Raw genomic sequence first — 67891 nt, forward strand, 5'->3', positions numbered from 1 at the left:
CCTTCCTTAGTGTGCTGTCCAGTGAAGCCATGCTGCCCCTCTCCATCGTCATGGGAATGCCCCAGGCATACGGATCAGCTCCTCCCATGTCTCCATCCAAAGTATCCTCACAGCTCCTGCGAAGATGATAAACATTTTCAATGTAACAGATTAAACGCATTGCTTCTTTATTATATAGGTGTGAGATACAATGGCCACTTAATGTCTGTGTTTTACCTGAGTCTTCGTCTGTCCACACCCACGGGGCCGGGTCCCAGGCGCGGCATGGTGCCATAGCCTCCAGGGTGCATGGGTGGAGGGCCCATACCATAGTCATCATATCCCACGCTGCGCTGGTCATCTTCCAGACCGTAGTGGCCCTGACCATAACGCATCTCCAATGCTGAGCCCAAGGCCCTCATTCCCCGGCTAACCTGTGGCTGTGCTACGTAATGGTCGAGCTGCTGACGGCTTGGGGCCCTGTAGCCAGAATCCAGAGTCCTGTAGCCATCAGCTGGCCTGTGGAGGGACGAGAAGGACAGAAGTAGTCAGTGATCTCCCCTTCTTATAGACACAGTGATGTAGGATAAAAATAAGTTAAGTCAAACTAAATGTTTCAGTGAAAAGCAGGTTTGACACTTCTTGAATTTATTAAATGGGAAAGATATATTTTTTCATGAACTATAAGTTACTTTCTGGTTATTATTGTACTGTGTGTATATATACACACACAGATACATATATATAGTATATACATATAAAAATTCTGCTGGTGTCAATCTATTTGGAACATGGAGACTCTTCCATTACATGGTTAGAGTATAGGAAAGGGTTAACCACTTTTACTACAACATCTGTTATCTGTCTTTTGACTAAATACTGTAGTGACCACTTTTAAAGAACTGAAAATAAATTCTGTTTAGAAATGACATAGTGCTTACTTTAGGGTTGGTGGTTTTGTTAGTAACTACAGATGAAAAACCAGGGTTTGAGTCTGGTTTGAGTGTAATGATGATGCTTTACAAACAGATTACACATTCATGGATAAGTAACCATTATCAAATAAAACGCAGCACCATAGGAGGGGTCTTGTACCTGTAACGATCGTCCATGTGTGAGCCCCTGCTCAGACTTGTGTATGCTTCTGATGGCGGGCCATCCCGGTAATCAACATAACCCCCCACAGGGCCATAGTGGTAGTTTCTGGGTACTGTGGCTGTGGGGTAGTCTCCTGCAACAGCCTGCCTGTAAGGACGGTCCAGCGTGGCACTGTACCCACCCATACCGGATACCGACAAGCTCCCATCAATGGACATCGAGTCAGAGGGCAGGACTGTGCGCGAGATGGGTTTCTTCATCTGAGGGAGAGATGTGTCCAGCCGCCGCGTGGTTCCCTCCTCAGAAAACACTGAGTGTACTTCCTGGGAGTCGTCGTCCGGTGTGTAGCTCTCATCTAGAGCGCCGTGTGCAGGGTCCACCATCCTGTACTGTAACCAAGACAAAATACACATTTATATACGTTTCAAATCACTGGCACTTAGTGCATTAATATTAAAAATATAATTAAATTTACATGACACCCTGCGTACAAAACACATACCTGTGTGCCGTTCATGTACGAGTCAGTCAGTTTCAGTCGTTCTATGTCTGCATCCCCTAAACGCCCGTTCTGGGATGAAAGAGACACAACTGTGAAACACGTAGTGTTTAAATAATGTGATGCCACCAACAGTTTTACGGAAATAGTCGTAAAAGTGAGACTGATTGCCTCATTCAGTAGCCAGTGCTGTTGCTTTCTCACAACCACCCAGATGATATTACTGCTGCTGAAGCACATTCAGTGCTGACCAAACCGTCCCTGCATGTCCATGGTCTGTGAATCACTGCCAGACTTGGAGGAGGACATTTTGGAGTGTAGCCATTCATCCTCACACCCTACCCCCCTCCTCTGATCTGTTACATAATCAACGACTGTCACTCTGAATAACTTGGACATGTTCTAACTAACCCTGAGTAATACTTTTTACCAAATATCATATTCAAATATGAGCAATGGCCATGAGCTGACACAAGATAACTGGGCTGGGTTTTGAGATACTACTGACTAATACAAGACAAAGCAGTGTCACAAGCCTTATCAAACAATTTCCTGCTTCACTTGTGGGAATTTGTCTTACTGCACTTTACAACATGTCCACAAGGAGGCAGGGCTGGTATTCAAATACATTAGGGAAGTTAAGATTGTACTATAATGAGAAGGGCACACTTCCCCTACAGCTGCTCCTTCCCCTAATACCACCTTATATATCAGCAGCTTTATCAGAGGCATGCTCGCAGAGGCATGCTCGCAGAGGTCGCATCATCTTCACCACCATTAGTATTTTTAGAAATAAACCATGTAGCAGGCCAGAAACACCAAATCCTTCTTTCTTATCCGTCATCCAACAGCTGCTCAACACTAATCAAGAGCCATTTCCAAGGATTCAAAAAAGACAAAACATAAAACCTAATCTATGTCAGCAAGCCCTTAAAGGAAGGGCTTGCTTCCTTTAAGGGTATTTAGGAATACATTTTGAGTCAGTGTATAGTGCAAAGTGTTAAAAAAGTGATTACATGTCAACCTCTGAATCCTGCAATGCCTGACCTTTGTTATCCGAGCACAAAATGATAATGTCTCTAAATGGAGACAATGAGATGAAAATATGAGACCAGACGGAAACAGTAGGACCATGTCCAACCAACATAAAAACTCTGTAAACAAAACATCAGAGTCCTAGTCTTAAAATCTCTGGTAAACACACAAACAGTTAACAAGGTTCAGTTTGTCAGAATCTCTGATGTTAAAAAATTACAACGTCTAATGAATATATAATAGTAATAATAATGCTAAAAACCAAACACAAAGGCTATAAGTGATACAAATTTAGGGGAAATAAAAAATAATTAACAAAAAGTGAAAGTAGATGTTCAATATTCAAAAAATTAGTACATGCAAAACAATACTTATTATGCAGCAGCCAAAATCGAAGTTATGAACGTTGCATTTACCAAGCGTTTGATATACGATTTTGAAAAATTATAAAATCATTTAAGATGATAAGACCACACTGGATGTATAACTATGTGATTCACATGCATGTCAGATGACCACATACCAGAACACAACATGCTGGAACAGAGAGGAAAATAACAGATTCCACAGCAGAGGCCGACGAAAAGGTGCGTGTCTGTGTCAGAGCGTGTATCCGGTGAGTGACACTGAAGGCATGCTGAATGTGTGCGATGCTGACCAACTCAGGCATGTTAAAGTAGCAGAACTATGTGGAGGGACAAACTGATATGTTTGACGATGAGGGCGACCAGACAGATGGTCGTTCAAGATACAGAGACAATGAAGAGAGACACTTTGTGATGACGTGCAGGCACAAACTCGCCGAGCGCTGGCAGAGAGGCGGGAAGATGGAGGAGCGAAGGGATGAATGATGTCAAAGGGATAAAATGGTGCATGGATTCATTGGACGGATTGGATGGAGGGAATTATGATCCATGTGTTGGAGGTAAAAGATGTGGGCCGTAGACGCCTATGAGAGACTCCAGATGGGGATGTTTTGTTGGGGAGTGTTACCTGTGTGTGAGGGAGGGGGCGACCCAGGGCAGAGGGACTGGTGGCAGAGAGGCCCACTCTCCTCCTCTCCTCCTCCAGCGCCCGGGTCAGCTGTTCAAACTGCACCTCCTGCTCCCTGACCGACTCCAGCAGAGCCGCTGCGCTCTCACACTGCTCCATACACACTACATAGCCCCAAGGGGAGAGAGGGGGCGTTACGCGTCTCACACACGCACACGCACACGTACGCACACGCACACGTACACACACACACACACACACACACACACACACACACACACACACACACACAGCGTCTAACAGAAACAGACACACCTCTCCATAAAAAGTCAAGCAACATGCAGAATATTTGGGCTCGTCAAGTTGTCTGCTGAGAGATTTTTGGACCCAAGACTATGGTTCATTCTTGAAATCCATTGGAACCAATGACTTTATATAAAGATGGACAACAGGACACACACCCGATGTTCCCATGGCCATCGACAACATCCTCCATGTTAGCAAAGAGGACAATTTTTTTTTTTTTTTATATAGTAAATACCTTTTTCCCCAAAGATGGTTTCTGTCATTCTAGTTTTACTGATCTAGCCTATTCAAGTTCATTGTTCAAGAGTTCATTTTTCTGACTAGTTTAATTTTAATTGATTATTTGAAACTATAAAAACATCACGATTGACAGCTGAGCTTGACGGTGTGCTTGCGGGACTTTGACACTGCATCTCCACTCCACCAGTATCTGGGAAATGTTGGCCCTTTTTTGTACATTGGGAGGAAGGGGAGACAAATCAACCTCTTTATATACAGTCATTGATCGACGCTGTTAGGATTACAAACAGTAGATCTCCACTTTCGGTCTCATTAATGAATATACACAGACAGTAAGGATGTGTGTATCGCATGGCAATAGAAAGTAGTCTTGTCATTTCATATTATGCTCTATCATTTATTTTGTTGTGCCTGAAATCATTCCTCTATGACAACATTTTTCATCACTTGGATGGTGCTTTGCATTAAGCCACACTGAGCGGATGCAAGCAGGAAATTTGCGTGAAGGCAAAACTAAGTGAACGTGACACAGAAATGGATAATTACGAATAGGAGAGGGACTCGGACCAGCCAAGACAAAACGAGGAACTTGTAAGTAAAAGCGGGGCCAATTCTGTCATATGGACCGTGTTTGGGTGTATAAAGTCCGACATGGAAAGAAAAGCTGTGCAAATTATGCTGCAGACCAGTCCTGACAACAGACTCAAACACCACTAACCTCTTTGCCAATACGCAAGAATATTGTCAAATGGTTCGGTGGGATTAGAGCCACAAAAGTTCAGTTGAGTGCTCAAAACAGACCCCTAATCCATTCGATGCTTTTGCCCACGGCAAAAGATATGGCTCAGACTCACTTCGATGAAAGGAGTTCACAGCTGCTGTTGCAATTTAACATCTGCAAAGATGTGGCCCAATTCACATCGTCAAGAAAAGGTATGAGTAACAATATGTTTTGCTTTCTGAGGATGAAATGACATCTGGGATGTGAGATCTTGATCATATCAAAAAGGCAAAAATTAGTTAACATCACCAATTACTCTAACATCTTTTCCTGAGAATGTCTGTCATTGTGTAATAATATATTAATTCAAAAACAAGGACACGTTTAAACTTCATGCTGACTTCAGCAATACTTGCAAATGGTGAGTGCAGCAGTGAATGAGTCATCCCAGGATGAAGCGGAGAGCAAAGTGCCACCGAATGGTAAACTATCAAATTAGTTCCATTAAAGGTATAATTCACATGACACACTGCTGTAAATTTGTCTGGTCTGAAAAAAAAAAAGTAAAGGAGAAACACAGCAGGAGGAGGAGGGTACCGGTGATGGAGGGGAGTTAGAGTCTTTAAAACCCTGGATACTGCATTGAACATAAATAATACAATATTTTTAATGTGGAGATACTGCAATACTAAATTTGTCAAAATCATCATCTCTTCATACAGGCCAATAAAACATATCACCACTCAATGGATGCATGAAGGAGTCCTCTTGGCTTTTATCCTTTCAGCTGCCTCACCAGAAAATATTTTCTTAAGACGCAAGCAGCAGATAGAGAGATTTTGGATAAATCCTCTGCCGTTTGTAGATTTGGCAAAACACCACTGATGTATTGCCTGAAGGCTGTAAGCAAACTTCCTTTAAAGAAACCCAGAAACAACCTGTTTGTTCTACTTTTTATGGGGTGTCTCATCTACATATGCATGTTTATTTAATGGAACTGTAATTTTGGCGAAGAGTCAAAATGCGGTTCACATACTGTATTATATGATTCTTTTATGTGACCATTTTATCCAAGCATCAGCAGGATATTGTTTGGTGACACAGCATCTACTACGCAAACAGCCTGATGAAGCCTGTTTCACACACGGCATCCTTAATCATTTTTGGAAGAAGCTTCACACCACAACGGAGGACATTAAATTTATGAAAAACTGAATACTTCTCTTTAAGAATTGAAGCAGAAAACAGAACACACAGACACACGAAAACACATTTCAGTGAAAATCAGGAATACACACCTTCACCTGTGGGCGTGGTTTGGTAGAAGAGGTGAGAGATCACACCAAGATCAGAGGGTGAGCTCTAGCTGCTCATGTGTAGAAGGTCACCGAACCACCAAGCCCAGAAATAAGGGGAGGAATGGACTGCAGAAAGAGAAAGACAGGGAGAGGAGGAGGAGGAGGGAAGACGATAGAGGGAGAAATGTTTTAGTGAAGGCTGAAAGCACCCGTTCGAAAAACAGCAACACAGTGCGAATACCATACATGTGTGGCAACGAGATCAGTGTTTGCTCTGTGAGCAGAAAGACACAGCAGAAGACGGAGACAGTAGCTCCAGCCTTTAGACACACCCTGTATTTACTCAACATTTGGCCTGCACACGGCAGCTAGCTGCAGACAGTTGACCAGCCTGCAGCTTATTCTGGGCCACAGAGCATTGAGAAACACAGTTTTAAAAAAAGAAGAAAAAAAAGAATATATTCATATATCAACTCCCCTTTCTTTGTCCCATTTAACCTCAGTTGTTTTTGTTTTTCTCCCAGCCTCCCTCTCTAATCAGTCTTCATCTGGCCCAGCTCTTTCAGTCTGCTACTCTTGTCCTTTCAACTTAACTGCCTTTTATCCCTCCCCCTACAGATCTTTGTTATGTCGTCTGTGCTCTGAGAAAAAGACATTGTTATATCAGGAGGCAAACAAGTGGAGACTAAGATCCTCTTATCTGTTTGATACACCCTCTGCTGCAGAAGCCAAGCTCCCCTCCTGAACCCAGGCATTGACATTGACACTCTCTCTCTCTCTCTCTCTCTCACACACACACACACGCGCACACGCACGCACACGACCGGTTGGACGAGGTAAAGGAGGGGCAACCAAATTTCCAAGTCTCCCTCCGTCAAGTCTCGCCAGCACGCAGAGAAACACTTGTCGTAGCGAGTTTGGACAACACACAGGGACCTGCAATTGCACTTGTTTGTTTGTGTGCATGACAGGCAGAATGTTAACAAGTCCAAACAAACAGAGACGAGCAAAGGTGTAATGAGTTGAAAAGGAGACATGGTGGCGAATGACTCACAGTTTCACCTGCTTCAGATTGTGCAATTTAAAAGAGAAATAAGGAAAGACGTTATGATGTCACTGTTTCACAGAGTATTACAACACCTAATACAACTGATTTATCTGATCAAATGAAGCCTGCACAGGTTGCATATGTTCCTGTCAAATGAATGAGTAACACACGCACACACGCATAAATGACAGAAAAAATCCCCAGCTTGGGGTGTGACCAGTGTGGGAAAAAGGGGAGGGAAGTGGGATGGCCTGATGAGAAAATGAGTGGCTGAAGTGAATAGCTCATGAAAAAAGAATGCGTAAGAACCAAAACCAGGATTTGCATAAGGAACGAGGCAGACTGACCGGAAGACATGACGTCACAGACACACTCACTACCCCGTCCCTCGGAGCCTTAACCTCCCACCTGAGCTGGTCACAAACTGCTGTCCTGTGGCAAGCATGCCTATATATGGTCATAGCGAGGACAGGGCTTACATTATCCTTTCAGACAGAGAGACGGACAGAGAGAGCTGCAAACAAATAAATCAAGCAGAAGGACTGGCAGCGAGAAAGACAAGAGGAGAGTGAGAGGGTGAGCAGGAGTGAAGTAGGGGGTAGAGATAAGGAAAGGAGCGCTGAATAAAAGATAAAAGCTGATCTTGCATTCCTTGCATTGTCTCCTGCCAATTCAGCACAGCAGCCCACCCACTCATCCACTGTAGAACAACTTTAGTGGGACACTGGCTAATAATCCTTCAGAGGTCTGTTGCCGCAGAAACACAAACTATTAGACATAGAGCTGCAAAAGTTACTACTCGGCTACTAAATTAACGCCCAAGTATTCTGATAATCGATTAATCAGTTCAAGGAGTTTTTATGAAAAGAAAATCTTATTTCAGCTTCTAAAATATGAAAATGTTCTGGTTTCTTTGCTCCTCTATGACAGTGAATATAATAATAATAATATCTTTGGTGTGTGGACAAAACAAAACATAATCTTGGAGTTTTAGGAAACACGGTGGACATTTTTCAGCATTTTATGTCATTTCAACTTATCGACTAATCGAGAAAATAATCGACAGATTAATCGATGATGAAAATAATCATTAGTTGGAGCCCTAATTAGATTTAAAAAATGTACCCCACATGTTAAGACCGTCTGGCATCAGATGCAGCATATAATCATTATCACAAATCCAAACAACATTCATATAAGAGTAATAACAAACTGTGATTGATATTTCTTGGCAAGTTTACAAAGGAATGTGATTCAGTGTGTGTGTGTTTGGTAACCACACACCAGAGGAGGGAATTCACAGCTGTCTGTCCAGGAGGTTGTTGGAACAATGAGAAGTTTGTGCAACTGAGAACATGATCGCAAGTGTGAAAAAGAGTTTTAGAGCAAGGAGAACTTCATTGGATCTGTGTGTTTGGGTGGTGGGCGGGTGTTAAGTTAATGTCTCTTGACAAACTCATGACTTCTGTCCTTCACTCGTCTCAGTTTCTCACAGCTGTTAGCCTTTAGCCTTGAAAGTCGGCGGTGAGTTTCGTTGAACATAGACTCACCTCCTCTTTCCCCTCTAACCCGCTTCCTGACAAACAGGATGTTATGGATTCGACATCACAAATGAGCAAAGAGACACAGCGGCCACTACTTTGTCCCACAAAGAAAAATAATTTCCTCAACAGAACTGCATGTACAAAGAACCACGAGAGCCTATAGGATATATGCTTTAATAACCACCATCATGGTTGGCTTCTTCCATTAACGACGCTTTTGCGGTGAAAATCCCGTCAATACGTTGATCATAAGACCACAAACTACTTCCCACTTTGCTAATATTGTTTTCCAACTACTGTTTTCTGTTCTGCTTTCACAGTCTTTCAGTCTCTGGGAACCTGCATGGTTGAATCCTCACGTCGTCATATTTTTGTTCATGATAAAATTGTATATTTTGATTTATTCAAAATTCATTCAAAATGTAAATATTTGTTATATTTGTTTGTAATATTTTTCTGACATTTATTGAGAACATAAATTGCATATTATTTGACATTTGTCCAGGCAGACCACTTCAAGAAAATAAGAAAAGCAGCAAAACAAACTTCAGTGCAAGAACAGAATTTGCTTATCAACGGATGGACTGAATTGTTTTTGTCGTGCATGCTGATCCCGAGCATTCACTCACGACACTACACGGACTGAATATCCTAAAGCGTAAGACGACACAATCAACAGAAAAACAATGTGTAATCCTTAAGGCCGGGTAAGTGAACACACAAAGAGTCATGTTCTGCTGCCTCAAATTTGACTGCAACAGGCGGTCAAAATGTCAACAGTGCCTCGGGGTCAACACCTCCTCCAACATCTGATTGAGCCCTGACACACCACCAGCCCCATATCTCCCCCCGCCTCTGGAGTCATCAGTCAGCATGACTCACTCAACCATGTCAAGAGACATGCACACATGTTACCAACAATACAGCCTTTGTGGACTTAATAAAACACCGGTTAATGCTGTAAGAGTCTACACCTGCCATCAGCAGCAATACTGAAACAACACATTCACAGTCTAATTGCACGTCGCCAGGTAACTGACGCTGCAATTTACTGACATGTCAATGTGATGCCAGCAGGACTAGTTTAAGCTGAACGTGGCGTGTAATGGGATTGAAGCTTTAGCCCACTAATCCATTTAGCTCCTAACACATAAACACATCATGTGCATATGCACGCACGTGCGTACACACAGACACACACAAGAGCCTTTGTGGATTAACCTGAACACCTAAAGAGAGCAGACACAATTGAAGTCAGTTTTGGGGGCAAGAATCAACAATCAGACGGTGACTTGGAGACAAGCAGTCGGGAATTGCTGATACACAGGTGTTAAGTCACATCTGGTCTGGCAGCACCTGCAGCGCCGAGCCTGTGCTACATATACACATATTGTAAGATAAGACATTCCCTTATTCGTCCCACAAAAGGGGGACATTTGGGATTTGAAGAAACCATAAACCGCGTCAGTGCTGAAAGCCCACAAAGAAGGACACTTGCCTACACCGCAGTACGTGGCTGCATTAAAACGAATGTTTACAGGAAAAAGGCTGGTTCACTTGCCCACACTCAGGCGGACATTTATCCCCGCCCAAGCATTCAATTTCCTACCCAAAGCAAGTTCGCACATGACCCACCCAACAGGTTCACAGGCTGACAAACAAAATCCCAGCCCGTGCGTCGTGACAGACAACTACTCCAGGACCACCACCCTTACAGCAAACTCAAATACACACACATACACACGCACAGAATACACACACACACACACAGAATACATACACACACACACAGAATACATACACACACACAGAATACATACACACACGTCTAGTCAAACGAGTAGCGAGGTTTCCAATTACCTTAAACTACACTCTGCTCCCCCGGGGACGAGGCAATGAAGTCTACGGATAAGAGTGTGTGTGTGTGTGTGTGTGTGTGTGTGTGTGTGTGTGTGAGATAGCAAGACGATTACATACGAGACAACAGCGACTGCAGCGTGAACTAGGTCAAACCACTGTGAGTGAACATGACCAGGAAACTAGACCTGGTCGACACAACGTTGATCCCGCCCGACCGTCGGGTGGCCATGCCGCCTGTTGATCCCAAGCCGTCTCCTCGCTGGCAGACCTCACCCTGCACCGCCCACCCCCCGCTTATCTAACAGACAAAAGCCCACATACAGTCGTGAATTGATTTTTGTGTGTGTGTGTGTGTGTGTGTGTGTGTGTGTGTGTGTGTGTGTGTGTCCGTCCCAACGCCACACAGCACTCCGGGCCAGGGGCAGCGAGGTTGGCCGCGGCAGCCAAACAGAGTCCGTCACGGAAACACGCTGACACTTGGTGACTCTCGCGAACAAAGACTCGCGCATTTGACCATCCAGTCGTCCGGCGGGTTTGCTGAGCGCCAGAGGGCAGAAGGAAAATGACAACGTTGGAAATCAATTCAGCCCCGGTTGGCCGCGACGCTCGCCCGACACCCGTGTGACCTGGCTCGGCTGTCCTGCTGCGTTAGCATCACAATAACCCACGGAGCCGACGAGCGGGCTAGCGTTAGCATAGCAAACACAGATTAGCCGCCGGAGCCGGGGACCTGGCGTGAGTTCCGTTAAGCGGCCTTTGGGGCTAATTGAAATCGGAATCGTCCGATTTAGCCGTTGGTATAAGCGGCCTGCGAGGGGCGGTTATCGCGGGGAGGCAGCGGAAACGCCGCGCCGCACGGTTACTTTGAACGTAGCACGGGAAGCTAACGTTAGCCTCGGAGAGTCGTGCTGCTCATATGTCGATGTGACCACTCCTTGCCAACGCTGCAGTGCAACCTACTATCTGTGTGTGTGTGTGTGTGTGTGGAGGGAATCAACGCGAGCCCGGTTACATCGACCATCTCAACTCGTTTGTACATTTCACTCACCTGCCCGTGGAAAGCCCGTCCCGACGCCTGCCAGACGATTCGGTCTTCTGGTGTGTTCGCTCCCCGGTGGTCCCCCTCCTTCTCCCGAGTCTGGGTCAAGCTCGTTAAAGACGAAGCGACATCACCGAGTTCTTCTATCAAAGAGGAGGCGGGGCCAACGAGCGGCTTTACCGTAAAACACTGCGCGCGCACACAAGTCCTCTTCACGTACAGGTGTTTGTCACACGACACAGAGCCACTCACACTGACGTCACTTCCAGAATAAAATCCTTTATTTATAACGATCCAAAACTATCTTTGATTTCCTATGGGCCCCACATTGTAGGCATAATACTACTCCAAAAACTCAAACATAAATGATTAGTTGATTAATTTATTATTCAACTAAAAAAATAACAAACAGTTTTGATTTCAAGCAAAACAAATCTCTGGCACCAGCTTTATAAATGTGAATCTATGCTGCTTTCACATTTTTATAAAGATAACGGACTCAACACATTTGGGGTTTTGCTTGTAGGATCAGACAACTGAGGCAATTTGAATATTGGGTTTCATGGAATAACAATGGACCTCCTTTTTTATTTTGAGATAGGATGAGATATCCTAGGTTAGTCACGCAATGGGGAAATTTGCTGTGTTACAGCAGCAAAGGAGATATTAAAAATAGAAATATCGGTTAAAAAAGAGTAATAAATTAGTAAACCTGCGATGTCAACACAAGGAAATATGTACAATGTAAGGAGGATAGGAATAATTTTGATCAAACACAAAAGAACACAATATCAGCTAAAACCATTAAGGCGTGAAACCTATATTTTGATCCAGCCTCTCAACAAGACAAAGCTAGTTGTAATAATTGATATTGTACTTATGTTTCTAACAAATTTGTGATTAATCAGATTATGTAGAACTAAATCGTATGTAGTAAATGTTCTGATTTTGGGGCCTACATTGCCCTGTTTGAAGTTCAGCCTTGCATAAAACACACACACTACCTGGTATGAGCAACCCTATGATTAGAAAAGGGGAGAAGGATATTTCAATTCTCTTTCAAATTCTCCTAAATTCTCACAACAGCCTCCTCTCACAGCCACACACACACACACACTAATGTCATTTCATTGATTGCCCAAGAACAATGGCCTGAGAGGAAGCAGCAATTCTTGGGGAAGTACAACAATAGCATTCCACACCAGTGCGACAAAATTGCTGGCATGTAAAACCACTGCCAGTGACCATCACACCAAACACATGTGCCTGATCAGTAACACATGAAGTAATAATGCCTGACCAGAGAACTATTTTGGTATCGCTGCATGAGAGTAGTTCTAGTTTATTGTATTTCATTTTGCGTTACAGCTTTTAATGTAATTATTATGCATTTAGTTCTGTTGCTTAGGTTTAATGTGTTTCAGAATGTACATATTTGGGGTTAAAACAAAGCTAAACATGTAGAAACCTGACAAACAAAACTGGGCAGGATGGAAAGAGGAACAATGCAAGGAATTTCCCCCAGTTTCCCTAAGAGTAACCCCCACCCCCTCACACACAGTACTATAGTGTGAGTAAACCTCTGTCACAATAGTTACTGGGGACAAAAACAATACTGCACTCTAGAGGTGCAAAATAGACTCATTGAAAACTGTTTTTACAAACATGTCTATTTATCCAGAATTTAGTATCCAGACTACAAATCCACAGACAGAATTCACACTAACTCCATTCCATAGCCCAATCTGAAACTATCTGGGAGTATAGTGTAATAGAAAAATAGTGCATGCCTCTATGCACAAATGTAATAGTATTTCTGAGTTGTGAATCAGATTCATGTGTTCATGAATGTTCATTCCTATTCTTGATAATTGTTAATTAGCAATCCCTTTGATGTAAGGATGAAAGGAATACATTCCTGTGTATCTAGATACACACTATACTAAAGGCACTTGATTTGGGATCTCAGATATATAGGCTAGGTACAACTTCCTAGGGAGAAGCTCAACACACATTTTATTTCAACATCACTGGATACGCACAGCAGTAGAAGTTCCACCACAATAGAAAGAGGGAAAAGAGAGCTGCTACAAAGACAACAGTGGAGGTAGTTTGTTTTTATTTGAACCATTCATAAAAAAAATTTAGGGCAAAAGAGGGCAAATTGCCCCTTCCTATATGCTATGTATACAGATCACTATAAAACAAGCCACACATTTCAAATTCATTCTTTGATTCTAATGTTCTGACTGATGTCAGAATATTTGACAGCTATTAAACTCTGCAAACTTTTAAAAAAAACTTTAAAGTTTAAAACACTTCAACAGTGAACATACCATTAATACCAGTACCCAGAATTTGTAGACCATATAATAACTGGATTCTGCCAGGAAGTACCAGTTGAACCATCCCTTTAATATTGATATAAATCCAGTTATGCCAAAAGTGGACTGACATGATGCATCAATCTTTCAATTATACCTTCATTCAAATTGCTTTGATTTAACCTTTTTAATTAATGGAATAAGCCGGACAATAATTCCTGTTTGCTTATTTTCTATATACTTTCTAGAACATGAACTCCTTTTCCTTAGTTTACATAAAATGTATTGTATCACAATATACACCTCATATATTCATTGAAAATGTATCCATATTGCTCACTTTTTATTCCAGAGTTACCCTCAATGTTTCTGATCATTTTTTGCTTAGCGATCAGCATGTATTACACACCAAGTCAATCATGTAGCAGTATCATGCTGGGCTACAGCTTTGTAGTGTAGAGTTGGTTAAGTCATGTGAAAAAAGTTACTCAAGCAGAAGGGTAATAGTAGTAACCTAAAACGGTGGCATCAAAATAACAGTATAAAAAAAAAAGGGAGGAATAATTATTTTTGATGGTTCCTATTGCTAGTTTTCCTAGATTTAAAAATAATACAAGTCTCACTCTTATTAAACACACAAGAGTCCATGGATTTTAGTGGAAAGTTAATAAATACACACTAATGTACGCATAGGTTATCAAATACATTTTGACCCATGACTAACACAGCATCCCCAAAGTATACATTGTGGCACAAGTGTCAGTAAAAAAAATGGAAAAAGGTAAAACACATTAAATGTTTCATCAGCTGTGGTCAGAGTGCCCCGTTCGTGTTGTGCGTTATCATGTGTCTGCGCAGGTTGCTGGGGTTGTTGAAGCTGGCGGTGCACTGATTGCAGGTGTACGGCTTCTCACCAGAGTGAGTCCTCAGGTGGATCTTCAGGCTGCCGTTCTGCGTGAAACGTTTCCCACACTGTGGACAAGCGTACGGCTTCTCACCGGTGTGTATGCGCATGTGGATGCTCAATGTGGTCTTGTTGACAAACGTCTTGCCGCACAAGGAACAAGAAACGGGTGACTCTCCGGTGTGACTTGCTCGGTGAACAATGAGGTCTTCGCGGCAGAGGAAGCGCTCGCCACAGAAGCTGCAGTCTAGGGATTTGTTGATGCCGTGAGGGAAGATGTTCTGCTGCTGGGAGAATGGGCTGATGTGACTGGGGTGCCCCACCACTTGACCATCAGCTCCCACTATTGTTGTTTTCATTGCAGAGCTCATCGCTGTTGAAGCCATTTGAGTGGAATGATTTCGGTCCACCTGGCTGTTTCTCACCAGTCCAACGCTGTTATCCTGCATCACTGTCATCGGTACACTGTCACTAGCACCAGTGGTAAAGTTGAGGAGACCGTCGTGAGTGACATTGTGGTCTGGAGACAGGGAGCTCAACGCCTGAAGTTCAGAGGCAGTGAAAAGGATGTCGCTCTCCTCTCGAAGAGGCCCTTCCCCTCGGCCGTGAACACTCACGATTCTCAGCTCGTCATTATCACTTGTCACAGAGGAGGAGCAAGCAGGCTCTAAATTCTGAGTCCCTGTGGCAACACCTCCCTGCGTACTGTGACCTCCAAAGTCGCCATGACCTGATAAGACAAAACCACAAAATGACATTTGTCAATCAGGGCTAGTAAGTAAAAAACAAAACCGTTTGCCTCTTCCTAATAACGGCCTCAAACTTCTAGTTATGTGTCACAAATTGACATTCTTTGTATACGGGCTTTGTCATGGCTGAATCATGCAATCCATCATGCTTTCAAGAGTCTAATCCAACTGATGAGGACCTGTTTGTGGGGTCTTCTGCAAAACACACAATACCTCTTACATCCAGTTATTACATGGTTTACACACCTACAACTGGTCCACATCCACCAACATCATCTTCATCTTTAATCAGGATCACATCTGGACTCTCCACATCTGCACACTGACAAATAACAACACATGCATCAGCAAAAAAATTAAAAGAAAAAAAAAAATCCCAACATCTTTGAATAACGTAAACTTTGTACTGTGTTTACCTCCACTTGAGTGGCAATGGCAGTCTTACTGTCTGGTTGAAGAGTAATACAGGCACCTTCCCCAGCAGGTTTTTTAGCCACTGGGGGCTTAATGACGACTGGAGGAAAGAAAGCATCATACATTCAGGATTGCTGAAGGTGATGATAAAGGAAATTACGTATTTTGTTGACTGTTGAGGGGGAAAGTGAAAATACATCCGCTGGTCTGTCTGCCTTTCAATGTTCTGGACAACTGCTCATTCAGGTGACGTGTACTTTGAGAAGGTTTTTTTTTTTTTGGTTTGCAATTCTTGGAGGAAAAATTATATAACACGCATACAAGCTGTGATATCTGATCAAGTGGGGGTTACTAAGTAGGCTACTGATGTATGCGTTCATGACAAAGAAAATAACAACAGGGCATATTTCATCATTTAATGAAAGCCTCAAATTGTACCTTCCCCAAGGAGGTTATGTTTTTGCTCCTGTCCATTTGTTGGTTGGAGGTGTTTGTCCGCAGGATTTCACAAAAACTAACCAACTGTCTTCCACGAAACTAGGTGGACAGAATGGACACGGGCCAAGACAGAACCCAGAGGGACTGAAGGTGTGTGCTCTACTGTGTGCCATTCTAGTGTGTTTGTTTGTATGTTTGTCTGTCCGCAGGATTACTCAAAAACTATTGGCCTGACATGGAATTACGTGGAGGAATGGGGCATGATCCAAGGAACAAATCCTGATAAACGGGTGGATCTAGGAAATGTCTTTAACATGGTTTATGATATGGCATTAGCTTTGGGCGGAGGTACATACTCTGTGGGCGTACTTCTAGTTTAACGTGTTATTTACTGCAGGGTTTTTTATTTACTTCTTTTCACTGTAAGAGTCAAACATTGGAATTTACCCAAACTCCTAAACAAAAGTTAAAGATCAGATCACGCTCATAATTCAAAAAAAGTTATTGATCACTAACAGAGGAGGACTGGAAACCACGTAACAAATGACATAATTGAGAGTAAAAAAGGTTATTGATTAGCAGTTTATTGACTATTTAGAAAATCTGTAATTTATTTAATTTCCTTTTGGACAAAAGAGGGTCTTTAATGTTACTCGTTAATTGGCCAGCAGGAGGCGCACTTCACTCGCTCCTCGAGTAGGAAGTAGGCCGTTTATTTTTCCTGGTGGAAGTACGTTACCTTGGGGTTTGGCCCGTGTTTTGGGGACATTTCCTCTGAACGAGGAGAAGCGGCTCGCCGGCCGGTTGGTCCTGGTCTGCAGCCGGAGGGAGAAGAGCTCGCTCCTCGTCACCTTCATCCTCATCCTCAGCGCCTCGTTCTCCCTCAGGCTCTGCGTTAGGTGCAGGCGCAGGGACGACGAGCTCTCCGAGAACAGCTGACCGATTTCCGCCACGGCCGCTTTCACCAGCACGTCCATGATGGACAAGAGCTGCGACTCCAGGTTGAGGCTGCCCGGCAGCATGTTCGCGCACATGTTTCGCTCCACTGCCGCCGAGAATTACGTTGGAAAAGTGCGCGACACAGTCGGTGGCTGCGCCTACGAAGGGGCCACACGGAGGCCTTTCCGGTGTCATGACTCCCATTACCGTAACTACTAGAAAGAAGTGGCGCCCCACTTTCTCCTGGATCACCGCCTGTCGCTCAACGCGAAGACACCCAGGCTCATATCTGGAGAAACGATCCATAACATAGTGACCATAGCCCGTTTTGGTTGAATGTTTGTATGCATTTATTGATCCGTTTAATATTTCTGCTTTGTTTATGTCCCAGTGGCGGCGGTAGATGCCGGGGGCAGTTTTCAAATTGCTAAAAGTAAAAGTAAAACTAAAGTAAAAATCCTTCACTTTTGCTCGTACCCGCAAAGTGAAGAATGAATCTATCAAACATCTTTTAATTAAAAATGCACTTAAATGTGAGGCAGCTTCAGAGGGGACCATCTGCAGTATAGAAACTAGGCTAATAATAGTTATTGTAATGATAAAACACAATAGCAATAGTTTTATTATTGATGGACCGTAAAAAGAATATTGGCCTCAACTGACTAAATCAAGTCATTCTGCATTCCTTCCAAATTCATTTCATAGGTTAGATTTCTCACATGCCTTCATTGGATTATCTATAAAGTGTAGTATAATATTTGTGCAATTAAATACTTCTGTCCAATTGCCATTGTGAATACCCCATCCATCATATTGTCATAATTAACGCCCATTGTATCACATAATCCTTCAACACAAACATTTTATTGCTGCAGCAAATAATACAAGTTCAGAAGTCTTTTTTAAAATGTTCTACTTTATGTGCTCAAAAAACAAGGCAGTCACTTAAAAAAAACAGCACAATACACACTTTCAAACATACAGCTAACTGTAACATCACATTGTCAGTATCTGAGTCGACCAGATGTTCCTCTTTAATCGGAGAGCAGTCAGTCCAACACTGGACTTTCTCATTGTAGTAACACAACCAACAACAAGCTTTTTGGTCTTTTCAGTCTCTTGTTCACTGTCAGTAGTGTTCTAGGACTCTGCCTCCAGTAACACTTCTCCACCTTCCTCCACCTCGCAGCTCTTAAGTGCCTCCTCCTCCTCACCAGTTCCCTCCGGCTCAGCACTTTCTCCCTCTTTCTCCTCTCGGCCATCCATCGTCCGGTTCTCAGCAGACTCTTCCTCGCCCCTCTCCGTCGATACCTCTCCTGCCTCATCCTCGCCTTTAACCTTCTCTTCTCCCTCATTACCAGACTTCTCCTTTTCCTCCTTTTCTTTGTCCTTCCTCTCTTTCTCTATTTTGGACAAGCTGTGGCAGAGAGACTGGACATATGTGAACACGCACATGGGGTCCGGGTGGTTCCCCATCATGAGCATGTCAGACACTTCCAGCAGAGGGCAGCAGTCAGCCAGGGACCTGGGAGGAAGAGCAGAGACAGTCAACCACAGGATAGGAAAGAGAAAACAGCAGTGGAGGAAAGTAACTAAGTGCATTACTCAGCTATTTGCTCTTTTACTTGAGTATTCCAATTTTCTGCTGCTTCATTCTTCTACTTCAATATATATACTATATATAAAGTAACGACTTATAAAGAGAGAATGCTGACTGAACAACTCTTAACATCTTAACGTCTAAGGTGATAAAACCCTTGGTAGCAGCTCCTCAGCAGAGATTTATAGATAAGATTTTCATAGTGAATTTGGACCATCCTCTCTATAAGAGAAAAGCAAAGATGGTATATCTTTGCTTTTGCAGAAACATTTCACTGGTTTGCAGGTATTTTCATACTCTTGCTGCAATATGAACTGATCAGATCTGATCTGAACTGTTAGAAGAATTAAATGTTCCATACTCTGCAGTTTGGAAGGCCAGAGTAAAGTTTTTCTCCCTCTCCTCTGGACTGAGGGAGCTGAAGTCAAAAGCGTCTGGAAAGAAACGGTGGATCAGAGCACAGAAAGCCAGCCCATTGCACCAGGACGATGAGAAGTTTTCTATGTTGACGCCCTGAAAGATCAAGGGACAGGAACTGAATATAGACAAATAAGGATTAGCTGAATCTGACACATTGAATGAAGATTCTGCGTTGAACTGACCTCGTAGTTGCGGGTTTTGCTGCGACACCACTGAAGCATCTTCTGTTTAATCGAAGCTCCTGTGGCCACAGCTGCAGACGACCTCTGAACCTTGAAGTTGCGGGTTATCCGTGTCCTAAAAATGTCACAGTATTATATAATTTCCAATGAAACACCCAGTGGATCAATGCTATCAAAATTATTTGAAATTCCATGTAATGACTTACTCTGGTGCACTTTGTTCAAACTTGGCAATGATGTTGTTTTTAGTGGATGCTCTAACAGAGCGGGCAGAGGGCCTTGGTCGGGAGAGAGAAGAGGAGGGAGGACCATTCTTTCTTTTGGCCTTTCCTTGCTTTTCTACTTCCTTTATCTTTTCTTTTTCTTCCCCCTTTACATCTGCTTCTTTGGCTTGTTTTTTCTTCTCTGCCCCCTTTGCTGCTTTCCCACACACAATTTTCTCTTCTTTCTTTGCCTTTTCCCCAGTTTTACTCTTCTCTTCGTCTTTGTTTTCGTCCTTTACCTCATCTCCGTTTTTCCCAGTCTCGGCCTCTTCCACTTGCTCTCCTTTCTTGTCTTGTTCCGCCTCCCCCTGCGCTTTTTCTCTGTTTATCAGTTCAGGATCCTTCACATCCGTACATGCTTTGTCTTTATCCCGTCCAGCCTCTTCAGTGTCACCTCCATCAAGCTTTGATATTGTCTGGGGCTTGCCCGTGTCTCCAGCGTTGGCCTCATCTCCACCTCTCTGTTGTGGTACTGGGTCATCCGTTGCCCCCTGACCTTCTGCTGTGTCCCCTTCTGAGGGCTCTGACCCTGTGTCTTTATCCCTCTCTAGCCCAGGCTCATCTGCCTGGGGGACAAGAAATATAATGTTGTGTTTTCTATTTTTTGTTGCGATTTATTCAAGCATACAACAAAGCATGTTTGTTCATCTAAACACTCCATGTGAGTAATGAACATCCTTATTCTGTTTCTGATTCATTATGAAGATAAATATGAATTTCTGTTTAATTTCTTTAAAACAAATCTGTGATTCTCTTGTTGAAATGATTAGGAACATGGTGCCTGGTTGAACAGTATCATTATGTAAGGTGCTGGCTTACTAAACTAGTGCCCACACTTTACTCCAGGGATTTCATGGATATCGTAATACGAGACCTGAAGCTCCCGTCTGGGATTTGTTGAGTATCTCACACATGTAGATCCAGCACAGAGGTCGAGCTCTTAGATGTTAAATTAGGTTTTTGCAGTTTTTAAACCACATCATAAAAAGGTTATCATCCTAATTTGAACTACTCACTCACGAAAACACTGTTGGCTTTTTTAATATAAATATCACAGCCTTTAAGGCAAATAATAATGTCATCAAAAGCACACTTTTCAAGTATGATCTGAAAATTTCAGTGATTTCAGAGCTTATTCTAAACACAGAGTTTGATATAATCATTATTGATATAATCATTATTGAAATATCAGTATTAAGCCCCTTGTGCTGTGTTTAGGAATGACCTGCAGTCCAGTGCAGTGGTGACTCATCAGAGGTAATAATAGTATGTGTTTGTCCGAGTGCATGAGCATTATTTTGCATAACTTGTGTGTCTGTGTCATTTTTCAGCCAGGACCACGTACACATGTAGCACAGCGAATGCAACCCAAACCACTTCTCTTGTCCTGCTGTCTTCCCTCTAAACACAACACCTGCCATGGCAATAAAAAATGTTCGGCCTATTCCTGGTGCAGAACACAACACCAGTCACTGTGGGTTTTACAAATAAGAAAATGTTCACCCTGCGCTTTAATATTCACAACCAGAAACACACACCTGGTTGTTGTTGTTGTTGGTATCAGTCTGATTAGTCGTTTCTGTAGACTCAGATGTCTCCTGGCTGGGTGGTTCTCCATCCATGATGATCAGACACGTTTCTTTATGTAATGGATCAGATGATTTTCAAGCTTACACCCCAGGACTCTTAAAAGATCCTTTAACGTCCCTGGAAAGTTTTCATTCAGTCAAGGTTGAATCCTCTTCACACTCTTCCTCTCGCCGCTGTCCTGTCCCTGTCTCCTGTTCTCCCCCTCTCTGTCCGCACTGTCTCGTGTTTGTGATGTGTGTGTTGGTTTGTGGATGGCCTCCTCCACCAGACACCCCCACCCTCTACTTTGTGAGGATTCCTAGGCTACTTTATCTGACCTTTTGAACAACACAGCGGCCCGAAATAGAGCCACAGTGACATAGACGCAGTCCAGTGGGTCGGACAGCTGCGTCTGCTGTGGAAACCATGGCTGTACACACACACATTAAACAAACAGGTGCATGCACGCATTACATGCAGTGAATTAAATTGTGCCTACAGACTCCCAATAGGCTTCTTTGTTTTTACTATTAATAGGACATGTTGATTTGGATGCTGGCATCCAAAGCTGGTATGTTCGAATGACTGCATGCTAATCAAATATAAAGATATATTTCCGCACTTTGGGAAATGCAGTTATTAGCTAGAGTGTAAACGTACAGAGCCATGACTTTGTCCAAAGTGAAAAACCCCACCATCAGCACCTCTAAAGCAGACTAATTAATAAATTATATCTAGTTTGTTGAATACGTCTAATCTACGTATTGACTGAGCTCAGTGATTTACAGCATCAACTCCCCCATAAAACCACCCCAATGTTATGTGACGTGTTTTTGTGTCTGTTGCCAAAATATCAAAATTCATTTTTCAAGGTATCTCTGCATCTTACAGGACACAACGTAAATCTTATATAGTTCGAGAACATAATGAATAATATGGTAGGAATGAGTCGTTTAACTTTTGCAACCAAGATGAGAACCACAATGTATTTAACTTAACCTTCATATAATTCCTAGCTGTGTGATTTTTGTCATTCCTTAACCTTTACCTATAATTCTTGTTCATTATTTTTCTATATCTCATTCGTGTCCAACAGATCCCTGTCCACCATTATTAGGCTTTTCTACAAATGGTTTTCTAATCTCTCTTTGTCTCTTTATACCTACCACTCTACAAGTGTTACAATGGCATACACATGCAGTATAAAGTAGGAACAAGTCAGGCATCTCAGCTCACTGTCCCAGCTAAACACCATCTACTCATTCAACACATAGCAGATGGTTTTAAAAATAATTCTCTATCTTTATTCCCACTCTGTCTGTCATTACCTTCTCCTGTCCCCCACATCTTGGACTCCTCCGCTCTGTCTCTGTCTTGGTGGCTATAAAAATGTCAACCCCTTCTTGTGTATCCCACACACTCCTGCTCATGGCCCAATCACTAAAGCACATCTGTGCATCTGTTGAACATTGTGTATTTGTAAAACCAATGTGGAAAAGGGAAAGAGACATTTACATGAAGGCTGCTATAAGGAAAGTCTCAAAATAATGACAGTGCGTGTGTGTGCATGCGTGCGTGCGTGCGTGTGTGCCTATGGTTCTGAGATCACAGCAGAAAAAGTGATCTGGTGCCATCGTAGATGGTATGTGGGGTCCTTAAATCAACGGTAATGCCTATTCACTGACTCAAACGTTCATGAAGACATTGCATCTGGGGGATGCGACATGCTAATTTCAGAGAACGTGCCCAACAAATGCACCATACACACATTGGACACGAAAGGCAGCCATGATGGATACACGTAGTTAATAGGTATATACAAGGTATATTACAAGATTCACCAGTGACTGCAATATCATGACAATCTGGAAAGGGGTGCAATGAAAAATATAGATCATACATTCGATTGACCTTAACGTTATTTGAACACGCAGCCTTCTGATCTGGAGTTAGACACTGCTGTTGCACCACAAGGTCTGTGAACACGTCCTGTAATAGTTCTTTAGAGGGAGGCAATGTAAGTGCAAGGCCATACAGCTGGATGCAACACTGATCTGATGTAGTCTTCTCAAAAAATATTTCCCAATTTGATGTGTGGTTGTGGAGTGTGCTCCCTAAGGCAAGGAATATCTTATAAAATGATAACGGCTGTTTAGAGGGATGCTGTACAAGTGCAAGGGGACGCAACAGTGAACTGCTGTGTTCTGTGGACAGAAAATATTTGAGTATATTGGTATTTTTGATTAAATGGTGGTGGAGTGCGCTCTCTAACACGTCACTATAAATCTGAATGGACATGATGCGAGTGCAAAAACCCAACAAATTGAAATCATCACTCAAGGCCTGTAGGTGAGAATTTGACATTAACACAGGACAGAGCACTGACCCAATGTGTTCTTTGAAGAAAAGATATATCCAGATTTGGTGTTTTGATTGAATGGTGGTAGAGAGCGCTCCCTAACACGTCACCCTAAATTTCAGTTGTGTCGGGTGACTAATCTTCCTGGAAAAAAGCATATGGCACAGCTTTCATCACAGCTTAATTTGACGTGGATGGGGTTTAAAAAAAGAAACATTCTGATCTGGAGTCAGAAGGTACAGATTTTGAACTACTCATTTTGATTGATCCATTTCCCATGGGAAATGTTTCCCTTGAATGCATTAGCAATTAAGACAAGTCAAGAGTCACAACTATTTGATCGGACACTTGAGCTTCTGATTTGGAGGTCATACGCATAGCTATTGAGCCACAAAGACAGCAGGGAATTGACGTAGAGCCACTTTAGTGGAATGCCCTATAGGAGCACACTACAGAAAGCCTCAAGTCTAAGCCAACAAGATGTCACTGACACATGAGAAAAAAAACACAAGCAATCATGGTGTTTAGCTAAAGCAAGCTTGAAGAGTCCTGACAGTGGCCCAAAATGTACAGCCGGTTTGAAATAGTGTCTTCTAAAATGCCTGAGTTTACCCCACTTCCATTTGACTAGTGAGTGACAACTTGTGCATGGTCTAAAAAGAAAGGTTTCAAAAAAACTTAAGCCTCAGTTATCAATATGAAAAGAGCAACTTTTAATGAGTATTTATTATTGGGGCTCAGACAACAATTTGTCTAATGCAATAAGACATTGACCAAGAAAGACTTCTATAAATCCTCAGGCATTCAGAGGCCATGGCTTGGTATCATAACTTAGGGGTCAGTCTATAGTGTGACAGCCTTTGCTGTGTCTGTATAATTATCCAGGAAATTACCTCCAGCTTTAAGGTTTGCATAACTAATGGGAACCAAGGAGTTTAGAGTTGTAGGTTTCACCCCCAATGTAACAAAAATGCAACCTTGTAAGTCACATCTGTTACCATGTCTGTAGCGAAAAGCTTTTAGAGAGATGGCAGACAAATTTGGATATGACCAATTCAACTTGTAGATCAGATACTGACAAACATGCATTGTGGCACATGCTTCCTTGAAAGTAAAATTAACTTCTGTGAAAGGATGTTCACATGAACCAAATTCAATGTCAGTTTATCCATTTAACCAAGAGGCTGTTTCATATTAAAAGCCCAAGACACAACCACCAACTCAATGAACTCCCCACATGCTACATCACTGCTCAAGATGGTTTTGCTGCTAAAGGAGTTACGTTACATTGAAAGAAAATAAAACCCAATGTATTTGTCAAGGTCTTTATTGAGTTCAGAGATGCTGTCACGCTGGAGGGATCCCCCACTTATTGGCCAACCTTAAAGACAATAGGTTAACATTAGCACAAGTCACAGTAAGCTCCAGAATGTCTGCAAATTTATATCAACCTACCTTGGCTGAGTTATAACCTCTATAACCACCTGCTTGGCTGAGAGTTGGTTGCATGGCAGTTCCATGGGAAGAAGGTTGGTTAACTGCTGCTGCACCACCATGTCCATATCCACTCACAGGGGGTCGTTTATCGTCAGAGGGCTGAGGGACTTCAGGGGAAACCTGCTCTGAAGGACCAGTGTTGTAGGGAGGATATTCTCTCACATAGTGAGCATCTTGCCAGTGGTCTGTTCCCTGCTCGAAGCTGCTGCTGGAGTGACTGAATGTGCCTGGTGGATATTGGCCAGTCAGGAACATGTAGTCGTAGTAAGGATAAATGGTCCAGCTTCTGCGAAAGTCAGGCTGTGGCCAAGGTGGACTGGTGAAGCTTGGTCCAGCAGACATGAGCAGAGGAGGTGGTGGCAGGTAGCCTTGTTCCTCTGTCTCCATCTGGTAGTCACCATTTTCACGGCTGTTTTCATAATGGGACAACTCTCCTGCCTGGTAGTCTGGTTGAAGAGGTGGACTCACAAACCCAATGCCACTGGACCCAACAGCTGGCATTTCCTCAGCTCCAGAGAAAATTGGAGAGGCAACAACCCAGTTCATATCTGAGGAAACAAACAGAGACCACAAGATATGCTCAGGATGAGCTTGTCAGATATTTCACTTACTGACTGTAAAACCACACAGTCAGTAAGTATAGAAAGTAATAAACTACTTTAGATTAAGTCCTGCATACACAATCCTAAATTTTATTACCAATGTACCCCCCATCAAAAAAACACTTACTCTATGGTGAAATTTAAGAGCTTAAGTCACAAAGAGCTTTGTGCCACAAGATAAACTCAGACTGTGACATCAAAAATCCAGCATAGCTTTGCATGCCTCCCATCCTGATCAGACTATTACTCACCTGTGTGGGTAGCAGGGCCTGAAGCTACACGTTTCAGTTCAAGATCACCCTGTGATAAAGTCTAATGAATGTATAGACACATTGTGAACATAGAAGTAATACTATTAAGCATGATTTGCTACCTTGCGGTGGGCCAGGTTGAAAAGCAGCTCCTAGCTGTGTTGAGCCGACAGGATTTCCTGTTGCTGCTCTGCTCCTGTATCCTGACTGAACTGGTCTAGAAGCACTGGAGCTACCTGATGCTTCTGGCCCTCTCTGAACAGCAGGCTGAGAGGCACTGGACTCTGGTTGTGGCACAGGGAGATAAAATGGTGTGTAGACTGCAGAGGAAGCAACGTTAGCCATTACTCCAGGTGAGTTCTGGCTGGAAGGTGCACCCTGGTTAGAGCCAAAACCAGGAGCAACATTTGTGTAACTGCTGCCATAGGACGCACTGGGATTAGAAGCTGGAAATAAGAAGGTCGTTAGAAGTAAATTAAACTGAGCCATGTAAATGTTTTACCTCACTGTGATATTACCTTTCTGAGCAGGGAAGCAGCATATGTCCAAAATCAGCAAAACAAAGAGGGAAGCCCTGAAATTAAAAAAAAAGTAAGAACACTTATTTCCCAACAAGCAAACAAAAGGCCACATAAAAGAAGCGCAACTTACCCTAAGAAGAACTGTGCAGTCGTCATATTGAAGGCCAACACTAAAGAAACAGTGGAACACACAGGTTTATAAAGGCTGCCAGGCTGGATCAATCAGAGCTGAACAAGGGACCAATGGACAGCTGCTGGTGAAGGACTCAATGAAGGCGGGTCAAACCTCAGCAGATAGTCTAAATCAGGATCAGGTGCTAAACGTTAGTGGTGTCCCTTCATTATTGTGCTGCTGCTGAATGCAAAAATAAATGTTTGATTCATGTCTGATTGTTCTTCTTGTTATTCAGTCAGAGTTTTGTCACTTTGTAGAAATGAAATGCAATTTTATTAAGCTATTAATCCCTTTGGTTCCCCCCAAAATTAAATTTTTTGACTTTTACTAGATGTTCTGAACAATGTGACTTTTATTGTTTGTTAATTTGTGTATTATTTTTATTATTATATATATTATTATAAATATTATTTCACAACTTCACCATCACACATTAATGCTATATTATTAAATGGTCACACGATGGCGCCATCATGCTAAAGCATACAAAAAGTCTTCTACTCAAACACTTCAATCAATTCTTTGTTTTTCAAACTCAATTGTATGGGCAAAGATTTAAGTATGGACAGCAAGTGTTGCTGAATTGTCCTTTTGATGTATCAACCCATCGAAAAACAATCTTTCCATTTTAACTTCCTCTGTGTTACTGGTAAGATCTATCCATCTATTGTTATGATAAAGAGTGAGACATACTGGCCTAGGTCAATACTTTGTATGAGAAATATTAATGTTTCTCTTCCTCTTTTCTGTATACTGTATTCTGAATGAGACTTAATTAAATGCATTTTAAGTGCAAAGGCTCACAGGCGTAGCTTCTCTACAGTTTCTCCATGAGCAATTGCTAAAAGAGAATTTGGCAACAACAACAACAACAACAACAACAACAACAAAAGGGAATAAAGTGCATTTGGACCTGGAGGAGGCAGGGTGAGAGAGCAGAGATGCAGCGATATAGAGGCAGACATAAGTGTTTTTATCTGATGGCAAAACAGAAGCTGCTGTGCCCTGCCCACCCTGTCAGCATGCAGCGGCCGCAGCATGTGGGTCGCCCGAGTGCTTGCATCTTATGGGAAGAACAACATGTGGATGGTGTGGACAATAGGACCACAGTAGGTTATACATCCTCCCACAAAAAGCCACTGAATGAAAATAGATAAGAAGCTCTTTTGTCAGATTATCACACAATTGTTTATTTGGGGAACTGTTCTGTGTGTGTGTGTGTGTGTGTGTGTGTGTGTGTGTGTGTGTGTTATGTTTGTAGTCTGTTGCAGCAGGGTGATTTCTTGAGTTTTTTTTAGGGTTTTTTAAAGATTTTTCTTTTTTGGTTTGTGACTTCTTAAGAATCATTACTTCCACATTGATGCTCTCCCAGGCCTGGACAGCCGTCATCCTCACTTCCTGCTTGTGTCAGGGGCTTCCTCTCTTCAGTCGGGGGCTCAGTTGGACCTAAGTCAGGTGAGAAACTGGATCAGCGCTTATTCCAATGTTCAGCCATAAAAACTACACAGTTGCTGTTTGTAAATATGTTTAAATTCTGTTTATCATTCTGTACTGCCCTAGTGTGTCCGGGTGTTAGACGATGTATGAACTCATGTGAACACCCTGGGAAACAACTTTACAGTCACTGCTTCATGTGTCACTGCACACAGTCTTGTGTATGCTCAATGAACAGAATCTCCTTAACCAGGGTTCAGTATTTGTCTTGGGTTGAAATTAACTAATGAATTTTTAGACATTAATCTGGAGTGGAGTGTGTTTTTGACAGGGTAAAACACTAGTAATATTTAGGAGACCTTATTAACAGAAATGTCATATGCTTTCCATAACAGTGTGTTGTAATATTTACAAATGCCTGAAAAAAATATACAATGTTTTTTCTTTATCTTTGAATGAGTTAATTTTAGCTCCTATTGTGGTGTTTAGATTGTTTCGGTTTGCAACTTCACCACCAGATTTCGCCAAACATCACACACTGTAGCTTTAAGCTTTATAAACAATTGTCCAGGTTAAGTTAAATTTAAATTTTTTTTCCCAGGAGGGAAAAACTGACAACACATCTGACCTCACACCAACACACTATACAGACCAAAACTGTTCAGCATCATTACATTAGAATATATCGCATGCATAGCAAAACGTTGTCATATGTATGTGTTGCTGTCACCACAGTTTAAAACTATTGATTTAAAGGCATAAGGAATTAAGACTAAAATTGTATTTTGGAGTGAACGTTCATTTGGAATTTCCAAAGAAAGAGTTTTGGACACAACTTTAACACAGGTCGGAGGGGGGAAAAATGCAGCCCAGAGACTGAGGGAGAGAGGGGAGGGGTGAGAAATGTGTCTGTGGGGAGGATACCACAGTTTGAAATCACAATTGAAATTGAATTCAAAACTCATGAAGCCTTGTATTGTTTTGAATATATGAATTGGTATTGTCTTGTGTTTCTGATGCCGCTATGATTTGATTTCCATCCTTTGCCCTTGGTCTGCAGGTGAAAAACCTTTTTGTTTTAGACTTCTACAAATGGGGTCTGTTGAGAATAAAAACTTCTTCAGGTCCAATTCTGTGGCTGGTTCAGATGAGTTTTATTCACTGCCCAGAGGAGACAGAAAATCACAGCAAGGCAATACAGTTCACATCAAGGCAAGACTAAAGCAATGGTCATTGGACATGTCAATTTACAACACATGTGTTTCACTCGGGAGGTAGCCATTTGGCCCAAACGCCTGAATTCTCTGTCTGTCCTGTTCCTGAATGAATAGATCAAGAATAGAACAGGTATCTGATAATCAACGTGAGTATCAGCACAGGGCTTCCTGTTAAGCAGAAACTAGGAAGTCCATCGGCATTCACAAAGACAGAAAGAAAGAATTAAGGCTCATTATATCATATATACATTTTTGTCTCTGTTTTTTTATTTATCAATTGTCCCAAAACGTTGTCATCAGCAAAAATGTAGTATTTTGGGATTTTGTCAACCTCAACATTTTAAGAAAGAAGAAGTAGAAAGAAGAGTTCGAAGTTCCATCTGTGTTACAAATATGAGGACATCCTTAGACATCATTAGATTTTGCTGGTGTCAACACTTTCCCTTTTGGCACGACAGCTTTGCTCGTTACGCAAACACAGAATCACACTTGACTTGTAATAATTCCCTTGCACCTAAACATTACATCTTCGTGGCTAACCTATACCTGGAACCACTGCAACCCAAATCAAAGGCTCGATCACGAATCAGTCAAAGGGATTAACTACCATTAATCCTAATGTCCGGTCATGGGTTTAAGGAAATATTATTAATGAGTCACAAGGTGTGGGCGTACGAAGAGAGCTGTGTCTTGTGGTCGTGGTTAGACATACATGTCATACAGATGCATACAGGTCTGTTGTACTCCCCCCTCTGGGCTCTGCTGACCACAATACTGTTCAGCTCATCCCGGCATACATTCCTATTATGAGGAGAGTTAAGAAGGTCACTAAAAACATCAAGCAGTGGACTAATGGCAGCATTCTAGCTCTCCAAGGATGTTTGGAATCCACAGACTGGAGTAACCTTTTAACCCCCTCCGACAACCTCGATGAGCAAGTGGACACTGTCTCCTCTTATGTCTCATTCTGTGTGGACAGCATCATTGCCTCCAAAACTGTCACAATCTTCCCCAACAATAAACCATGGGTTACCAAAGGGCTCAAAGAAATCCTTAACAAAAAGAAGAGGGTCTTTTTTCACTGGCTCCGAATCTGAGAAGAAAGAGGTCAACGAGGAAGTTAAGCGGGCCATTGAAGCAGCCAAGCTGAAATACAAAAATAAAATGGAGGAAAAATTCACAGAGGGGAACCTCCGCTCAGCTTGGCAGGGCCTAAAAAACATGGCTGCTTTGAACATCACCACCACCTGCCAATGCTGCCTATGAAAATATGTGTTGCTGTCTTGAGTGTCACCCCGTCCTGGTACTCATAAGATGGTCCTTGAGAGAGAGAGGCAGCGATGGGACAGCTTGACATGACCTATAGTGACCCAGACTCCCTCCCATACGATACAGGACTAAAATGCATCTGTCATGATGGTATCATGGCAGCCCTCCTCTACCCCTTTTCGTTTCATTGTTTGTTTTCCCCCGTGTGTTTTCCTGCATGTTTCTCCCCTGCTCTGTGTCTGTCTGTGTGTTGGTGGGCGTGGCTTGTCCCTGCAGGTGGCGACATGTGGAGATCATCACCAATCATTCCCTCAGTATAAGAAGACCGGTCTGAGATCCACTCGGCGCCAGATCGATCGGTCAGCAAGAGCGGCATCGTTGTTGTGATCCTGGCTCCAGTTACCTCGGTCATTTTCCCTGTGTCCTTAGCTTGTGTAGCTAACCCTTCCTTGTGTTCGTTTATTATAGTTTTCCCTCGTTGCTTGCCTCAACCATTCTGCCGCCTGCCTGCCTGCCTGCCTGCCTGCCTGCCTGCCTGCACTGTGTTGGATTTGTTTGTTCCCTCGGAGGACGCCATCGCCAGGTGGAGGAACGTCACGTATCGTACTGGGACTGTGGGATTCACTCTGCACACTCTGGAGAGCTCACCACCACCCACCTCTCACCACTGAGACCCCGGACACGCCACCCAAAGCGCGCCTTGCACTGTATATTATCTTACACATTAAATCACGTTATATTTGATCCCGTGTTGTGTCTTGCATTTGGGTCCAGTTCCCCGTGTATCATTCGTGACAGCGTCCTCTTACTTCAAGCTTTTTGGTTCTGATGCCTGCATGTGATCTGTACCAACAATCTTCCCTGTCAGCAGATCTGTGCCTTAATGAACTCATGTATTTAATCAAAGGCAATGGAATTCTTAAGTCATTTTTCATTCAAAATCTAAATACAATTGTTTTTTTTAAATCAATACACTGGCATCACAAACTGTTTAAAACTGTCTTATTATACAAATAGAATTGTATTTAAAACTTTTGGTTTAAAGGCATAAGGAATTAAGACAAATTGTATTGTGGAGTGAGCGTTCATTTGGAATTTCCAAAGAAAGAGTTTTGGACACAACTTTAACACAGGTCTGAGGGGGGAAAACATGCAGCCCAGAGACTGAGGGAGAGAGGGGAGGGGTGAGAAATGTGTCTGTGGGGAGGATACCACAGTTTGAAATCACAATTGAAATTGAATTCAAAACTCATGAAGCCTTGTGTTGTTTTGAATATATGAATTGGTATTGTCTTGTGTTTCTGATGCCGCTATGATTTGATTTCCATCCTTTGCCCTTGATCTGCAGGTGAAAAACCTTTTTGTTTTAGACTTCTACAAATGGGGTCTGTTGAGAATAAAAACTTCTTCAGGTCCAATTCTGTGGCTGGTTCAGATGAGTTTTATTCACTGCCCAGTGGAGACAGAAAATCACAGCAAGGCAATACAGTTCACATCAAGGCAAGACTAAAGCAATGGTCATTGGACATGTCAATTTACAACACATGTGTTTCACTCGGGAGGTAGCCATTTGGCCCAAACGCCTGAATTCTCTGTCTGTCCTGTTCCTGAATGAATAGATCAAGAATAGAACAGGTATCTGATAATCAACGTGAGTATCAGCACAGGGCTTCCTGTTAAGCAGAAACTAGGAAGTCCATCGGCATTCACAAAGACAGAAAGAAAGAATTAAGGCTCATTATATCATATATACATTTTTGTCTCTGTTTTTCATTTATCAATTCTCCCAAAACGTTGTCATCAGCAAAAATGTAGTATTTTGGGGATTTTGTCAACTTCAACATTTTAAGAAAGAAGAAGTAGAAAGAAGAGTCCGAAGGTCCATCTGTGTTACAAATATGAGGACATCCTTAGACATCATTAGATTTTGCTGGTGTCAACACTTTCCCTTTTGGCACGACAGCTTTGCTTGTTACGCAAACACAGAATCACACTTGACTTGTAATAATTCCCTTGCACCTAAATATTACATCTTCGTGGCTAACCTATACCTGGAACCACTGCAACCCAAATCAAAGGCTCGATCACGAATCAGTCAAAGGGATTAACTACCATTAATCATAATGTCCGGTCATGGGTTTAAGGAAATATTATTAATGAGTCACAAGGTGTGGGCGTACGAAGAGAGCTGTGTCTTGTGGTCGTGGTTAGACATACATGTCATACAGATGCATACAGGTCTGTTGTACTCCCCCCTCTGGGCTCTGCTGACCACAATACTGTTCAGCTCATCCCGGCATACATTCCTATTATGAGGAGAGTTAAGAAGGTCACTAAGAACATCAAGCAGTGGACTAATGGCAGCATTCTAGCTCTCCAAGGATGTTTGGAATCCACAGACTGGAGTAACCTTTTAACCCCCTCCGACAACCTCGATGAGCAAGTGGACACTGTCTCCTCTTATGTCTCATTCTGTCCAGCCCAGAAAAGTCACTTTTCTGGGCTACATTGTGGAAAACGGGAAAACGCCGGTTTATCCGCAACTACAGCCAGGTAGTGGCACCCATGACCAGACTAACCTCTCCCTCTGTACCGTTTGTTTGGTCCCCAGCTGCTGAGAAGGCTTTCGTGGACCTAAAGGGACGCTTCTCATCAGCACCTGTGCTCGTCCAACTGGATCCCTCCAGCCAGTTTATCGTCGAGGTGGACGCTTCGGACAGTGGAGTGGGAGCGGTGCTCTCACAACGCTCGGCAGGTGATAAGAGGTTACATCCCTGTGCTTTTTTCTCTAGAAAACTCTCACCTGCTGAGCAGAACTATGATGTGGGCAACCGGGAACTACTCGCGGTGAAACTGGCATTGGAGGAATGGACACTGGCTGGAAGGAGCAGAGACACCGTTTGTGGTCTGCACCGACCACAAGAACCTGGCATACACCCAGACGGCCAAACGTTTCAACTCTCGTCAGGCCCGGTGGGCCTTGTTCTTCGGCCGGTTCAATTTCTCCCTCGCCTATCGTCCGGGCAGCAAGAACATCAAACCGGATGCTCTGTCCAGACAGTTTGGTCCTGTGGAGGAGGAATCAGCTGCACCTGACAACATCCTTCCCACGTCCTGTGTGGTGGCTGATGAAGCCTCGTGTTGTTTTGAATAGATGAGTTGGTATTGTCTTGTGTTTCTGACGCCGCTATGATTTGATTTCCATCCTTTGCCCTTGATCTGCACTGATCTGACTTCTACAAATGGGGTCTGTTGAGAATATCTCAAACACTCTCATGCATATCAATCATTGTATTGTGTCCTTTCTCCCCCAATTTATGTTCATTTGTTTACTAATTTTCTATCTTTTATTTCTTGTGTTTGTTTCATTTGTTTTTTTTAAATTGGAATCGATTATCTTCATCCATCTTCAAACAACATTTATATCACTATAATATATCAGAGTTAATATACAGCATATCAGCAACAATCACACCATCTCTCTCTCACCATTCTCTCTACCTTGCTCTCATTTCCATGCTTTCCCTTTATATCCTTCCCCCCTTACTATTATTATTATGATTATTATTTCTTTATTTTATTATAATTTTTTCTCCTCTCCCTGGCCTAGAGGAAAGAAAAGAGGAAAAAATAAAGAAATTTAAAAAAAATTAAAAGCTAAAATAAACAAACAATAAACAAACAGACAGAATTAAATCAACTGTCAAAACCAAATCTTATCCCTCGTCAACAGACTCTCTCCCTTTGGGTCTGGGGTTGTTCTGAATAGGAAGAAGAAGGTAAACGAGCACATCCCTCGACAGCCAGTTCCCTCCCCAGGGTCTGAGAGCGACTGAGGAAATGGGACCAGTGTTTCAATAATTTGACATAAAATTGGAAAAGACAAAACCTCACACAGAAACAAAAACTTATTTTTCCCTCTCTTCTTTAAAAAAAAAAATACATATATATACACCGCCGAACTCCCTCTTTGTTACTTTATCCTTTTCCTCACTGATTAAAAAGGAAAAATACAAATGCAAACCGTCCGCCGAACTTCCTACTTTCACAACCCCCCCAACCACACACACACACACACACACACACACACACACACACACAAACACACACACATATATATATATTTATATTTATTATTATTGTATTTAATTATCTCTCTCTTTATATTCATAGTCACCACTTTACAAACCAAGTTATGTATTTTCCCCTCTGACTTCACTCCCTCTTTGTTACTTTATCCTTTTCCTCACTGATTAAAAAGGAAAAATACAAATCCAAACCGTCCGCCGAACTTCCTACTTTCACAACCCCCCCAACCACACACACACACACACACACACACACATACTACCTCGCCTACTTTCACACACACACACACACACACACACACACACACACACACACACACACACACACTCACACACACTACCTTTGTCTGTCAGCTCGTTATTTTTTTGTGCATCTTATGTCTTACTGTCATTGTTGTAGCCCACCCTATATGTTTCTCACCAAACCTGTAAACGTGTCTTGTCTCACTTGTTGTATCATGCATTAAAAAAAAATATATATATATATATATATTAAAAAAATGAAATCAGATCGGGAGGAGAAATTCAGCCAGCTGCTGACTGAGATGAGCAGTAGCCGGGCAGGAAGACCCCCCACCTGGAACAACCGCCCCTGGCACATACACATGCTCCGAGACGTTCAATCTTTCTTTCTTTCTTCTCACTTTCTTTGTATTACATTTTTTTGAAAATATGATCAGACAATAAATACATTTTAGTGGCCAGCCAGTTTTTCTTCCGGGGAGGCCTGTAGCATCATGCGAAGTCATGTGTTACTGCAGCATCCTTTCTTGGAGCCTGCTGGGAAGTATAAAGTCTATCAAGGATGCTTTGTTTGACTCACATGAGCTTTTCGGTAGAAACACTCACCAGCATCCACATCTGGAATACAGTTCAAAGCATAGCTGATGACTGGATTTCTGGTAACACATGGGAGTTTATTTTCTGCAGCCCCGAGAGAAGATACATTTTCTTTGTTGAGCAGCAGAGAGAGAACATGATTGTGAAAGAGAGAAGGGAGGGAGGGAACTGCTGAAGAAGAGGCGGGAAAAGGATTATATAAAGAAGGAAAGGGGACAAGAGCAAAGAGGTGTGGTTTGTGAGAGCACATTTTAAATTCTTGTTACTCCTGTTTTAAAAGGTCTTCATTAACTGTATTGTAAACAAGACAGTATTGACAAGTGGAATTTTTTTTTGCATGATATTTCCTTTTTGTGGCTTCACAACAAGGTAATTTAGTTAAAGATTAATATTTTCCTCCTGTTTTTAAGATGCATGTTTTATGAACAACCAGTGTGTCAGTAAATATAACTTTTATGATTACTGTGTTTCTGAACTTCTGCATCTCATTTCTTTTTGGAAGAGAACTGGCGGAGTTGCCTGGACTCAGGGACATTTTGTGCCCAGATGTTTCTCATATTTGCCTAATAAGGCTTAAAACGTTACTATTTTCATTGTTTTTGACATGTCATGCAGGACCCTGTTTGTTTACATGAAAATGAGTTTGTTACTTTCCAGTACAGTGTTTTAAAGGTGCAGAATGGACTCATTTCAACTCTTAGTCCTTTCTAAAGGATTTGATAACCAATTCTACCCATTTATTTTTTGGCAGGAGCCGTTACAGAATGTCCATGCAGGTGAAGATATAGATTTCGAGCATTTGTGTCTGTGAGTGCTGTGAATCATGGCAGGTTTTCAGAACAGCTTGGCAGTGCGACACTGGCTCACCTTTGCCACGGGTCTGGTGGAGTGTTTGTGTTTCGCTGGAGCTGTGTTCGGATGGGCTTCGCTTGTTTTTGTCCTCCAGAGAGAGGGCTACTTCGGCTCTCTGTGCGTCAACACCACGGCCAATGCAACAGAGGTCTTAGGTTAGTTTGATGTCGTCGCCTCCACAGCTCTGCATTCTGAATGTCTTTATTCAATACTTTAAGTCTAAAATAAATTCCAACTCCCGATGATATTTGGAGATATTTTTACGCTGACCTCTCTGACCTCTGTGTGTTTGTGTGTCTGCAGACTGCAGTGGACAGGATGAACAGTTCTCACTTGTCTTCACCATTGCTTCATTTGTTAACAATTTCCTGTCGTTGCCCAATGGTTTCATCTTTGACCATTTTGGCACGACGGTGGCTCGGCTCTTAGGAATGTGAGTCCAACGCCTTTGTTCATGTGATTATTGAGTAGTGAGTAAAAAAGGTGCAGAAAGAAACATTTCCTAGTTAGGAAAGTTTTTCATTTGATTCTCCATCAGAAAAATATCACATACTGCCCATGATTAAACTTTCTAAATCAGCACAGTTAATCATAGCACAATATTCAATATGAGATGAAAGACTCCTTTTTATTTTGTCGATCAAACCTTCACTTTCTAACAGCGGGAGCACAGTGAATTTTGCAATAACAATTATTCCAAGATATTCTGCCGTGAAATGTTTTTAGTCAGGGTCAAGGATTTTACTATACCGTGTTTTACTGCACTCAGATGTGCACATCGTATTGTCTGAATCAAGTCTTTGAATGAAAAGAACAATTTGGTTGGCGAATTCATTGACTAATTGATTTGTGTGTGTGAGGTAAAAAGTGACGGCAGCAGACACACAAATAGTTTTGCATCATACATACCACAGCCTAATACTCGGCAATGCAGCATGCAGACAAATGTTCCATGACAAATGTAAATGAACAAAAATCAGTAAAGGGCAATGAGATGCCAACCTGTTGAGAAATTGCAAAGCAAAACAAAAAACCATTGATTACGTAAAGATGGAGGTGAGGGTCTTTTTGGTCAGATGTTCATTAATTGTGATTAAAAAGTCCTCACATAGCCTCACACACACAGACACGAACACTGCCCAGCTTATTGTTCCAGATTTATCTGAAACTGCAATAACAAACTGCAACTAAGGACATCCATATGTTTCCACTAAAAGAGGGTGGAGGGAAAATAAAAAGCTAAGGAATGCAAATAGTTGGAGAGGCAGGAAGAGATGAGGAGGGAGATCAGCTTAGGACAGGCTATGAGAAGGAAATTAAAGTCGACCAAAAGTACATAAAACCTTGGTATGAACTTGTTTTTAGTGTGATGTTATTGTAAGGCAAGGCAAGGCAAGTTTATTTGTATACCACATTTCAACAACATGTCCTTGGCAGAGGGAACAGATTGGACGCAGGAGATAGAGAGGAATAGTTTTCCTCCCAACCTGTTTAGGCATAGTCCATCTGCTTAAAAAATATGTCTGCACTCCCAGAAAAAGTTGAAGTTGCCTAGAAAAAGAAATGAATGGACATTGTATGCAGTTGAGAGCCAAGAGTTCAGCTCAGTAGTCTTGAGAATTTCTCGACTCCTTTTCTAAAAGGTGGCAAGGGCCCACTGATGAACACTTCTGTATCCAGACAGCTGACTGTGATCAACAGATCAGAAAAGTCTTGCTTCAGTACTTCAGACTGCTGTTTCACAATATCATTTGACCCTATGTTCAATATGATGTTTTTCATGTCAGACACCATGTACTAGAGTATCACATTTTTTTGTTTTATTGATGACAGTATGTAGAATTCTATTTCTTTGTAAGATCAAATTTTGCATCTCAAATGCTCCGACACCACCATTGTATGTTTAATGGTTGAAGATCCCAATATGCCAAACAACATGATAACACAGAAATTGTCTTTCCCCCCCACCAGATGTCTTTACACCATGGGCACCTTGATGTTTGCCTTCTCGACTTCAGGTGAAAAATAATTCTTTGTCTGTTCACTTCCTGCTCTTTCAGGCCCTTGTTGTCTAAAGAAATGTTAGACTATAGAGGTTTTACAGCAAGCAGATGGGAATATTTATTTGTCCCAATTTGTCCTTTTCCATCAGCTCTGTCCATCCTGGTCTTCCCAGCTCTCACACTTGTGGCAGGTGGTGGCATCTTGTTTCTGATTACCAACATTCAGGTATTAAAAACACAGTCACACATTATTCTGTTTTTGTATGGAAAATGGTTGAATATTAAGTATTTTCTCTCTGTAACAGAATAAAACATGTAGGCTTCTGTCACATACGTGTGTAATATATTTGTTGTGCTCTGTTGGTATCACATAAAGGAGTAAGACACATGATCAAGAACTACTAACCCCATCTCATCCTATGACCCATTGAAAAAAAACACTGACAGAGAATTGACAGTTGTATGCAGGATTTTTTTTTTTTTTCATGATATTAGAGATTTTTGTGTTCTCCGGATATAAATGTTCAGGTCTGTCCTCAGGCCATTACTAGGAACGAAGACAAAAGACAAGAGAGTCTCAGATCTCTGGGGTTGTGAGTTTGAATGGTGTGTTGCCGGGACAATCAGGCAATCGGCTGTAAAAAAAAAAAAAAAGAAAGAAAAGAAAACATAATTTCTGAGAAGGTTGCACACACAGAGAGACCTAAATGTTTTTTGATGAATTTCAATTTCTCTCCTAAAGGTAGGAAACTTGTTCGGCGTTCATCGCTCCACCGTCATCACTTTGTATAACGGGGCTTTCGACTCTTCCTCAGGGCTCTTTTTTGTCATCAAGGTGAGAAGAATTCACACATCTCTCTCATTGATAACCATCTATAGGGGAAACACTCATTCCAAGTACTATTGATGATCTCCACCCTGTCTTGTTTCTCCTGCAGCTGTCATATGAGTGTGGTGTCTCTCTGCGGGCCGCCTTCCTCTTTATTTCTGCCTGCAGCGTCTTTCATGTGATCAGGACTTTCTTCTTGATGCCCAAACGCTTCATTCCATACCCGCTGCCTGAGCATTACACCTACGGGTATGAATCTCCAACACACCACAGACATCACCCCCTCACATATGTGCGTCATGTGCTCATGTGTCATGTGCAAAAAGGGCTCATTATTGTGTGTACAACAGAAGAAATTTGAAAAAAAAATTGAATATATCTTTTATGTATTTAAAAGCTTAGTGAAAATGGCTTTTTTAAGAATGTCAGTTTTTGATTAAAAAAATAAGCATTTTCATCAACTGTGTACTTTGCTAAATATGAAACATGTAAACAATGTTTACTGTAAATTTGTGGGCATAATGTGATTGAGGACTTACAGCCTTACACATTCAGTGAAACAAAGAGGCTAAGATCTCCTGCAGTTCCCTCAGTCTGTGGCTGAATCCACTGTGACCTCTGACCTCTGTCAGGATAAGCTGTGGTAAATCAAAGAGCTCCAAGGTGACAGCAAATAGTAACACGCCGATGACAGAGGAAACAACTACAATGCATGACAAGGACGCCCCGGTGAAACAAGGTCTGTGTGCGCATCCAGAGGGTTTGTGCCGTTTACTACGTCATTGATCAAAAGTACAAGATAGGAAAGAATGGCCTCATATTCCAGATCACATATTTCTTCACCGTGTTTTTCCCTTTGCAACTCTGTGACATCCCCTCTTCTCTTGCAGAGAAGACTTTACGTGAGTGCGTGCTGTCCAGGTTCTTTCTGTTTCACCTGCTCTGGTTGTCAGTGATGCAGCTCAGACATTACCTGTTTATCGGCACCCTCAACCCCATGCTGCAAGGGCTGTCGGCAGGAGATCCCTCGCTGGGTAAAAACACACACTGCACAACATCACCTCCCATGGAAGTCCAAAAAAAAAGGAAAAACCTTCCTTATCAAGAAAAATTTCTTCATAACCATTCTTGTTGGTAATTTTCTAATATACAGTATTTACTCAAGACTTTGAGTCTGGTCTGTGAATTGGGCTGTATTAGTAAATGTCCGTTTATTTGCCTCTCTACAATTAAATACTGTTGAGCCTAACAATATGAATTATTGCCATATGTCATGGACTTTTGGCTATGTTTATGTCCTTTTCATCTACCTTTTCTCACCTTTTCTTGTGTTTTCCTGCAGTGGGCCAGTACATCAATGCCTTTGCTATCACCCAGATGTGTGGGGTGCTTTGTGCCCCCTGGAACGGCCTCATCATTGACAGACACAAGGGCAAAACTCGTGCTGCAGGTAGTAATGACAAATAAAGCCATGACCATAGCAGAGTCTCGTATACTGTATGTGCGTGTGCACAGGACTTTCTCTCTGAACAACACTATTATAAAACAATGTTATTATTATTCTCTTGCAGAAAGCGTTTTACTGTTACTGAAATCTAGTGTGTTGTTGTGTGTTTATAGGAGAGAGTGAACAGGAGTCAGACCTGCGGGCCATGGTGCTTTCTCTCTCCCTGACAGCGCTGCAGTGTGTGTTGTTCTCAGTCTGTGCCGCGACCCCGTACCTGCCGCTTCAGTACTTAACCTTTGTCCTGCAGGTGCTCAACCGTTCCTTCCTCTACGGTGGCAACGCAGCCTTCCTCAGCGTGGCGTGAGTATTGATAAACGCAGTCACACAATCACGTCAATAATCATGTTTTCCAGAGGCTGAAAGAACGTAGAGATGTTCTTTTTTGTTATGAATATACACTTGCACAAATGATCACGCAACCATACAATACTCTCGACACAGGTGCTACAGTACCACGACTTCGGTAATTTGTTAATGTTACTTGCTTTCTAGTTGAGTCTATTCATTTTCTTTGCTAGCTGTTACTATGAACCATCCCCCTTACAACAGGCAAGATCTTCACAGGCTACAATTACACACTTAGTTTTAAAATACAGGAATATTAAAACCCTATCAGCATAACATAAAATTAATTTGAGACAAAAGACAATCAAAATTATCCATATGAAATTTTTAAATAGCATATACATGTTGACAGACATGGTTTATAACACTAAAATACAGTTGTAATCAGTTATAAAAGTGTTAAATTACATTATATATTAATGTTTTAATCCTTAAAAATTCAGTGATTTCTCAATTTCTGTGCTCATGCTCTTGGTCATTCATCCCTGTCTTTGCCTCGTCGTCTCCGTTTGTGCAGTTTCCCAGGGTGTCACTTTGGGAAGCTGTTTGGTCTGGTCATGGCTCTGTCGGCAGTGTTTTCCCTGCTACAATATCCCTGCTTTGCTCTGGTGAAAGGACCTCTGGGTGGAGACCCTTTATATGTGAGTACATCACAAAGAGTTGATGAACACTGTAAGTCCCTCAGCTTCCACATCTCTGAGACGTCCACTCCAATGTGTGCCTCTCCTCCTCACATGTCTGCAGGTGAACATCGCCCTGACGATGCTCAGCCTGCTCCCCTTCATCCATCCGCTCTCTGTCTACCTGCACTGTCGAAGACTTGCATCCCAGCGAGTCAAGACCGGAGCCGGCGCTGCTTCCTAAAGTCTGTAAAATGTGATCGCTGACTCACACTTTCTATTACCACTGACTCTGTCACATCTTCAGTTTGTGTGTTTAAAGTTTTGTGCTACATGCAGCCTGTTTAGAACATAACATCAAGAACTTTTAACCACACTTACCTACTACAAATGAGTAAAGTGTGAGTAAAGTCCGTCACATTTTAATTTCTGCCTACGTCAGAGCAAAGGGAAAACTCCAGAACAGAAGGGGCCTATAATGCACCTATTACGCTGGTTGCTAAACGCCATGCAAAACGATGAAGAGCAGTGGACAAGCAAACACGTTGCGATGTCTTATCTGGTTGTGACCAGAGCCGTTGTTAGACAGACTAGCGACAACGGAAGTCCAAAATGCTTGCACGTCACATGACTCGTGTAAACTTTAGATAGTTCCCGGAAGTTCTTGGCGCGCAATTAGAATCCATTATTCAGAGTGACAGAACTGTGATTTGGGGTAATTAGTTTTCTATAAATGTATCGATTTACAATATAGGAGACCGACATGCCTATGTAGTTACTCTAGTTAGTGTAGTGTCTTTTTGTCCATATATGGAATCAGAGGGGAATATGGGCTTACTTCTCTTCCTTTGGAATGTTATGCAAGGGGTCTTTCAAGGACCCTTACCACTCCTTTACTTGGCCTTGAAAGTTACACGTCTCACATAGCATAACTTGATTTGAACCAGGTGTTCCTTATCAAGCCAACGATGGGCCTATAAATGTAACCCCCGGGAAGAGTCGGGAGGGTTGTCCTTTTGGCCGGACACTCTCCAGGTTCTGCAGTGCTTGAATCGATGCTGGTCTTTTTGTAATAAACCTTTATATACAATCCAAGGCGGTCTCGGCGGACTTCTCTTCAATACATCTTCACATCATCGCTACTTAGTATACAACATTAGTCAATACAATTGTTTTTTAATTAAAATTGAATTACTAATTTAATGCTTCAATGCACATGTTGATTTTATTCAGATGTGCTGATAATAAACAATCTGATATTTAAAAGTCTTACCCTCATAAGTGCAACACAGACGGTCCATTGATCCATTCTGCTGCTACTCTAATGCGCTGCTGCTCACTTCCAGGAATTATTGAGAGGCTCCATGATCCGCCATTGCTGGAAAAAAAATGGTCCAGCGGAGTGAATGGAGTTGCTACTCTCTCTTCCAACTACTCTGGTTGTGGCCCAAGAACAGGGCCTCAACCATGGCTCGATTCATGAGTGCAGTTCAGTATCATTTGCTCTGTGAGGCGACGCAGCACTGCCCTCTGCTGGACACTGTTGGATAAAGACCTCACTCGAGTCAATCAACAGTAAGATTTTTTTGTTTCCAAAATGGGAATTCTCAGGTGTTTGGTGTCTTAGGCAACTTTTACTTTTTCATGTCAACACATAAATAGTCTTCCTGTTTTAGGTCTGGATATTTTCCAAGGAGCCAAATGGTGGTTGCCAATTTGCAGCCACCAAATGAAATGTACCTTCTGCTATCAACTTAAATTGTTATATTTTCTATCTTTACTTAAATAAATGTTTCAGATTTCCACTGAGGTGAGATGAATTATGTACTTCAGGGTGGTATAAACACTAATCTATTAAACAGACCAAAATATACATGAAACAACTGTTGTAAATCTCTGTTTTTCACTAGATGATATATCAAGTCCGAATCCTGATTCTCCCCGAATTTACTTTTGACGTCCTAGTTTGTCAGTTGATTTGACTGACTGGTGTGTTTAATACAACATTGGCTGCACAAGTTCTAATTCTTAAAAATCTTTACATTTTTGTTTAGAAATATTTTATTTCCATTCAACGCTGCATTAAACTCTTAAAAATAGGTGAACAGTTATTTAAACACGCTTTGTTTAACTGTCAAATGACAAATGAAAGGCACATGCCACAAAATGTACACTTGAAGATGAGACATGTCTTCAGGGTTTGACCTGAAAACTGTTGTATCATGTCTTCTGTGGCTTTGAAAGGAGCTTTTTCTGTCATCAGGGTGATCTCAGCTTGTGCTTGGAAACTACAACTTTATCTCAACTGTAGGTGTGGAGTTGGAAAGACATATACCAGAACTACTGAAAGATGCAATTGCATGGCATTATGTTCTGCTGTAGCGAACTTAACCACAAATTCCCCAATTGTGTAGCTTTAAATCTGTGGTGCAATCTTGCATGATATAAAGGGAAAAAAGAGAAAAAGACAAAATAACTGTGAGGGAACATTCTCTCAGGAGCGAGGGCACAACAGTCAGTAGAAACACAGAAGATGACTGAAGCTCTGCACCACGAATAAAAGCAATGCATCAGTCCAAACAGAACACAACTGACCAAATTTGTATTCAACGTTGGCCTGCACTCACTCCTTGTTGATTTATTGAACGAAGAACCTTCAGCCCCAGAGGCAAATGGGTGACAGATTTTCCAGTGATGCACAGACCACCATATTGGCAATCTGGGTGGGAGTTGTCATGTTGTTACTGATTGTGCTTGAGAAGTTTCACAGTGCAGAATCGCCTGGGGGGGGGGGGGGGGGAATCTCTGGCAGAGTTCAAACCTGAAATAACAGGGACACTCCTCCTCAACAGCCTCTCTCGAATTCTCACCTGCTGTGTCATGACACCGTGAGCCCAGAAGAACTTGATTATGCTCTGCGTCTGTCATGTCAAGTGTGTTTGTGTGCGCGCGCGTGTGTGTGTGTGTGTGTGTCCAGGGAACATGTTCATGTGTGACAGGTTCTTCTCCTCTCGTCTGCGTCATCAATGATCACAACTCCAGTATCTATGGCGATTTATAAATACAAACTTTCATAAGAGGAGTGGAAGATAAAAATAAGTCTGTTAATGAGGTGATTTGTTATGTGTTGTGTGTGTGTGTGTGTGTGTGTGTGTGTGTGTGTTTTTCGTAAACTGAATCTCTTGCAGACTGATGATTTTTTTCCTTGACACACACATTTGGAAAGCGCACTCAAAATGCACCAACTAACTTGTGTCTGCTCTGTTTGATTGGAGCAGCAGGAGTTGTAATGGCCTCACATTTTGTGTTTTAATATGTTGTTTTCCATCTGCTGTGTAAATGTACTATATTTATGAAGTGCTTTCTAGTCTTTTTGACTTGTTGACAATCAAAGCGCTTCACACGTTACAAGTCCCATTCATACACATTCATACAATGCTGCTATTTACTGCCACATTCATACACTGCTAGAGGCAAGTGTCTTGCCCAAGAAGCAAGTCATGTGAACTAGGGGAAGCTCTACCTCCAGCTACAGCCACCCCACGTCCCCTCGTGGGTAAGCGCAGCTGAAACGAAAATGACTCACAAGGCAACAACACATACTGATGCTCTGGATTTTTGGTTGCAACCCAAAGATAAGCACGCCAGATTGCTTAAGACTAATAAAATGGTGACGTGAATCTATCTCTTATATGTACTTTTAAATAAGGGGGGGGAAAGCAAAGATCACATTATGTGGACGTAAGTATGTGGACATTTTTGTTAACACAAGTCTGTGCTGTTGGTTTGTTTCAGTAGTGTGAAGAACATTTGCTCAAGCCCTGTTGTGTAGTGATTTGATACAGATCATTTGCACTTTAATATGGTTTTACTTTCTCACGTTCTGCAGAAAAATGTTCTACTTTTTACACCACATTTATTCGACAGCTGTACAACTCTTTGAGATTTTGATCACAATTGTTAAAATTGTGATCAGACAACTTTTGTTTTACAGGCAAATTGTGAGATCTCGTAAAACATTTATCATTAAAACCGCAAGAACTATTGAATTGGAACCACTGAGTACAACAGTAAATGCTACATGACAGCATCACTGATAATAATACAATAATATAATTCATAGAAATGCACCTAATCCTAACACTCACTCAGGTTTTTTTCATTCTTTCAACTGTTTATGAATTAATACTTCTTCTTTTTTTTAATTTTACTTATCTAAAATTAATCTCTGTGGGACTTCTAATTCTTAGAGGATCTTTACAATGTGGTTTAGATCGTTTTCTCAACCAACATTTTTCAGGATCATGGCTCAGCAAATAATCACTCACTGTCATGGCTCGTGTAATTGGCCTTTTCCTACTTCAACGTGCACATTGCAATGTCCCCCAGAAAATGGTTTTCCCCAGTTTGCTGTGGAAGAAGTTAACTGGACAGTGACGAACCATGACTACAACCCCATCCTGCAGCTTTGCGATGGCCCAGAACACTGACTACATATAAGGCCATATAACCCAGCACCCATGTTGAACCTTACTAGTGTTGAGTGATGCTGAATGGGAGCAAATTCTTGAAATCTGTCTCTAACATCTTGTCGAAAGCCTTCATGGAGAACTGGCTGTCTCATATTCACAGTAATAGTCATTATATTTTCCCCCATTAAAATGTTTAATGTTTACAGTGGGTTGTGCAGATTGTAAAGCACTCAGCGTATTGGTATTCCTGCCTTAATAAATATTAAACGGCTTGAGGTTAATTATTTTTTCAATAGTCACATAAAGCTGACAAAAGATGCAATGTTTGGTTGTACACATACATTTAACTGTTTAACATGATATAGGTAACAGCATTACACATGACACATCTACAGTTTAGATTCTCTTGTTCTATCTCACCGCGTTCTTAAAACTGGAGTTAAGAGACGTTTAACTGAGACTGCGGCCCACATTTAACTGTTGAGCCTTTTGAGAAACTGAACAGGAATCAGTTCAAATCAGTTGCAAATATGAACTTTAGACACTGAAGCTTTTAAATATCATATTATTCATTATCTCGCTGAGAAAGTCTCTATCAGACCTTTGTTGTCCCAAATGACGCCCACATTAGGTCTGACTCATGCATTTCTACACATGTCAACCTAACCCTGCATTTATTAGCTTGGACTTGAAAAAAGATGCAAAACTTTTGTATTTTATCATTTGCCTACAGTCGGATTATGTTACTTGACCGTTTTATCATGCACCCACATTTCAGGGAATGTAAAAGTGTGTTTCATTTTTATTTGTACAAAATCATATCACGTAAAAACATCTCAGTGAAATGATTCCACCCAGCGCAAACTCTCAAAGAAAAACACAAAAATGTATCACAAAAAGAAAGTTGGAGAAGCTTTAAGAACGTTGATTGGAATAGATTGATCAGTGTCCAATACACTCAACACTGTCATGACACAGTATTGAAGGTCAGCTTCTTGGAGAGTCTCTTCTCTCTCCTCTCAACCCTGTTGTAGTTGGAAGAATCAGACACCCTGTCCATACAAAGGGTCTTCATCACAGTGTGTGAGTGTGTTTGTATGTGAGTGGAGGTTATGGACAGAGTCAGTCAGCGTCAGAGTCTTTGGACATGCTGTGTTTACACCAGTTCAAATGCCAGAGTACCCGTGATTCACGTTGACACAGCAGGCTAGTGAGATTGGAGTGTATTTGTTGAAACATACATTTATCACTTTTTTTCCCACTGATGTAAATGTATGGGTCATGAATCACAAACAAAGTGCAAGGTTTTCACATGTAACTCACATCAAGAAAAGCTATGCACAAATGTGCAAAAACATTCTGAATGTGCCCACTGCAGTGTCAGCCTGGATAATCGATTAATGGGCACACACACACATACACACACACACACACACACACGTTTGTCTCTCTATAGAGAGACAAACGCATTATTGACATAATGCATTCCCTAGCCCCTTACCCTAACCTTAACCATCACAACTAAATGCCTAACCCTAACCTAAACCCAATTCTAACCCTAACCCTAAAACTAAGTTTTAACCCTCAAACAGCCCCTTGAAGTTGTGAGGACCGGCCAAAATGTCCTCACAACGTCAAGATGTCCTCACAACGATGGTGTAGAGTCAAAATTGGTGCTCTCAACTATAGAAAGACATGCGCACACACACGCCCTCATCTTTCTAACGAGCTGCCTGCCTCCCCCAACTACTGCATCGCAGCCAAGAAACCGTGTGATTTCATACGTGCCCTGCACTCACAGCTTGGGGTCGCAGATGACCTTTGGAGAAGGTTTTGGTGAGTGTGGGTTCACATGGGAACAGAAGATGTGCGTAATTGTGGACCTGGCCTCGACGCGTGTCACGAAGGGAGGACTTGAGGGCAGGCAGCCCACCGCCTGCCCCGACACGATTCACATGCATCCCACGCCTCGCCCGCATGGCGATACCGCACTTTCTTCAGCAAACCGTTTGCATTGGAGCCAAAATTGTGACTTATTCAATCATATAGGCATGGTGACCTTTGACATCATTGTCAGCATGAATTGAAGCATCGCCAGGCAAAGGAAAGGCCATATGAAATTTAGAGCATTAGTGGTAAAATAATCCTGAATCAGACTGCTTTAATCAATTTGAAATGTTACCAGTCCATATGCCGTGTTAGTCCATCTGATGTTCTTGACTGTAGGCGGCTCTCGGCTCATTTCCAAACTGGCCCACACCAAATGAGACAGCTGATTTTGGGTTTTAATGCCAAATGAGTTTTTCCCACCTGCTGTCCTCCCCCGACCACCAAGTGAGCGCATGTGTCACGGTGGGACCACACAAACAAAAACACGCTTCTCTTAATAAGCAGTCGGCATGCAGTAAATATTCTGACATTTTCTAAGAAAACGTGAGTTTGCTGAAACCCAAAAAAACAAACCTCCATCCCACCTCCACCCCTCAATGACAGTGGTCTTCCTCTCACTGCACTTTGAATGGTGAACAGAGGAGGCACTAGTGAGAGTAAATTCAAGGTATTCATCTTTGGACCTGGCAACTTTGAGTATACTTTTCTGTTAAGAAAGCATTTCTGAAAATGCAATGGCCTGTGTTCCTTTAATTGCGTCATTTAACAGTCTCTCGAGAAACACAGTTACTTTTCGCAGACAGTGGTGCATTCCTTTTTTTGGTGACATCCACGTGAAGGCGGAGACTGAAACACGCCCTGCCGCTGCCATTCTGGTCGCTTCCTGCGGTGACTGTCACTCCTCCTCCCGGGCTGACGTAGGGAGGATCCTCCGCGTCCCACTGATGTGGGCGAAGACCGGCCGCGGGTATAAACGGCTCGGGACTCCTCCACGTCACTGCCCGAAGCCGCAGCAACTCGGTCACCTGAGCTGAGCCTCAGCAGAGATAGCAGCAAGCAGGTACTTCCACGCCGCGCAGGCTAACTCGCTTTCGGCTTTGGTTCGAGATGGAGACTCGCTGCACCATGAGGAGCTCAAGCGCCCACAACCTCAAGAGTGAGTTGTTTTTTCTTCTCCTTCTTCCACCTCGCACCTGCAGTTTGATGCAAATACATTTCTGTGATTTGGCTTTTCTCACTGCAGCCGGTTCTTTTTTTTTTTTTTGTATATAGATTTTGGGAAAGAGCTGTGGGAAGCTGTGGAATTTATAGTCTATGTTCTATTTTAGTTTTACGCACAGTCGTAATTGCATGAGTGCGTGTACATTATATGTCGACAGTCAGTTGTGTTAAACACCCATATGTATATGTTTAAGTATGGGTGTCAGAAATTTGGGGAAACGTCGCTTGGAGTCAGAAGTGCGCGCTAATCGAACATTTTGATGCGCAAATGAGGTCTGTCGTGCAAAAAACTCTCTAGGAATCCAGTTAATCTCTTTATTTGTAAATGTATGTGGTGACATTATAATGATTTAGGTTTTTTTAATTTGCATTGGATTTCCTGTTTACTTGAGGTTAACCAAACCTCCTCAACCAGTCGCTCCATATCCCTTTTACGCAGAGAGATGCGCTTGATTCATGCGCACATGATACTGAACTTTGTTTCCCACATCGACTTTGGGTAAGTAAGACTGAACGGAAACCCTAGAAACTCCAGTTCTCCCTCAGTGTCCAGTGCAACTAATAGTCCAACTTGTTAAGAGGTCAAGAGGTGAGCCTCTGGAAAATCTTGCGCACAGCAGATGAATGGGAGCTTCATCATCATTTCATGCATGTACTTTTCCCGTGGTGAACACTTTTGTGAACGATATCTGATCTCTGCCAAGAAGCTGTTGCAATATTGAGAAGAACCGAAACTGATCTGGGTCTAGTTACCTGATTTACGCGTGCATGCCCTCTCTCCTGTACCTCTGATGGAAATCCTTTTGGTGAAAATAGCCTGAGAACTAGAATAGCAGGTTAATTCCATGCATGTGTGTCATTCACTTTTTTTGGTCTCCTAAACTCTGTTTTGTAGATTATTTGGTGTTTTTTCTACTCTAAATTGATGAACTCCAGTTATGTAACCGTGCCACAATAGACATTGAGACCTATGTAAATTGATCAGGTGGATATAGATGGATGAATGATTTCTGGAATATAATGTGGTGAATTATATATGAAGCCCTACGCTCTGGGTATCACAAACAGGTCACGGGTGAGAGCACAGCAGTGCTAAAAAGAATCACTGTGTGCAGCCACAGGTTTGACAGATAGACAGCAAAGAAAGACTGGTGCCAAAAGCTGAATCACACACAATGTGCACAATTATCAAACCAGGACGATCTGATGCAACAGTAGCTGCGAACCTGACCTTCACTTGCCTTCCTTTATTTCTCATAAGAAAATAACCACCTCTTTATTTACCTGTCTCTCTCCAGGTGGACTGTCTCTGTGGCTGATTTTGTGGCTGGTGTTGGTGAAGCCTTGCAGGGTGGCCGCATGCCCCAGTCTGTGTGTGTGTTACCCTACGCCCATGACGGTCAGCTGCCAGTCTCAGAACCTCACCTTAGTGCCGGCTGGTGTCCCCTATGACTCTCAGCGCGTTTTCCTGCAGAACAACCGCATCACGGAGCTTCGCGCAGACTCTTTTGGCTTTGAAACACAGGTAAATAATGGCAGTGTATGTATGCCTCTGCTGAGCTGACTTCCAATATTCATGCTCTGAACACTCTTTTATTTGTCTTCTCCCAATGTGACTATTTTCTCTTTAATCTGTGTAGGTGCTGTGGCTATACGGTAACAATATCACATGGATCGAAGCCGGGGCCTTCAGTAACCTCAGGGTTCTGGAGGAGCTGGATCTGGGTGATAATCCACTGCTGCGGCGTCTGGAAGGTGGAGCTTTCAGAGGACTGGAGAAGCTGCAGAGCCTGCACATGCACCGCTGCAAGCTGGCCGCTCTCCCCCATGACCTCTTCCACAAGCTGTACAGCCTGCAGTTTCTCTACCTGCAGGTATCTAGACATATACTTAAAAAAATTAGCATGTGCCCACATACTCTCAAAAGCAGTTGTAGCTGCAGCCCAGATGAAACTAAATCAAACACAATCAGACCACATATAACAGAAGATGAAGAAAAGTAGACCTGCTCACCTTTTTTTATCTTAGTTTTTTTTCTGCACTAATTCTTCTTGTATTTTGACTTTGCTCCAGGAGAATCAGCTCCACTTTCTGCAGGATGACCTCTTCTCAGATCTGGTCAACCTCAACCATCTCTTCCTGCATGGAAACCGCATCCGCGCTCTTTCTGAGAATGCGTTCAGAGGCCTGGTCAACCTGGACCGCCTTCTCCTCCACGACAATCGCATCAGGCAGGTCAACCGCCGTGCTTTCCGTGACCTGGGCCGCGTAACCATTCTTTATCTGTTCAATAACTCCCTGGCTGAGCTGCCAGGCCAGACCATGAAAGATGTCCAGGGTATCCAGTTCCTCCGCCTGAATGGTAACCCTTGGTCCTGCGGTTGCGAAGCTCGTCCCCTCTGGGAGTGGTTCCGCAAGGCCCGCATCTCTTCCTCTGAACTCATGTGCACCTCCCCATCCCCACGCCGTGGCCAGGACCTCAGATTCCTCCGGGAGCTGGACTTCGCCCTCTGCCCGCTGCCTGACCCCGGCTCTCTGGCTGGAACCACCACAACCACCTTCAGCACAAAGACCCGCTGGTGGTTCTCCAAGAACAAGCCTGCATCGTCATCCAAGGCCTCCTACCAGAAGAACACAGAAATGGGGAAAGCCTTCCCCTTCTCCGGCGTCAAGCCTCAGTTCCTTCCCAAAACCCCTGACGAATCCTTCTCCTCCAAGTATGAACTGTCGGATGATGAAGTCGCACTCCCCAAGCTGGATCCAGAAGAATACTGGGCCAACTACGGCAACGAAGACGCCTCCATCCGTTGCTTCGAGTTGGAGTGCCCCCCTGGCTATGACAATCCAGCATTCCCTTCATCCTCCCCTTCACTCATCACCCCGTCCCTCCTCAACCTCCTATCCTTTTCCATAATCACCTTGTCCCTTCATTTCCTTTTTGGTTGAACTCTTCTCTCCTACACACCCTTTTACTCCTCTGAACCCTCCCCTTGCTCTTTCCGACTCTAACAAAAACCTGGATCTTGATTCCTTTCAGCTACCTCGTCAGGTTGCAGGAGGTGCTACACTGACGAAGGGGACAGGCAAGACAGCAGGCAGCTGTTTAAAAGAGCAGAGGTCAGTTGCGCTCACATAGAGCAGGACAGGATTGCAGTGTCAAAATAGCTGCTGCTCAACAGTGCAGGCTTTTACTCTATCAGGGATGAAATATGAAAACCGACAGATATAACGGTACAAAGGAAAAAACCTACAGCGGTCTCCAGGTGTTTTTTGATATCATGGCTGTAAACAACGCAGGCGTTTTTACGCTTCATTAACAGCTGCTTTCTATCACAAATTCACTTTTGTCATGAATAAAAGTGAAGATTGATAGGTTATATGTCACCACCAGAAGTAGGAGAAGGAGGTGGATCAACACAGATAATGAGAGGTGTTGGTGGAAAGAAATAGGAAATAAAGAATTATTTGGTGAAAATAAGATCAATAAAAATGTAGAGAAGAGTGAGTTTTAGATAATCATCTAAAGGCAGAAAAGGATGCGAGGATTATATATCTGGAGACTAAAAAGACAGGCTCTCCTTGCCTCCTTCAAATTCGAACTCTTGTGTGATCCCATGATGCCAGCAAACCACCACCACCCACACTTGTACACACCACACATCATCACTGTACATACACCCATCACACACTGCTCTGTATCTTAGCTGGCTCTGTACTTTCATCCTAGTACAATTGATTAAACAACAGCTTGTGGTGATAGATTGTAAATGGAAGGCTAAGAACTGAAATGTAAGGAAAATCTTTTTTAACCCCTCGTCTTTTCTACTCTCCTTCTCTGTCAGGCCAGGACAAATAACTGCTTCCTGGGCTGTGCCCCTGTTTCAGACTGTTTTGTGTGTGTTTTAGTTTTTTTGTTTTGTATGAGTGAAAATGTTGCAGTTAAAAGAGATCAAGTCCTGAGGAGAATGGTTCAATCTCTCATTAGAATGAGTGCCTGTGTATGTGCTTTTTCATTAAACCCTGAAAATCTGTGTGTGTGTGTGTGTGTGTGTGTGTGTGTGTGTGTGTGTGTGTGTGTGTGTGTGTGTGTGTGTGTGTGTGTGTGTGTGTGTGTGTGTGTGTGTGTGTGTGTGTGTGTGTGTGTGTGTGTGTGTGTGTGTGTGTGTGTGTGTGTGTGTGTGTGTGTGTGTGTGTGTGTGTTACATTTACCCCAAACTGTTTCACAACCAACTGTACATTTTTTAAAAAGCATGTCATGTCTGACATATCTGTATGTAATGCTCATACAGACCATAAACAGATCACAAAAGATATTTTTATATACATAAAACCATCCATTAAAACTGCATTAGAGAACCTCTCTGACTCCTGTGTGTTTTTGGAAAATTGTATGGGTGTTTATTCACAATGCTAATCATGTAGGTGATCTGCATTATTCATGTGGGCCATATGTTCCTTGTTTGACTCATAACTATGAGTTGCTGGATAGAACATGAAAGATACTGTGACACTTAGATTCTGTATTTTTCAGTAGAGGAACCTTGTTAGCGAAGTACTTTGCTTTTTAAAAAAATAAAGAATCAACAAAACAGAAGTGAGTAGGAGTCTCTTTGTTGTTTTACTGTCGTCTTTGTTCGCTAAGGATGCCACAAAGGAAACCAAAAAATGGGCAACAGTTAGTCAGCTGCTACGTAAGGACATACACAACGTAGGCCATACAGACGAATAGATGGGAGAAACCTTTACTCAGTAACAAATGTTGTTTGAGTATCAAGGAATAAAGCTGGTAAAGCAGTCTATTATTGCAGCAATGTATTCACCAAGTATTCATTTGATAGCATAATAAACAAGACTTTTATATTGCAGTAATTCACTAAACTCACAGTGAAGTCAGGAACTCAAGGATGAATGTGGTCAGTATCATCAGAGCCGCAAGAAATCTGGAACTCTGAGACCCGACAGTTTCAACATTCTTTAGAAAATAAAAGCCAGACTGTCAGGAAATAGTTTTTAAAGAGCATCATGTTGTGCTCTTGTCAAACTCTCCAGGAAAGGGAGGTGGTACTTGTCTGTCAGTGTGTGAAGTGCGACAGTGTGAGTGTGTATGGTGAAGGTGACCAATCCTGACTGTGTTCGCTCCACGCCCCAGTTAGTTATCTCACCATGTGCAGAAGGCAGCTATATAGAGCTGTATTTGGGGGGGGGGGGGGGGACATGCCAGGATGAAAATGTGACGATGTGTCCCAGAATCAGCAGCACTCCCCCTCAACAGACTAACTCTCACCATGGTAATCAGGACGCTGATGATGTTGCACACACTCATGCATGTGTTTTTATGAATGCAAGTACACGTGCACATGAACGTATAACTGCACACAACCAATCTTTTGTGTCCTCGCTTGTTATTCATCGCTCTCACACCTTACTTCCATCTCCCCTTTCCTTCCTCCTCTTTTCTCTGTTTTATTTTTTTCTCTTCTCTGTGATGAAAACTCTTCACTCTTCCCAGTCATGGTTTACAACAGATAAATCATCAAACCCACAAGGCCGGTTTAGCATTAAAACATTGGTGCAACATTTTTCATATTACAGAGTTTGCACCAAGTTTTGTGCTAGTTGTACATTATTCAAGCTTTAAAAAATATATATATATTTATAAGGATAGCTAATGGCATGGTAAAAATTCAAAGTAAAACAGCTTTGGAAGCAGTGAGCTTACATTATGTAAAAAGACATGTACTTGGGGTCATAATTTCACAGAATTGTAGAGATGGCAGTAATGGATCAGTGTGGACACCCCCCTCTGCGATTTTCCCAACAAGGATAAACACCTCGAGAAATGCACATCAAAAACTTATTTCGTGACCAATGTGACTACCCTTTCCTTATTTCCCAGCTGCTTTTTTCATGGCTGAACAATAGGCGTTTGCCCTCAAAGCCTGACTGCAGATGCCTGGGTGGCCATGGGACATATTTATTGTTTTTTTCCGGTACAGGAACACATCCAGGCTATTAGCAGAGAGAATTTCTCTGAAGTCGTCAGACTCTGATGATGTGCGCTTATCACGCACACTGTGCCCACGCATTCTGCCTGTCTTGCAGGTCTTTTGTGTATGTGTCTGCCTTTCATATTCTGTCACTTAGTCTTTGTCTAAACCCCAATCACTCCAGCTCATCTCCCTCCCTGTCGCACAGTCACCCCCATATGGTTATGCCTGTCTTGGCCAAGTTTGTGGGTTGGCTCGTATGTGATCGTTTGTGTGCCATTGGCAGGCCTGCTAAAGTTCTCCTTCATGTCTTATTTGCAGAGGACGAACCGAGACGCACATCCTGACGTCAGAAGGCTCAGGAAGGAAGTGAAGAGGCTGAGAGATGGATGAAATCAACTAATTCACTGCCACTGCATGCTGAGAAAGAAGAGTGTATAGGTTAGTAGTAGTTTCATTAAAGAACACAAGAGGTTCATCACAAAAGTTAGACAATGCTGTGCTGCAGTCAACGTGACAACTGGCCAATAGCATCCATAATTGATTACCATAATTTGCAGCACTGACACACTGACCAGTTCCCATTGTCCAGCACGTGGAAACATGAGCCTCAGGGGCAGTGAACCTCTGCTTGTGACAGTTCAACAAACGGAAGAGGAAGGTAAAAGCGTGAGGCAACTCAGAGAGATGAGGAGATCCGTGCACTATCTGAATAAAATATTTTGCGTGGAAACATTGACTATTCTCACAATGTTGTGGAAATATTTGTATATTAGCAGACTTGGTTTGAGTTTAACCTTTAGACTCTTCTGTCCTGTTTGAAGAAAACATGATAGAAATTTGCTGTGTCTTTTGATAAATACAATACATGAGCAGCTTCCTGGGTCCTATTGTGGTTATCAGGAGAGTACTAACGAATTAGGCAATGAGATGCAAATGTTCCATAAAAGACCTGAATTCATGAATGCCTTCTGTTGGCGCCTGCTTGTACGCACACAGAAATGTCTGCATGAGTGTTGGTGAGCATTAATGTGTGGACTGATCATCTGACAACTGCCAGAAGCGCTGTGTATCCGGTCTTGAGTCAGTCTGAGGTAAAAGAGGAGAGCGGGGGGGAAACAGGGCACATCTGTTCATTCCTCTGAAGGTTCTCCCACGTGGTTAAAATTACACTGCAACAGACTGAAAAGACAGATTTTGGCAGTAGAGATTTGATGGCTGTGATCTATTTCAGAAAGAGGGACACAATGAATGAAAGATTTAATTATATCAATCTACAACATGAGAAAAAGTGAGTGCACAGTCAAATGGAAGTGTGGGTCTTGAGTTTGCTGTAACAAAAGGACAGTGAAAGTAAATGTAAAGCCAAGGGCCGCCTGTGAGTCATTCACACCACCTCGCTCAACGACATCTTATAATCCATATTTATTGGCCCAGGCACGCACAACTTGTGACGTCCTTAAGACAATAGAGTCACAAACATGTGACTGACGCATTCCCTGTGAAACACACAGGGATTTGGTATTGCTATTTCAGTAACACCAAGGCTTTGCAGTCCTCAAACAGATTTGTCTGCTGCTCTGCAGGGTTTTCTCTCATTTATTTCTTGTTTGTCGTCACTCACAAGTCTACATTGATCTGCATGCATCTGTTCCAATGTTTACAGAGGCCATTACATATCCAGAAAGTGGTTGATCTCAAAGCGCAATTGGGTTTTAGCTGAATGGGATGACAAGGCATGAGACCAAAAAAGTGTTTTCCTTGGAAGAAAACCAACCACTTAATGCTGTATTTTGTAGGGACTATGGGTGTTGCCACCAACCGATATTTAACAGCTTGGAATAAATAAAGTAACTATCTATCTATCTATCAAATTGATTGAGATCTTATGAGATGATAAATAAGCACAGGCAACATCTATGTTGTCAAAGGGTGTGCTTACATTAGTGAATACTATATTGTCTATGGTTAATTAAACTGCTGATTTTTTCTTTTAACAAAATCACTGTGGTGGCCCCATTCAGTCAATATTAAAGAAAAAACCCCCAACAACAAATTGAAAAAAAACAAACAAACAAGTTCTTTTCATTTTATCTAGTAGTTGATGTGTATTGTGACATATTGTTCTGTTTTCTCATTTGTTCAGACATCCTTGATTTTCTTCCGTTCCGTCTAGTGTTCCCACCTCAGCTCTCAGACGATTTGTCTATTCAAAATGCATACTGAAAATGTGTGAATTGACATTTCTGTCATGTGATGTCTAACATCTGAAGTCGGCTCGATGTAAATGCCTCAGAAGAATCCCTCCCGACGATGGTTCCGTCCGCCTCCTGAAACCCCCCTGCGACACGGATATTGGTGGAGTCCACACACGCGCCAAACATTAGTGACAACAATGGCGTCCGGAGCAGGTGGGGGTGTTCTGTTTGTGTTCACTGTTTGTGTTCAAGCTGCAGAATAGAAATGAGCTGTGTGACAAATCCAGTAAATGTACAGGTACAGTGTGTTATAACCGTCGTTGCACCGACGTCCCCCTCATGTTTTGGTTCGACCGCCTCAGTCACAGACTTAGCTTCGATGCTAACAGTCGAGCTAACAGTCGAGCTTCCACCTGGACACATTTAATGATGACTTCTTGTTTTTAACGCATGATCCAGTTTCTGAATAAGAAGACAAACGAGTAACAACACGTGTTGTGTCCAGGCCGTCGACGGACGAAGCGCAAAGCGGAGGCTCAGTCCGAGGAGGAGAAACCATCCGTGGAGAAGGAGGAAGAGGAGGAGGTCAGAGGAGACGGAGAGGAAGGACACAGGGTGCTCATCGAACACTGGTAAACAATTACCCATCATACCCTGCAATAGCATACGCTTCATGCATTTGTTATTTATGGCTAGTTTTAGTACTAAAAGGGGGCAGAATGATGAACATGCCAGAATGAACATGCCCCCCCCAACAACTAACTGTCACCATGGTAATCAGGATGCTGGTGATGCTGCACAAACTCATCCATGTGTTTTTTATGAACGCACCCCTAGTTTGAGTGCTTCAGCACAAGCGAAGTTATACATTAATAATTTACCAAACTTGAAGAAACTTTGAAGTATTACTTTTGCCTCCTTTTGTGTTTACAGAATGCATCACTGGTGATGCTGACAAACGTATTCACGCACAGTATTTTAATGTAGAGAGCTGTCATTTATTCAAAATACCACACGCTGCTTTTAAACTATCACGATGCACCATAGGTTTTGTATTAAAAAATTGGATTATATGTACTCCTGGACGGGAATCAGTCCCATTCAGGACACTTTGTTGTTGGCACTTGAGAACTGGGAAGATTGTGGTTTAGTTTATTATGCTGCGTAAAACATTTTATTATTAGAATAGAACTATGATGGGACAAATACAGTATAATATATATATTTAATATAATAGTAGCCTAAATACAGCACACGCAGGGTATGAACCACTCTTCTCTGCTTTTCATTTCATTAAGTGACGTTGTGAAGCTAAGACAATGAAGACCACATTTATATTCATGGTTACATTTTTGTTCACTGCATATAGATCGTCTGAACTTGTTAGTGAAATATACAGTATCATAAATAAATGTAGTATACTATGACAAAGAATTGTAACCTACAGGTACCTGTAATCAAACACAGTATACTGATACAGTTTATGAATCATAAGCATCGACACACCTCATGCATAATCTGAGTTGCCCATGCAGATGTCCACCTTATGGTTGTTTGGTTTTTCCTGGCAGTAAGAGCTGACGAGTGTATGGGCGTAATGCTGAGGAAGTGAAATCTGCCCTCCTGGCTGCCCACCCTGGACTGACTGTGATCCTCAACCCAGAGAAACCTCGCCGGAACAGCTTTGAGATCACTCTACTGGATGGAGGTAAAGGTGAGGAGGACAAAAAGGGTAAATCCAAGAATAAGTCAACCAAGTGGTGTCCCCTGAGGGGAAACCCTCTTCCTCTGCCAAGTGTCACTGTTTCCATATTTGGGCTTTTAACCATTTGTCGTGGTTATAAGGCATTTGGTTCACCAAACTGAACAGAAACACAGTATTTTTCAACCACTTCTTACTTTAATTTTGAAAGAAAAATGTAAAAAATATTACTAAACAATGTGTCTTCCCAGAAACAATGGCCCAGTTACTCAGTACAATCACAGACCTTCAACCTTCAGACAATTATTTTTTTTGCGCCAACTTCACTTTACAGTGAATAACCCAATTGAAAATAGTTTACAGCGAGGTCTGTGGACCCTCCGGAGCAAAATGGGACGGGAAGGGTAAATACTGGCATGGGTTGTTAACTTAAACTTGAGAATTGGCCAGAAAATAATAAAACATATTTTTCATACAATTCAATAAAGCCCCAACACAAAATTGATTGGGTTCTAATTATGAAAGGTTTCACATCAGCTGTAAATCTGAGATTGGTTTACAATGGTGAATAAAGCACCCTGCATTGGCTCCCGGTGGTGGCTACAATCCGATTCACGGCACTGGTACTTGCCTACAGTGCTGCGAATTGCTCAGGCCCTTCCTACATCCAGAACATGGTCAAACCTCACATCACATCACACCACACCACATCCACTCTGCTCTGCTACTGCCCAACGGCTTGCTACTCCATCACTGCGAGGGGCTGGCAGCCACTGCTTACCTTAATCCCATCTGTCAGAGCTTGTAGTAAGCCAGGGTCAGGGGCAGCATCTCTCCTGGCTCATGCAGTCAACAGGAGGCTGTGCTTACCAGGAGAGCAGAGAATCCACCAGAGACAAAGTTCTCACCAAACAATGCCATCTTTTATAATTAGGCATAACGTCTGTCTTGTGTTAATGGTGTTAAAATGATGATTACTTTGCTCTAGAGTTTAGAGGTTGGCACATCACTTTTTAACTACTTAAGCACGTCTTACGTAGTCTTGAAGGCATTGGTTTTTTACTAGTATTCTATTATCCTTTTGTTAAACATTAGAAGTAACACAATTTGTTCCTACCATTGACACACTTATGTCTTGCAGAAACATCTCTGTGGACTGGAATAAAGAAGGGTCCGCCTCGTAAGCTGAAGTTTCCTCAACCAGATGTTGTAGTTACTGCTCTGCAGGAGGCTCTGAAGGCTGAGTAGATGTCCAGTGAAGGTTTGTGTCAAAGCTGTCTGATAACATCATTTACTTATCTTACTTATCTAAGATGGGGAAAAAACTCCCTTTAAATTACTTCACAGTTAGACAACTGTAGTCCAGAATTAAATGATAGTTGAGAAAGCAATACATTACTTTAAAATAGAGGATCTTATTGTTCAGTATAATACCTTTACTGAAATAAGTCGCACACAAAACACATTTACTCATTGATATTAATTATTTTTAGCAGCATCTCCAAGGATACTTTTTTAAGCAGTTGGTGTTGTTGATTATTTGCCTTGATTCATGGTGGCTTTATCTATATTTCCATTTTCCCCCAGAGCCATATATCATAACCTAAACATGGATTTCCTTTCATATTTTAGCATTTTGAGTCACCAGCCATTGCCAATGGAGATATTAACTGTTTGTTAGTTGAGCTCATGACAAAGTCAGCTTTCAGCCATTCGGCTTTATCCAACAGAGTTCTTATTGTGCAGTCTCATATACGATGAAATCAGAAGGCCTGAAAATCAAATAGAGTCCACAGTGTCTAGTTGCTCATTCCTGCATGTGTGGAATTGGTTTTAGAAAACCACAAAAAAAAATATTTTTTTACAAATTAAACTGATGTTTTCATTGGTAACTTTAAGAACTGGTGCATTGTGAAGGAAGAGTTTAACAAAGAATTTCTTGCTGCCAATAGTTCAGGAGATGTGGCCCTGTGGAAGCAGAATGACGAGGAGCGACCAAGGAGATGTTCTCAGTCTCTCTTCTGATGATCCGAGCTCCAACAGCTCACATCCTCTGGATACACTCTGACACCTAGTGGAGCCTCTCTGACACAACACATTTCTTAGTTGTATTACTTTGCTGTTTGTCTTTCCCCGCTGTTTCACAATGGTTATTGTGATTTTATGTCTGTTTTTTGGTAAATAAAATTGATTCACTGTTTGTGTGTGTGTGTGTAGATTTATTGTTTTAAGGTTTTTTTTAACTCAAGCAAAACTGTCGTTTTCATGTTGCATGTTAGTTCTGTAGTTTCAGGAATTATGCTGTCACTCAGTAACAACATTACAATTTATACATTTCTTGTTTTGCTTCAGTTCCTCAACACTCGAGAGTGGAGGCCTTTCAGATAATATTTAAGTTTGTCTATAAAGGTAATTCTGACCAAAATGTGTTGCAGTCAAAGCTTTGGGTTTTTTCAGTTGAGCAGAAAATGTTCTGGTCCTGTTTTATGAAAATCACGTGGGCCTACTTGGTACAAAAACAGGTTCCACACGTTTGCGTATGCTGCTGCTGCACTGCAGATTATAATGACAAACATCTACTGCTTTGTTTAATTTTATTACCTGCTCCATACCAAAATGCATGTATTAATATGTCCATATGTATATGCATTTAAATGTTATCTTAAGTCTCATGAATTTTTTTTTTGTAGTCTTTTTGTCACTTGAGGCCCCAGGACGAGCTGACAAACAAGTAATTAGATTGGGATCCAAATGAATAAGAAAATGATCGTTGCATTTCATTTTGATCGACTCTGTGACATCCAAAGCCTCAGTATATAGCACGTGTAACCAAATCACGGATTGAAGTTGATTCTCGTCAATCAAACCGTTTTAACTTTACTAAGCAATCAACTACTGCACAATATAAACTATCTATAAACAAAGATAATTTTGCACTAAACAAACAAATATTTTACTTACAATTATTTCCAACGTTTTGTTCCGAGACTTAAATTATAGGTTCTTTTTTTTCAGTTGATGGAAACGTGAAGGACTGACGTGCAGGTTATAACGGACGTGACGTCATCGTCACGTGGTCAGCCACAGCAGCTGTTGCTCATGAGTTGAGGAACCTATTTTTTTCCCACCATAAGGCATGACATCAGTCCGTAAGTACCATCTATTTAATCAAGCTCATAAACATCCCCCCGATAGCACAGGAGTAGTTAATATACAAGTGTTTGTAGGCAGCCGTAACGCCGTAGCTATTGAAATTAGCATGGCTAGTTTAGCCACGGCCTGCTAACTGCTAGCAAGCTGCGCTGTCTGGTTCTACCTGCAGGAGACTGATGAGTGGAGTCTCTGATCACTTCATTATCCTGTCGCTCAGTGGGGATCTTTTAGATGACTCTTGGTTTGGTCAATGTTCAACACATGACTTCACTGTCTCAGGTTGGTTGACAGTTGAGTTAACGCGTCGGACTTTAGGACCTGAAGACGTTAGTTAAACGATTGCAGGTTTTCGTAAGTTAGGCATTATTCAGTAAACAAACGAGGAATTCGTGGTTTTAAAATGTAAGCTCGTGTAACATTTTCGGCAACAGGCACAAACTGGGGCTACTGTAGTGTTTCATTTATTTATGTAGATGTGTGTGTGTGTGTGTGAGTGAGAGGGAGAGAAAGAGAACCACACACATGGTTGTGTATGTTAAGATACTCCCTCGTTAAATAAAGGATTAAAAGTATAGTAGAACTTTGTTGCACAGCTTTTGTCAACCATCTGTTAATATTCTTGAAACTTTTATGTCAACAATCACTCATTACACGCATTACATCGACTTAAATATTGCTGTTCAGTATTTGAGAGTTTCATCGTGTTGTTATAATACTGCATATGCATGTGGGGCAAAATGAGTTATTTTCACTATTCATTTACAGATTACTCTGTCAAATAGTTAATTTTAAATCAAAATTGTAACACGTACTTTTTCTTCTGTTATCAGTCATGGCAACAGAGGGTGTGGAAAATACGAGCGAAGATGCTCCGGCAGCTGGGAAGGTCGGTGCCAGGTTTGACCTGGAGAAAGAGACCGAACTTAGGTTTGAGGTGGAGGCTGGAGAGGCTGCAGAGCAGGTTGAGCTGGAGCTCCTCACGGGAATGGCTGAGGTGTTTGGCTCAGAGCTGAACCGCAACAAGAAGTATGTATTCGGACCAGGCTCTAAGATCGCCGTTTTCACCTGGCAAGGCTGCAGTGTGAACCTTTATGGAAAGCCAGAGGTGAGCTTCGGGAGGAGGGTCGATAAAACAACGTCATTTGGTCTTTGAGAACAGAAATTATGCATGATGTGTTTATCACCTGAGACATGGGAAAGAAGCATTCCAGCTATGATCAGATCACCTGAGACAGATGTTGATTGCAGGTCTCAACAGGGTACTATGTCAGTATGGGAAAGGTTCCATGTGGGTTCTGTCCTGAATACTTTAGTGTTTTTCTAAACCAGTGGCATATAGTATCACATTGAAACCTGTGTGACTTTGTGTGTTTGACATTTGATGAATGAGAGGCTCAAATAACCAGCTTTTCTCCCTCATCACCACAGGTGGCTTATGTGTCCAAAGAGACTCCCATGCTTCTCTACCTGAACACGCATGCTGCCCTGGAACAGATGAGAAAACAAGCAGAGCGGGATAATGAGAGGGGTCCGAGGGTAGGTTTGGAAAAGGAACTACTGCATCCAAAGGCCTTTATGTAATATTTTAAAATCCCGTTAAATGTATCTTGCATTGACATTGAATAATAAATAATCATAAATCCCTCAGGTGATGGTGGTCGGACCCACAGATGTGGGGAAGTCAACAGTGTGTCGGTTGCTATTAAGCTATGCTGTAAGGGTGGGCAGGAGGCCAACGCTAGTGGAACTGGACGTAGGACAGAGTGGGGTAAGAGGATTTGGAATTATCATAATTAACATTGACATAGGCTGTCTTGCATCATAATATGAATAATCAGCTGAAATTCATGTAAAATGAAACTACATCATGCCCTGCATTTGTTTTATAGAACATTTATGATGTTGCACCTATTTGTAACTTAAGTAAGATGTTGCTCTCAAAGTAGCTTTCTAAAATTGCCACAGGCTTTATGTGGATATCCATTATACAGATTTTATCAATAAGAGGTATATGGAACATTTCTTCTCCCTCAGGTGTCCGTACCTGGGACAGTGTCGGCACTGTGCATTGAGCGTCCGGCAGACGTGGAGGAGGGTTTCTCAGTCCAGGCTCCTTTGGTCTACCACTTTGGCTCTACCACACCAGGGACCAACATCAAACTTTACAACAAGGTGAGTTACACAGAACACTTTGTAACAAACATTACGAAACCAGTTGTTCCATTTTGTCATCAGGCAAGTGTTACTCTCTGCCCACTTTAATCTGTTCTTGTCTCATGTTGTGTAGCTGACGTCATGCTTGGCCGAGGTGTTTTCCCAGCGCTGTGAGGTGAACAGGAAGGCCAGCGTGGGAGGCTGTATCATCAACACCTGTGGCTGGGTGAAGGGCTCTGGATACCAGGCTCTGGTCCATTGTGCCTCTGCCTTTCAGGTGGATGTGGTGCTGGTGCTGGATCATGAGCGGCTGTACAATGAACTCAAACGAGACCTCCCTCACTTTGTGCGGGTTGTGCTCCTACCGAAGTCCGGGGGGGTGGTGGAACGCTCAAAGGAGTGTAGGCGGGATACTCGGGATGAGAAGATCCGCGAGTATTTCTACGGCTTCCGTGGCGTGTCATACTACCCTTTTTCCTACGAGGTGCGTTTCTCAGATGTCCGTATCTATAAGATCGGGGCACCATCCATCCCAGATTCATGCCTGCCTCTGGGAATGTCTCAAGATGACACGCAGTTGAAGCTGGTGCCTGTGACACCTGGGAGAGACCTCACATACCATGTGCTGAGCGTGAGCAGTGCTGAGGACGGAGAGGAAGGGGCTAGAAAGGGCATAGTGGAGAGCCCTGTGTGTGGCTTCATTGTGGTGACTAATGTGGACACGCAAGCACAGGTAATGAAAGTGCTGTCCCCAGCACCCAGACCACTGCCCAGACACACTCTGCTTATCATGGATATTCGCTTCATGGACATGAAATGAAATGACACTTCAGGGAAAATGACTCCGGTAGCAAGAGAGGTTGGTCTGATGTTCGGTAGGATATCTTTCAGAGAATTTGTTTGTACCAGAGGACCTGGATTTTGTTTCCTAGTTGTCTTGTTTCTGCTTTGTACAGACTACAGGGGGCGTTGAAAAAGATTTAAAAGTTGAATTTGGTCATTGCTTTAAATTATACCTCATTTTATCAACACTGTACAGATGTAATTTGTGGCAGGGGATGTTTTATGGGTTCGGGGAATTATTTTAGTGATTTTTATAAAGATTGCTTTTTCATGAGTAATAAAAAATTTCATGTAAAATGTTGTATTTTCCTATCCTATATTTGCACTGTGTATCTGTTCATATTTTAGACCAGTACCTAATGTTCCACACCTTTTCTTTGGTTTTTACTGCTGCAGGATCACAGTAGGTTTAGAAAAGCCTCATCCAGCCGTGCAAACAGATGTCTGTAAAGTGGGAGAAATACATCCTGTCGTGGTCATTATGTCTGTTCAGACAAAAGTAGAGCAAAAGTCTAGCATTAGAATCTAACATTACAGTTTGGAGGTATCTATACTTTGCACTAGTATTTCTATGCTAATGTTATTTGGTACATATTCCCCTCTGAGGGAAATATTGTACTTTTTACCCCACTATCTCACAGCTGGTGTTACTAGTTTTAATTAAATCTGTATTATTTAAGGATAGTTCTTTAACTTTGTGTTAAACAGTGGCTCACAACCATAGACTGTATATCCTTTGCATAAAATGTATATATTGAATATATATTTTTAATAAATTTAGTATACGGTATATACTGCACACAAAGTTTAGGTACTCAATATCATCTGTTTACGTTTTATTCACTCCATATTCTTTACGTATATGATGTGCATTCTGTATATAAAGTTTATATACTGTGCAGTATGTATATGAAATGTATACAGAAAGTAAGTAAGGTTATATATTGTTTATTTATTCTATGTAACAAATTACTGTTGGTTATGTATATAGTATATATACAGTCTATGGTCACTACTGTTATTTTTTCCAACAACCAATCACCATCCACGGTGTTTGAGCCGACTCCACAGACCACACCTCCTTCTCTCTGAGTGGCTGCTCATCCCACCTGAGGGACGACGGGCCAGTTCCGGGATTCCTACGTCGGCCTAGCCAGCGAGCTAACTAGGTTGCTAGCGGCTAACTCAAGGAGGACCTGAACGACCCACACCCTACAGGCAAGACAATTCGCATGCTCGGCATTATGTGCTCGCCTTACCCGCTCTTCGTGGTGACTGTTTATCCGGAAGTAGCCACACGTGTCCAGTCAGTGGCAACGTTTCGATTAAGCGAGTATGAAAGCACCATGCTAGCCAGGTAACGTTAGCTAACTCTTTTAGCTGTGGTAAAGGACTGAGCGGTGTCGCAAAAAAACTTTCGAGGCTAGGTAAGAGCTAACTGATTATTAAGTATGTGTCGCGGTTTGATCGCTCATTATTAGTTCGTTTGAAGTAAAACATCACGACCTCTGTTGACTAGTCTTAAAGAGGTTTGGTGTAATTTAAAGGGGGTTCGTGTTGTCTTGACTGGATCCTAGCACTGCCCTGGCCTGTTATTCAACGCCCGATCTGTTAGAACCAATGGCTCAATGATGAAGTGATAGGAAGTCAAATGTTAAGGATTTTTATAAAGTCATCAGCTAGTCAAGTGTCAGTACTTGACTAGCTACTTTCCTACTTTCCCTCCGAGTTGATTGCATTCGCGACGTTGCTCTGGGGCTGCAGTGTGTTGCAGCGACATGACAGACAGGACTCGACACGGAGATTTTAGGATTAACATCCATTATAGTCGATGGGGGATTTGTTGTGGGGCAGATGAGATGATTAACAGCGGGCACACTGACACTTCAGCACGGCCACCACCGCTCAGTATTTGTTAATACTGGTGACTGCTGAAAAGAGGTGTGTCCCAACTATCAGATTACACTGTTACTCCGGGTCTGTTGTCAGTGTCTTCACACTGCACGAACTAGTTTTTCACCCGGAGAAGAGAGGAATTTGCATATCGCATGTGTGTGTGTGTGTGTGTGTGTGTCACAGATCGTTGTCTCCATGGTGGTTTGGATTTCCAGTAGTGGGAAGGCCATCGTTTGACCACCTGGGGGCATTGAATTGACAGCTGTCTGTGTAACAACAGCAGGTTGTTGAACAACTTTGTTTTTTGAGCAATGGTGGGAAATGTACAGTCACACACAGAATAACGCAAGCGTTTTAGAACAGTGAGACGTCGGTTAGTCACCCTGATTGTTGTGAAATCAGAGCTTCTCCTGGATAACTCTGCCTTTTGTAACGTAACAAAGAAAATACACTTTGATGGTGACGTGTACAAATGTAAAGTGAAACATTTTCATACATGATATT

General features: G+C 42.2%; 10 protein-coding genes and 1 long non-coding RNA gene across 24 annotated transcripts in view; 7 read left to right on the forward strand and 4 right to left on the reverse strand.

Moving 5' to 3' along the window:
* LOC118319242 (catenin delta-1-like) overlaps window positions 1-11827 on the reverse strand; it is an 18627-nt gene extending 6800 nt beyond the window's left edge. For 2 of the 4 annotated variants that reach the window (XM_035649489.2, XM_035649490.2), the window contains exons 1-7: window positions 11670-11826; window positions 6170-6295; window positions 3605-3768; window positions 1580-1648; window positions 1075-1466; window positions 217-498; window positions 1-116 (exon numbers count right to left, since the gene is read on the reverse strand). The exon at window positions 1-116 is cut by the window's left edge and continues 125 nt beyond it. In XM_035649489.2, coding sequence (XP_035505382.1) covers window positions 1-116; window positions 217-498; window positions 1075-1466; window positions 1580-1648; window positions 3605-3763 — 1018 coding nt within the window. In that variant the 5' untranslated portion in view covers window positions 3764-3768; window positions 6170-6295; window positions 11670-11826. Of the gene's footprint in view, window positions 117-216; window positions 499-1074; window positions 1467-1579; window positions 1649-3604; window positions 3769-6169; window positions 6296-11669 lie in introns of all 4 variants that reach the window. The other 2 variants (XM_047334246.1, XM_035649491.2) reach the window with 2 other exon arrangements.
* A 1804-nt stretch (window positions 11828-13631) lies between these two features.
* Window positions 13632-18751, forward strand: LOC118319255. Of its 2 annotated transcripts, none has more exons than XR_004795933.1 (3): window positions 13632-13767; window positions 14843-14984; window positions 15253-15392. It is a non-coding gene; the product is annotated as an uncharacterized LOC118319255 (long non-coding RNA). The 2 variants fall into 2 exon arrangements; XR_004795934.1 differs by lacking the exons at window positions 14843-14984; window positions 15253-15392 and adding exons at window positions 16593-16639; window positions 18618-18751 and having other exon boundaries at window positions 13633-13767.
* Window positions 13763-17623, reverse strand: LOC118319248 (zinc finger protein 333-like). The gene is made up of 4 exons (XM_035649500.2): window positions 17229-17623; window positions 16054-16151; window positions 15884-15959; window positions 13763-15618 (listed from the first exon to the last, which is right to left on the reverse strand). The coding sequence occupies exons 1-4, from the start codon at window positions 17521-17523 to the stop codon at window positions 14798-14800; spliced, it is 1290 nt and encodes a 429-aa protein (XP_035505393.1). The 5' UTR covers window positions 17524-17623; the 3' UTR covers window positions 13763-14797.
* smtnl1 (smoothelin-like 1) lies at window positions 18273-21965 on the reverse strand. Its single transcript, XM_035649499.2, has 5 exons — window positions 21432-21965; window positions 19837-20459; window positions 19631-19745; window positions 19390-19541; window positions 18273-18953 (listed from the first exon to the last, which is right to left on the reverse strand). Exons 1-5 carry the CDS (start codon window positions 21513-21515, stop codon window positions 18569-18571), a joined length of 1359 nt encoding a protein of 452 aa, XP_035505392.1. The 5' UTR covers window positions 21516-21965; the 3' UTR covers window positions 18273-18568.
* Window positions 21966-25132: 3167 nt separating this feature from the next.
* LOC118319616 lies at window positions 25133-27847 on the reverse strand. 2 transcript variants are annotated; one of them, XM_035650134.1, is made up of 6 exons: window positions 27781-27847; window positions 26823-26862; window positions 26690-26745; window positions 26294-26455; window positions 25277-25866; window positions 25133-25202 (listed from the first exon to the last, which is right to left on the reverse strand). In XM_035650134.1, exons 1-6 carry the CDS (start codon window positions 27830-27832, stop codon window positions 25191-25193), a joined length of 912 nt encoding a protein of 303 aa, XP_035506027.1. In that variant the 5' UTR covers window positions 27833-27847; the 3' UTR covers window positions 25133-25190. The 2 variants fall into 2 exon arrangements, with proteins under 2 accessions (XP_035506027.1, XP_035506026.1); XM_035650133.1 differs by having other exon boundaries at window positions 26294-26617.
* Window positions 27671-34425, forward strand: LOC118319617. 5 transcript variants are annotated; one of them, XM_035650135.2, is made up of 4 exons: window positions 27774-27976; window positions 28209-28322; window positions 31064-31146; window positions 31256-33300. In XM_035650135.2, the coding sequence occupies exons 1-4, from the start codon at window positions 27809-27811 to the stop codon at window positions 31614-31616; spliced, it is 726 nt and encodes a 241-aa protein (XP_035506028.2). In that variant the 5' UTR covers window positions 27774-27808; the 3' UTR covers window positions 31617-33300. The 5 variants fall into 5 exon arrangements, 4 of the variants coding, with proteins under 4 accessions (XP_047190425.1, XP_035506029.2, XP_035506028.2 ...); XM_047334469.1 differs by lacking the exons at window positions 31064-31146; window positions 31256-33300 and adding an exon at window positions 33399-34425 and having other exon boundaries at window positions 27671-27976; window positions 28240-28322; XM_035650136.2 differs by having other exon boundaries at window positions 27672-27976; window positions 31064-31531.
* A 1500-nt stretch (window positions 34426-35925) lies between these two features.
* Window positions 35926-42686, forward strand: slc43a3b (solute carrier family 43 member 3b). Of its 2 annotated transcripts, XM_035650130.2 has the most exons (13): window positions 35926-36084; window positions 36467-36722; window positions 36871-37000; window positions 38539-38585; window positions 38720-38796; window positions 39313-39405; window positions 39509-39648; window positions 40032-40138; window positions 40290-40433; window positions 40742-40849; window positions 41020-41206; window positions 41769-41892; window positions 41996-42686. In XM_035650130.2, exons 2-13 carry the CDS (start codon window positions 36539-36541, stop codon window positions 42113-42115), a joined length of 1461 nt encoding a protein of 486 aa, XP_035506023.1. In that variant the 5' UTR covers window positions 35926-36084; window positions 36467-36538; the 3' UTR covers window positions 42116-42686. The 2 variants fall into 2 exon arrangements, with proteins under 2 accessions (XP_035506023.1, XP_035506025.1); XM_035650132.2 differs by lacking the exons at window positions 36467-36722; window positions 36871-37000 and having other exon boundaries at window positions 35943-36084.
* Window positions 42687-49111: 6425 nt separating this feature from the next.
* Window positions 49112-54021, forward strand: rtn4rl2b (reticulon 4 receptor-like 2b). The gene is made up of 4 exons (XM_035650129.2): window positions 49112-49389; window positions 50753-50979; window positions 51095-51328; window positions 51528-54021. Exons 1-4 carry the CDS (start codon window positions 49341-49343, stop codon window positions 52398-52400), a joined length of 1383 nt encoding a protein of 460 aa, XP_035506022.1. The 5' UTR covers window positions 49112-49340; the 3' UTR covers window positions 52401-54021.
* Window positions 54022-57696: 3675 nt separating this feature from the next.
* Window positions 57697-61541, forward strand: selenoh (selenoprotein H). The gene is made up of 5 exons (XM_035650127.2): window positions 57697-57852; window positions 58145-58271; window positions 59211-59353; window positions 60483-60602; window positions 61294-61541. Exons 1-4 carry the CDS (start codon window positions 57729-57731, stop codon window positions 60587-60589), a joined length of 501 nt encoding a protein of 166 aa, XP_035506020.2. The 5' UTR covers window positions 57697-57728; the 3' UTR covers window positions 60590-60602; window positions 61294-61541.
* Window positions 61542-62357: 816 nt separating this feature from the next.
* Window positions 62358-65788, forward strand: clp1 (cleavage factor polyribonucleotide kinase subunit 1). Of its 2 annotated transcripts, none has more exons than XM_035650126.2 (6): window positions 62358-62490; window positions 63325-63599; window positions 63923-64030; window positions 64143-64262; window positions 64529-64666; window positions 64782-65788. In XM_035650126.2, exons 1-6 carry the CDS (start codon window positions 62478-62480, stop codon window positions 65466-65468), a joined length of 1341 nt encoding a protein of 446 aa, XP_035506019.1. In that variant the 5' UTR covers window positions 62358-62477; the 3' UTR covers window positions 65469-65788. The 2 variants fall into 2 exon arrangements, with proteins under 2 accessions (XP_035506019.1, XP_035506018.1); XM_035650125.2 differs by lacking the exon at window positions 62358-62490 and adding an exon at window positions 62655-62773.
* A 920-nt stretch (window positions 65789-66708) lies between these two features.
* The window catches only part of zdhhc5b (zinc finger DHHC-type palmitoyltransferase 5b), a 10268-nt gene continuing 9085 nt past the window's right edge, over window positions 66709-67891 (forward strand). Inside the window, exon 1 of one of the 3 annotated variants that reach the window (XM_035650115.2) lies at window positions 66709-66848. The gene's annotated coding sequence lies outside the window, so the exon portion shown is untranslated. Of the gene's footprint in view, window positions 66849-66894; window positions 66919-67647; window positions 67671-67891 lie in introns of those variants that run through there. The other 2 variants (XM_035650116.2, XM_035650117.2) reach the window with 2 other exon arrangements.

This window comes from Scophthalmus maximus, chromosome 9 (genome assembly GCF_022379125.1).
Source record: "Scophthalmus maximus strain ysfricsl-2021 chromosome 9, ASM2237912v1, whole genome shotgun sequence".
Classification (NCBI taxonomy): Eukaryota; Metazoa; Chordata; class Actinopteri; order Pleuronectiformes; family Scophthalmidae; genus Scophthalmus; species Scophthalmus maximus.

Coding starts and splice junctions, on each gene's coding strand:
- LOC118319248 (XM_035649500.2), bottom strand. CDS start 17,523: ATGTGCGCGAACATGCTGCCGGGCAGCCTCAACCTGGAGTCGCAGCTC. Junction 16,152..17,228: donor AACACGGGCCAAACCCCAAG/GTAACGTACTTC, acceptor TCTTTCCTCCAG/TCGTCATTAAGCCCCCAGTG. Junction 15,619..15,883: donor TGGATGTGGACCAGTTGTAG/GTGTGTAAACCA, acceptor TTGTCTTATCAG/GTCATGGCGACTTTGGAGGT.
- smtnl1 (XM_035649499.2), bottom strand. CDS start 21,515: ATGGATGGAGAACCACCCAGCCAGGAGACATCTGAGTCTACAGAAACG. Junction 20,460..21,431: donor CCAACAACAACAACAACCAG/GTGTGTGTTTCT, acceptor CTTGTCCCCCAG/GCAGATGAGCCTGGGCTAGA. Junction 19,542..19,630: donor GCAAAACCCGCAACTACGAG/GTCAGTTCAACG, acceptor TTGATCTTTCAG/GGCGTCAACATAGAAAACTT.
- LOC118319617 (XM_035650135.2), top strand. CDS start 27,809: ATGCAGCGATATAGAGGCAGACATAAGTGTTTTTATCTGATGGCAAAA. Junction 27,977..28,208: donor GTGTGGACAATAGGACCACA/GTAGGTTATACA, acceptor TGACTTCTTAAG/AATCATTACTTCCACATTGA. Junction 31,147..31,255: donor ACTCGGCGCCAGATCGATCG/GTCAGCAAGAGC, acceptor CGTTTATTATAG/TTTTCCCTCGTTGCTTGCCT.
- LOC118319616 (XM_035650133.1), bottom strand. CDS start 27,832: ATGTCTGCCTCTATATCGCTGCATCTCTGCTCTCTCACCCTGCCTCCT. Junction 26,746..26,822: donor ACTGCACAGTTCTTCTTAGG/GTAAGTTGCGCT, acceptor TTTTAATTTCAG/GGCTTCCCTCTTTGTTTTGC. Junction 25,867..26,293: donor TCAACCTGGCCCACCGCAAG/GTAGCAAATCAT, acceptor TTGTTTCCTCAG/ATATGAACTGGGTTGTTGCC.
- slc43a3b (XM_035650130.2), top strand. CDS start 36,539: ATGGCAGGTTTTCAGAACAGCTTGGCAGTGCGACACTGGCTCACCTTT. Junction 39,406..39,508: donor GGCTCTTTTTTGTCATCAAG/GTGAGAAGAATT, acceptor TTTCTCCTGCAG/CTGTCATATGAGTGTGGTGT. Junction 41,207..41,768: donor GCAGCCTTCCTCAGCGTGGC/GTGAGTATTGAT, acceptor CCGTTTGTGCAG/TTTCCCAGGGTGTCACTTTG.
- rtn4rl2b (XM_035650129.2), top strand. CDS start 49,341: ATGGAGACTCGCTGCACCATGAGGAGCTCAAGCGCCCACAACCTCAAG. Junction 50,980..51,094: donor CTTTTGGCTTTGAAACACAG/GTAAATAATGGC, acceptor TAATCTGTGTAG/GTGCTGTGGCTATACGGTAA. Junction 51,329..51,527: donor TGCAGTTTCTCTACCTGCAG/GTATCTAGACAT, acceptor ACTTTGCTCCAG/GAGAATCAGCTCCACTTTCT.
- clp1 (XM_035650125.2), top strand. CDS start 62,671: ATGAGTGGAGTCTCTGATCACTTCATTATCCTGTCGCTCAGTGGGGAT. Junction 64,263..64,528: donor TGGACGTAGGACAGAGTGGG/GTAAGAGGATTT, acceptor CTTCTCCCTCAG/GTGTCCGTACCTGGGACAGT. Junction 64,667..64,781: donor ACATCAAACTTTACAACAAG/GTGAGTTACACA, acceptor CATGTTGTGTAG/CTGACGTCATGCTTGGCCGA.